Raw genomic sequence first — 72,089 nt, forward strand, 5'->3', positions numbered from 1 at the left:
CGTGCTCTTCGCGTCTCTGCTTATTGAGGAATGCCAGACATTCTCTGCAGTGAGCCTGTGTGTGTCTGTGTGTGTGTGTCGCAATTTGTTTGTCTGTGTGTGTGTGTGTCTGTGTGTGGTGTGTGTGTGTGTATGTGTCTGTGTGCATGCTCGTGCGCGGGTGTGTGCATGCTGTGACCTGAATGCAGACATGAAAATAACATGTGAATTCACCTTTTCGAAATTCCAAACACTTGTAGCTCCATGAGCCAAAACAAGGGGACGCTTTCCTGTTTTGTTCTTTGGCCTTTTTAAAAGGAGCCCCCCCACCAAAGCCAGCCCCTCCTCCACCCCCCACCTTCAACAACACTCTCATATTATAAAGGAGGAACATTTGGGGAGGAAACCTGAAAAGCTTTTAGGGCGTATCCCAAATGGCACCCTATTCCTTATATAGTGTCCTATTTCCTATACGGTGCACTACTTTTGACCACTCTGGATATAGGAAATAGGGTGCCATTTGGAACGGGCCCTTTAAAACTCCCCATTGGTGAGTCATTTTCCATTTTAGGCCTGTTCTATTGACTTGGATCTAATTAACCAGCTTTGTTTCTTTATCTTGGCTGGCTGTGACTCATTCTTCTATTGGTACCTGTTCTATTAACAAGTTGCACAGTTTACTACCCTAGACTAATATCCAGAATATCCTCTTGTTTCCATAATTCCTTGTTGATTTAGTGGTCACTTAGAAGGAATTGCTTGGCTGTGTCAAGAGGGGCAATAACCCAAAATTCATGATCTCTCTATGATTACATTTTTAGGTAACTAGTTTCGCTAATAGAGACATGATCACTATATAGCTGCAGGTTGACACGCACGCACGCACGCACACACACACGCACGCACGCACGCACGCACACGCACGCACGCACGCACGCACACACGCACGCACACACGCGCACACACACACACACACACACACACACACACACACACACACACACACACACATACACACACACGCACACACGCACGCACGCACACACACACTTTCTGGGATTCCTTACAATGTGACCGGTGTTGCTCTCTTCCGGTAAAAAACATTGAATGAGTATCAAGCTTTCTAACGTTTCAGGAAGGATTGCTTAAATAGACATGGGGAAGGGGGATCGGAGAATGCCTCTGAGAGGGGGGTCTTTTCTTACAATAGGTCATTGTTCTCGAAGTCAAAACAACGCATGCTCAGGCCACTGTGGACTGGCATTGTAATAACAAACAATCCTTATTTCATGCTATCGCCTCCTTAAGCAGTCTAGATTGTAAGGCAGTGAACGAGGCTGGGGTTCTGCGGCAGGCAAAGAGGGCGCATGTCTGAATGTGTCCCTAATGGCACCCTATTCCCTTTATAATGCGCTACTTTTGATCAGTTCTATGGGCCCTGGTCAGAAGTAGTGCACTATATAGAGAATAGGGTGCCATTTGGGACGTAGGATATCTGCTTGGGCGACATGGGATCCCAATAACAGGAACCACACAGCAGCTCCTGCAACCCAGCAGATAAGAACCAACACTCATGCTGAATGATTCTTAGACCAGACTGTTCTTACTGTAAGAGAGCTGAATAAAATATCCATTAACCCAATAATAATACACTTATCAAGTCAATCCCCTGTAGCTGAGTTGGTAGAGCATGGCGCTTGCAACGCCAGGGTTGTGGGTTTGTTTCCCACGGGGGGCCAGTATGAAAATGTATGCACTCACTAACTGTAAGTCGCTCTGGATAAGAGCGTTTGCTAAATGACGTAAATGTAAATAAACAAACTGGAATAACCCATACAGGGCCAAGAAAAGACAGATGTAGGGGAGATCCAACAGTCAATGATTTGTTTCTTTTCAAATGCAGGGAGAATTTAAAGGGGCAATCTGTGATTCGTAAATCCATAATGTTAGTCTAGTATGAGACTGGAAACATAAGAGGTTCTTGTTGCTGTTCAGGTGCAGGGGTAATTTCACTGTTAGGGTTAGTGGTTGACAATAAGTATTTTGTTTACAATAGGATGAGTGAATGGGAAAATAAGTTTGAAGTTTCCTCACCTGTCTATGTCTTATAAAAAAAAATACAAATCCGTAACTTGAAAGCTCTGATTGCTAAGGTCATTTTAAGATGTCAGGCTTGAAAATCTGTTGAGCCATTTTTGCACAGTGACTTACTACCCAAACCAGACGCAACTGGTTTCAAGTGGCCAAGAGACATCATGTGATTTCCTACTCTTCTCTGGTGGACGAACTGGAAATCAGACAGGGGATATATTTACATCAATGGATAGGTAGACACTTCAGCTTTCTCCTCGTATGTACAGTAGGGAAAAAAGTATTTAGTCAGCCACCAATTGTGCAAGTTCTCCCACTTAAAAATATGAGAGAGGCCTGTAATTTTCATCATAGGTACACGTCAACTATGACAGACAAAATGAGGAAAAAAAATCCAGAAAATCATATTGTAGGATTTTTTATGAATTTATTTGCAAATTATGGTGGAAAATAAGTATTTGGTTAATAACAAAAATTTCTCAATACTTTGTTATATACCCTTTGTTGGCAATGACACAGGTCAAACGTTTTCTGTAAGTCTTCACAAGGTTTTCACACACTGTTGCTGGTATTTTTGGCCCATTCCTCCATGCAGATCTCCTCTAGAGCAGTGATGTTTTGGGGCTGTCGCTGGGCAACACGGACTTTCAACTCCCTCCAAAGATTTTCTATGGAGTTGAGATCTGGAGACTGGCTAGGCCACTCCAGGACCTTGAAATGCTTCTTATGAAGCCACTCCTTCGTTGCCCGGGCGGTGTGTTTGGGATCATTGTCATGCTGAAAGACCCAGCCACGTTTCATCTTCAATGCCCTTGCTGATGGAAGGAGGTTTTCACTCAAAATCTCACGATACATGGCCCCATTCATTCTTTCCTTTACACGGATCAGTCTTCCTGGTCCCTTTGCAGAAAAACAGCCCCAAAGCATGATGTTTCCACCCCCATGCTTCACAGTAGGTATGGTGTTCTTTGGATGCAACTCAGCATTCTTTGTCCTCCAAACACGACGAGTTGAGTTTTTACCAAAAAGTTCTATTTTGGTTTCATCTGACCATATGACATTCTCCCAATCCTCTTCTGGATCATCCAAATGCACTCAGATCGAGGGAGATTATCAGTGGTCTTGTATGTCTTCCATTTCCTAATAATTGCTCCCACAGTTGATTTCTTCAAACCAAGCTCCTTACCTATTGCAGATTCAGTCTTCCCAGCCTGGTGCAGGTCTACAATTTTGTTTCTGGTGTCCTTTGACAGCTCTTTAGTCTTGGCCATAGTGGAGTTTGGAGTGTGGCTGTTTGAGGTTGTGGACAGGTGTCTTTTATACTGATAACAAGTTCAAACAGGTGCCATTAATACAGGTAACGAGTGGAGGACAGAGGAGCCTCTTGGTGCACGTCGCCAGCCCGGTCCGGCCTGTTCCTGCTCCCCGCACCAAGCCAGTGGTGCGCGTCGCCAGCCCGGGCCGGCCTGTTCCTGTCCCTCGCACCAAGCCAGTGGTGCGCGTCGCCAGCCCGGTCCGGCCTGTTCCTGTCCCTCGCGCCAAGCCTGTGGTGCGCGTCGCCAGCCCGGTCCAGCCTGTTCCTGCTCCCCGCACCAAGCCTGTGGTGCACGTCGCCAGCCCGATCCGGCCTGTTCCTGTCCCTCGCACCAAGCCTGTGGTGCGCGTCGCCAGCCCGGTCCGGCCTGTTCCTGTCCCTCGCACCAAGCCTGTGGTGCGAGTCGCCAGCCCGGTCCGGCCTGTTCCTGTCCCTCGCACCAAGCCTGTGGTGCACGTCGCCAGCCCGGTCCGGCCTGTTCCTGCTCCCCGCACCAAGCCTGTGGTGCGCGTCGCCAGCCCGGTCCGGCCTGTTCCTGTCCCTCGCACCAAGCCTGTGGTGCGCGTCGCCAGCCCGGTCCGGCCTGTTCCTGCTCCCCGCACCAAGCCAGTGGTGTGCGTCGCCAGCCCGGTCCGGCCTGTTCCTGCTCCCCGCACCAAGCCAGTGGTGCGCGTCGCCAGCCCGGTCCGGCCTGTGCCTGCTCCCCGCACCAAGCCAGTGGTGCGCGTCGCCAGCCCGGTCCGGTCTGTTCCTGCTCCCCGCACCAAGCCAGTGGTGCGCGTCGTCAATCCGGCACGGTCCGTGCCTGTTCCACCGGTGCCTGGTCCGGCACGTGTCAGCTGCTCCACTCCGGAGCCAGAGCAATCCGCTCCACCGGTGTTCAGTCCAGCTCCGGCCAGCGGGGCAAGACCAGACCAGGGGCGCAACGGGGGGGTAGAGAGAGCGTGGTAGTCACGCCCGGAGCCGGATCCGCCTCCGAGGCAGAATGCCCACCCGGCCCCTACCCTGTTGTGTTGGTGTGGCGCGGTCACAGTCCGCGCCTTTGGGGGGTACTGTCACGCCCTGGCTCTGGGGACTCTTGATTCTTGAGCCAGGGTGTGGATTTTCTATGTTTAGTTTTCATTGGTTTTTGTTCTAGATCGTTTATATCTATGTTTGGCCAGGGTGGTTCCCAATCAGAGACGGCTGTAGCTCGTTGTCTCTGATTGGGGACCATACTTAGGCAGCCTTGTGGCATGTTAGGTTGTGGGATCTTGTTCCGTAAGGTTTTGTGTATAACCTAGGACTTCACGTATCGTTTCGTTTGATTTCATTTCAAACCTAAACTATCAAATATCTTATTCCCCAACATGGGGACGGTAAAAAATAATTTACAAAAATTACATTTCAGGGTATTTTGGCCTGCTGAATCTCGGGCTTTGTAGTAGTCACATTGTTTCTGACCTTTACCATAATCCCACAGTTTTTAGCATGTGTTTGTAGGACTTATTGTTTTGAAAATAAAATGTACTATGAGGACAGTAGTATACAATATTATGCGTAGTTTATAAAATGCCACCAGAGGGCGACAGAGTTTAAGAGGTTAAGTACCTCTTGGAATGTCATCATCTTTTAACCCCTCTATGTTTTCTGGTCTTCCAGCCATGTAAACATTCACCTCATATGACCACTTGTACAGAGATGTCTGTCTGGACTAAAGGTAAAGTCCTATTGTATATGGGTTTTCCTTTTCCCCCTGTAATTGATTGGCTGTCTAGATTGTTGGAGTACTGTACTTTCCATTGTTTTGAAGATATCCAAGGACAACTTCCATTCAGAGTCAAAGGACTGGCCTGTTGATCTTTGAAAGTGAAAATATTATGGAAATACTAACCGATATTTGAAAAACAAATGAGATGGTTATCCAGTTGTATTATCTATGAGGAAGGGGGTTTCGAGGAAAGGAGGCGCCAGTCAGAGGCTTATGTAATACAACTGACCTGATATTTGTTTTCTGATTATGGTCAATTCAGTACACACACATTATTCAGTTCAGTAGGCTAGGCCATTATACAGTAGAGCAGGCCAGTGTAGAGTAGGATTGGCCATTATATGATTTGGAATGGCGTGAGTGCACACTTGACACCCAAGGGTAGTGTTATTGCGTGTTAATAAACACCATGGTAACAGGGGCATATGCATGAATAAAACCAATCAGCCCTGTTGAATCATAGTTGGCACAAACAAACCTTTGGTGTGCACCAACTTGCTTCTCAAAGTGCAAGGCCTCGCAATCATCACAAATCTAGATTAATTATTTTAAATATAGATACAAGCTCTCACATGAAGCTCTTTCTCCTCCACGGTGCTGGAAGAAAGACAAAATGACACCAGCAGAAATTGAGATAACTGCAAAAAAAGCAGGTTGATGTTTATTGTCTTGCCCTGGAGGCAGAACTGAGCGATTTCTGCAAGATGGGCCAGCTGCAAAGTCAAAATTGTCTATATCGTAAATATTCATGAAAACTAACATTTGGGGTTAGGGTTGGGCATTTGGGTAAGCAGTGTGGTTAAGGTTAGGGTTAAGGTTATGTTTAAAATCAGATTTTATTACTTTGTGTCTGTGCCAGTTAGTGACCACTTTGCAGAGCTCCCTCCAGAACAAGATTAATGATAATAACTGCCAACCTGTGGAAAGAATATAATATGATAAGATGGGTGTTGCTTTTTTGCCATAATTTACATGTTCAAGTCATGGGATTGAATTCAACATGGTTGTTTGGATGTGTTTTGTGGTAACAGTGTGGCATAGGTTAGTTGAGACAGAGTGGTGAATGTGTGATGGGGCGTACAGTACAGTAGACTGGAAACAGAGGGGGGTCTTGTTGCTGTTCAGGTGCAGGGGCAATTTAACTGTTAGGGTTAGTGGTTGACAAGAAGTATTTTGTTTACAATAGGAAAAGTGAATGGGAAAATAAGTTTCCTCACCTGTCTGTGTCTTATAAAAAAAAATACAAATACGTAACTTGAAAGCCCTGATTGCTAAGTGCAGGGGTCCGGTCCCCAATTACATTCAGCCGTGGGCCGATTTTTCCTTGAGCCGATGGTGGGGGGGGTCGAAACATAGTTATAATTAATTTGTACTGTGCAAATTGGTCGCAAGAATCCCAAACAGATATAGTATTTAACAAAAACAAAATCATTTCAAACCTTGATTACATTGGGATACGATCACATATGCCTCTATTTATGAGTGGGAATATTTGGGAACAGATTTCCTAAATTAAAATCACTTTGAGCTGATTTCCTGGTGATATTCTAATCTCTTATGTCCAACAATAAAAACGATTACAAAAATATATACTGTATATAAAAAAATGTTTTGCTCAGAAAACTTGGGGGGTTAAATAAAATCACCCCAAGGCTGAATTTGGCCCACGGGCCGCCTATTGGGGAACCCTGGTATAATGTATCATTGCATACAATAGTCAACAATGACAACCCATTTATAGGTTTTGTACCATACAGTGACTCAGTGACGATCAATCATAGCCATTATCACAAACCACCAGGTTGAATACAATAGAAGCTCACCCAACCCCTATCGTGCCCTCCAAAGGGCCCAGGGCACACATTGAAAGTAACACCCATCCTACGCAACACCATATAAAGAGATCCCAACGGAGCACATCAACATATGGTGTTCAATAGGATATTCCACAGCCAAGGGAGGAGAAATAACAGGAAAATACCCTTCAGATCAGAGGCTCCCGCCAAAGGCTTACATCCCAAATGGCACCCCATTCCCTACTTAGTACACTACTTTTGACCAGGGCCCATGGAGCTCTGGTCAAAAGTAGTGCACTATATAGGGAGTAAGGTGCCATTTGGGACACAAGCAATGTCAGCTGACTAAGAGTATGTTCTGACCCACACCCACAATAACAATGAGTGTCTCAGATTGCGTCCCGAATGACACCCTATTCCCTTTATAGTACACTACTTTTGACCAGAGCTCAATGGACCCTGATCAAAAGTAGTGTACTATAAAGGGAATAGTGTGTCACTGTCTCCCCCCTCTCTTTCTCGCTCTCTCGCTCTCTGTTTGCTATTCAGGTTGTACGAGAACTGTTCTTGTGTCAGCCTATCACTAGATCTGTAGTGAGAGAGGAGGATATGCTGCTACTCCTGGGTTTTGATTGGCGTACAGTGTTGTGTTTGAGACCAGAGTCTAAGGCTACTTTAATCTGAGTTCTGCATTTCATAGATTTTGAATTGGGTTATAAAACGGGTCAGGTGACATGACCAGGAAAAACTACAGGCCTAGTTAGGTTGTAACTCCAGGCCCTAGTTAGGCTATAATCAAGGTAACATCCTGACCCTAAAACATTGATTTACAGTAACACTAATAAAATCAATACCAAAATGAGATCAGAAAAATGAGTTGGACTCCCACAGGCCAGATTATTTTACAAGTCAATGCATGCTCCTGACTTCAGATCAATCTATGCACTCTTAGAAAAAAATAGTTATTCGGCGGTCCCCATAGGAGAACCCTTTGAAGAACACCTTTTGATTTCAGGTAGGGAAAAAAAAGGGTTATCCTTTGGCCACAGCCACAGAACCCTTTTGGAACCCTTTTTTCAAACATTGCCTTCAGGGCCCTGGCTAAAGAACCTCTTACATGTATAGTGCTTTGCAAAAGTATTCATCCCCCTTGGCATTTTTCATATTTTGTTGCATTACAACCTGTAATTTAAATGGATTTTTATTTGGATTTCATTTAATGGATATACACAAAATAGTCCAAATTGGTGAAGTGAAATGAAAAAAATAACTTGTTTCAAAAAATTCTAAAATAAAAATAACGGTAAAGTGGTGTGTGCATATGTATTCGCCCCCTTTGCTATGAAGCCCCTAAATAAGATCTGGTGCAACCAATTACCTTCAGAAGTCACATAATTAGTTAAATAATGTCCACCTGTGTGCAATCTAAGTTTCACATGACCTCAGTAAATATACACCTGTTCTGAAAGGCCCCTGAGTCTGCAACACCACTAAGCAAGGGGCACCACCAAGCAAGCGGCACCATGAAGGCCAAGGAGCTCTCCAAACAGGTCAGGGACAAAGTTGTGGAGAAGTACAGATCAGGGTTGGGTTATAAAAAAATTGCCGAAACTTTGAACATCCCACGGAGCAAAATTAAATCCATTATTACAAAATGGAAAGAATATGGCACCACAACAAACCTGCCAAGAGAGGGCCGCCCACCAAAACTCACGGACCAGGCAAGGAGGGCATTAATCAGAGAGGCAACAAAGAGACCAAAGATAACCCTGAAGGAGCTGCAAAGCTCCACAGCGGAGATTGGAGTATCTGTCCATAAGACCACTTTAAGCCGTACATTCCACAGAGCTGGGCTTTATGGAAGAGTGGCCAGAAAAAAGCCATTACTTAAAGAAAAAAATAAGCAAACACATTTGCTGTTCACCAAAAGGCATGTAGGAGACTCCCCAAACATATGGAAGAAGATCAGATGAGACTACAATTGAGCTTTTTGGGGCCTCCTGAGTGGCGCAGAGGTCCAAGGCACTGCATTGCAGTGCTAGCTGTGCCACTAGAGATCCTGGTTCGAGTCCAGGCTCTGTCGCAGCAGGCCGCAACCGGTAGACCCATTGGGCGGCGCACAATTGGCCCAGCGCCGTCCAGGGTAGGGGAGGGTTTGGCCGGCAGGGATGTTCTTGTCCCACGAAATTGGGGGTAAAATACCAACAACAAAAAATTTAGCTTTTGGCCAAACCCAACACCTCTCATCACCCCGAGAACACCATCCAGTGAAGCATGGTGGTGGAAGCATCATGCTGTGGGGATGTTTTTCCATCGGCAGGGACTGGGAAACTGGTCAGAATTGAAGGAATGATGGATGGCTCTAAATACAGGGAAATTCTTGAGGGAAACCTGTTTCAGTCTTCCATAGATTTGGGACGGAGGTTCACCTTCCAGCAGGACAATGACCCTAAGCATACTGCAAAAGCAACACTTGAGTGGTTTAAGTGGAAACATTTAAATGTATTAGAATGGCCTAGTCAAAGCCCAGACCTCAATATAATTGAGAATCTGTGGTATGACTTAAAGATTGCTGTACACCAGCGGAACCCATCCAACTTGAAGGAGCTGGAGCAGTTTTGTCTTGAAGAATGGGCAAAAATCCCAGTGGCTAGATGTGGAGCACACAAAGGCTAATGCTGCAAAAGGTGGCTCTACAAAGTATTGACTTGGGGGGTGAATAGTTATGCACGCTAAAGTTCTGTTTTGTTGTCTTATTTCTTGTTTGTTTCACCCCAAAAAATATTTTGGATCTTCAAAGTTGTAGGCATGTTGAGTAAATCAAATGATACAAAACCCCCCAAAATCATTTAATTCCAGGTTATAAGGCAATAAAATAGGAAAGATGCCAAGGGGGGTGAATATTTTCACAAGCCACTGTATTACCAATCACTGTAAGACACAAACACACACACACACACACACACACACACACACACACACACACACACACACACACACACACACACACACGCTAACACAAAGCACTCTGCATGCACATACATTGTAACATTGTAATATTGTTGTATTGTGCTATTATATATACAGTGAGGGAAAAAAGTATTTGATCCCCTGCTGATTTTGTACGTTTGCCCACTGACAAAGACACGATCAGTCTATAATTTTAATGGTAGGTTTATTTGAACAGTGAGAGACAGAATAACAACAACAAAAAATTATAAATTGATTAGCATTTTAATGAGGGAAATAAGTATTTGACCCCTCTGCAAAACATGACTTAGTACTTGGCGGCAAAACCCTTGTTGGTCAGACCAGTTGGCCACCAGGTTGTAGTTGGCCACCAGGTTTGCACACATCTCAGGAGGGATTTTGTTCCACTCCTCTTTGCAGATATTCTCCAAGTCATTAAGGTTTCGAGGCTGACGTTTGGCAACTCGAACCTTCAGCTCCCTCCACAGATTTTCTATGGGATTAAGGTCTGGAGACTGGCTAGGCCACTCCAAGACCTTCATGTGCTTCTTCTTGAACCACACCTTTGTTGCCTAGGCCATGTGTTTTGGGTCATTGTCATGCTGGAATCCCCATCCACAACCCATTTTCAATGCCCTGGCTGAGGGAAGGAGGTTCTCACCCAAGATTTGACGGTACATGGCCCCGTCCATTGTCCCTTTGATGCAGTGAAGTTGTCCTGTCCCCTTAGCAGAAAAACACCCCCAATGCATAATGTTTCCACCTCCATGTTTGACGGTGGGGATGGTGTTCTTGGGGTCATAGGCAGCATTCCTCCTCCTACAAACACGGCGAGTTGAGTTGATGCCAAAGAGCTCAATTTTGGTCTCATCTGACCACAACACTTTCACCCAGTTCTCCTCTGAATCATTCAGATGTTAATTGGCAAACTTCAGATGGCCCTGTATATGTGCTTTCTTGAGCAGGGGGACCTTGCGGGCGCCGCAGGATTTCAGTCCTTCACGGCGTAGTGTGTTACCAATTGTTTTCTTGGTGACTATGGTCCCAGCTGCCTTGAGATCATTGACAAGATCCTCCCGTGTAGTTCTGGGCTGATTCCTCACCATTCTCATGATCATTGCAACTCCACGAGGTGAGATCTTGCATGGAGCCCCAGGCCAAGGGAAATTGACAGTTATTTTGTGTTTCTTCCATTTGTGAATAATCGCACCAACTGTTGTCACCTTCTCACCAAGCTGCTTGGCGATGGTCTTGTAGCCCATTCCAGCCTTGTGTAGGTCTACAATCTTGTCCCTGACATCCTTGGAGAGCTCTTTGGTCCTGGCCATGGTGGAGAGTTTGGAATCTGATTGATTGATTGCTTCTGTGGACAGGTGTCTTTTATAAAGGTAACAAGCTGAGATTAGGAGCACTCCCTTTAAGAGTGTGCTCCTAATCTCAGCTCGTTATCTGTATAAAAGACACCTGGGAGCCAGAAATCTTTCTGATTGAGAGGGGGTCAAATACTTATTTCCCTCATTAAAATGCAAATCAATTCATAACATTTTTGACATGCGTTCTTCTGGAAATTTATTTTGTTATTCTGTCTCTCACTGTTCAAATAAACCTACCAATAAAATTATAGACTGATCATTTCTTTGTCAGTGGGCAAACGTACAAAATCAGCAGGGGATCAAATACTTTTTTCCCTCACTGTATAGTGTTTTAGATGTGTAGTGGTAGAGTAGTGGTGTAATAATGTGTAGTATATGGTACCGTTTCATTTTTTGTGATGTAATTGTCTTAATCCTGTTTGGACCCCAGGAGCTAATGGGGATCCTAATAAATACAAATATAAAAATACCTCAGGGTCACCCCACCCACACATGTACTACGTTCACAACATTGTGTGCATGCTGTTCCTCTATCACATCAAATCAGCCTCCATTGTGCGCAAGATGGCGCTGTCGAGCAAGATGCGATATAATTGAGAAAGTGAACACTGAGTCGAGAGTGCAGAGGATGGGTCCTTCGTGCAGAGGAAGTGTCCCGTGAACGGACAGGCCAAACTTGAAAGCTTGCAAGTGTGACTTTGGGCAAGCAGAACATCATTGCCGCAGATCAAAAAGAAAAATGTCTGAATCCCAAAATATACAGTGCCTTCAGAAAGTATTCACATGCCTTGACTTTTTCCACATTTTGTTGTGTTGCAAAGTGGGATTAAAATGGATTTAATTGTCATTTGTTGTCAACGATCTACACAAAATACTCATGACAAATCATGACAAATAAAACACTAATATACACTACATGACCAAAGGTCTCATTAATCCTCAAGGACACACACTACATTGCCAAAAGTATGTGGACACCTGCTCGTCGAACATCTCATTCCAAAATCATGGGCATTAATATGGAGTTGGTCCCCCCCTTCGCTGCTATAACAGCCTCCACTCTTCTGAGAGGGCTTTCCACTAGATGTTGGAACATTGCTGCGGGGACTTGCTTCCACTCAGCCACAAGATAATTAGTGAGGTCGGGCACTGATGTTCGGCGATTAGGCCAGGCTCGCAGTCGGAGTTCCAATTCATCCCAAAGGTGTTCGATGGGGTTAAGGTCAGGGTCCCGTGTAGCTCAGTTGGTAGAGCATGGCGCTTGCAACGCCAGGGTTGTGGGTTCGATTCCCACGGGGGGCCAGTATGAAACATTTATGAAAATGTATGCACTCACTAACTGTAAGTTGCTCTGGATAAGAGCGTCTGCTAAATGACAAAAAACAAAAACAAATGTACGATCTCGACAAACCACTTCTGTATGGACCTCGCTTTGTGTACGGGTGCATTGTCATGCTGAAACAGGAAGGGCTTTCCCCAAACTGTTGGAATCATAGAATCATCTAGAATGTCATTGTATGCTGTAGCGTTAAGATTTCCCTTCACTGGAATTAAGGGGCCCAAACCATGAAACAATTGTTCCTCCTCCACCAAACTTTACAGTTGGCACTATGCATTAGGGCAGGTAGCGTTCTCCCGGCATCCGCCAAACACAGATTTGTCCGTTGCTCTGCCATATGGTGAAGCGTGATTCATCACTTCAGAGAACACATTTCCACTGCTCCAGAGTCCAATGGCAGCAAGCTTTACACGACTCTATCCGACGCTTGGCATTGCGCATGGTGGCTTGTGTGTGGCTGTTCGGCCATGGAAACCCATTTCATGATATCCCATTTTTTCTCCCCACTTTCGTGATATCCAATTGGTAGTTACAGTCTTGTTCCATCGCTGCAACTCGCCTATGGACTCAGGAGAGGCGAAGGTCGAGAGCCATGCGTCCTCCGAAACATGACCCTGCCAAGCCAATATATAGTGTATATTGATTAGATAAGTATTCAACCCCCTGAGTCAATGCAAGTTAGAATCACCTTTGGCAGCGATTACAGCTGTGAGTCTTTCTGGCTTCTGTCTCTAAGAGCTTTCCACACCTGGATTGTACAACATATGCATATTATTCATTAAAAAATGATTTAAGCTCTGTCAAATTGGTTGTAGATCATTGCTAGGCAACCATTTTCAGTTCTTGCTATAGATTTTCAAGCAGATTTAAGTAAAAACTGTAACTCGGCCACTCAGGAAATTTCACTGTCTTCTTTATAAGCAACTCCAGTGTATATTTGGCCTTATGTTATAGGTTATTATCCTGCTGAAATGTGAATTAATCTACCAGTGTCTGGCTGAACCAGGTTTTCCTCTAGGATTTTGCCTGTGTTTAGCTCCATTCCGTTTTTTTTTTTTATCCTGAAAAACTCCCCAGTCCTTAACAATTACAAGCATACCCATAACATGATGCAGCCACCACTAAGCTTGAAAATATGGAGAGTGGTACTTAGTAATGTGTTGTATTGGATTTGCCCCAAACATAACACTATGTATTCAGGACAAAAAGTTAATTGGTTTGCCAAATTTTTGGCAGAAACACACTTTAGTGGCTTGTTGCAAACAGGATTTTTAGTATGTACAGGCTTCCTTCTTTTCACTAGTATTGTGGAGTAACTACAATGTTGTTGATCCATCCTCAGTTTTCTCCTATCAGAGCCAATAAACTCTGTAACTGTTTTAAAGTCACCATTGGCCAATAGTGTACAAAGCTGTCATCAAGGCAAAGGGTGGCTACTTTGAAGAATCTCAAATAAAATATATTTTGATTTGTTTAACACTTTTTGGGATACTACATGATTTCATATGTGCTCTTTCATAGTTTTGATGTCGTCACTATTATTCTACAATGTAAAAAATAGTAAGAATAAAGAAAAACCCTGGAATGAGTAGGTGTGTCCAGACTTTTGACTGGGACTATATATATATATATATATATATATATATATATATATATATATATATATATATATATACAGTTGAAGTCGGAAGTTTACATACACTTAGGTTGGAGTCATTAAAACTCGTTTTTCAACGACTCAACAAATTTCTTGTTAACAAACTACAGCTTTGGCAAGTCGGTTAGGACATCTATTATTTCACTTATTATTCACTGTATCACAATTCCAATGGGTCAGAAGTTTACATACACTAAGTTGACTGTGCCTTTAAACAGCTTTGAAAATTCCAGAAAATGATGTCATGGCTTTAGAAGCTTCTGATTGGCTAATTGACATCATTTGAGTCAATTGAAGGTGTACCTGTGGATGTATTTCAAGGCCTACCTTCAAACTCAGTGCCTCTTTGCTTGACATCATGGGAAAATCTAAAGAATCAGCCAAGACCTCAGAAAAAACATTGTAGACCTCCACAAGTCTAGTTCATCCTTGGGAGCAATTTCCAAATGCCTGAAGGTACCACGTTCATCTGTACAAACAATAGTACGCAAGTACAAACACCATGGGACCACGCAGCCGTCATACCCATGAACGTACTTTGGTGCAAAAAGTGCAAATCAATCCCAGAACAACAGCAAAGGACCTTGTGAAGATGCTGGAGGAAACAGGTACAAAAGTATCTATATCCACAGTAACACGAGTCCTATATCGACATAACCTGAAAGGCCGCTCAGCAAGGAAGAAGCCACTGCTCCAAAACCGCCATAAAAAAGCCACACTACGGTTTGCAACTGCACATGGGGACAAAGATCGTACTTTTTGGAGAAATGTCCTCTGGTCTGATGAAAAAAATAGAACTGTTTGGCCATAATGATGATGATGATAATGATGGCGGCAGGTAGATTATTGGTAAAGAGCGTTGTGCCAGTAACCGAAAGGTTGCTGGTTCTAATCCCCGAGCCGACTAGGTGAAAAATCTGTCGATGTGCCCTTGAGCAAGGCACTTAACCCTAATTGCTCCTGTAAGTCGCTCTGGATAAGAGCGTCTGCTAAATGACTAATTAATTATAATGACCATTGTTATGTTTGGAGGAAAAAGGGGGTTGCTTGCAAGCCGAAGAACACCATCCCAACCGTGAAGCACGGGGGTGGCAGCATCATGCTGTGGGGGTGCTTTGCTGCAGGAGGGACTGGTGCACTTCACAAAATAGATGGCATCATGAGGAAGGACAATAATGTGGATATATTGAAGCAACATCTCAAGACATCAGTCAGGAAGTTAAAGCTTGGTCGCAAATGGGTCTTCCAAATGGACAATGACAGCAAGCATACTTCCAAAGTTGTGGGAAAATGGCTTAAGGACAACAAAGTCAAGGTATTGGAGAGACCATCACAAAGCCCTGACCTCAATCCTATAGAACATTTGTGGGCAGAACTGAAAAAGCGTGTGCGAGCAAGTAGGCCTACAAACCTGACTCAGTTACACCAGCTCTGTCAGGAGGAATGGGCCAAAATTCACCCAACTTATTGTGGGAAGCTTGTGGAAGGCTACCCGAAACTTTTGACCCAAGTTAAACAATTTAAAGGCAATGCTACCAAATACTTATTGAGTGTATGTACACTTCTGACCCACTGGGAATGTGATGAAAGAAATAAAAGCTTAAATAAATCATTCTCTCTACTATTATTCTGACATAAGGTGTAGGTGTATGTAAACCTCCGACTTCAACTGTAGCTGTATATTTTTTTTTCCTGAGCTTTCTTATACAGTATTTTCTAGATATAGGACAGACACTTCAAAACCTTGTTTCTTTGCCATTTATAAATGTGTTATTCAATGAGTTTCTCTGGGCTATAGTAGTAGGGCGGCAGGTCCTCTGGTCCTCTGTAGCTCAACTGGTAGAGCCCGGCGCTTGTAACGCCAAGGTAGTGGGTTCGATCCCCGGGACCACCCATACACAAAAATGTATGCACGCATGACTGTAAGTCGCTTTGGATAAAAGCGTCTGCTAAATGGCATATTATTATTATTATTTATTATAGGTAGCTTAGTGGGTAAGAGCGTTGTGCCAGTAACCGAAAGGTCGCTGGTTCTAATCCCCGAGCCGACTAGGTGAAAAATCTGTCGATGTGCCCTTAAGCAAGGCACTTAACCCTAATTGCTCCTGTAAGTCGCTCTGGATAAGAGCGTCTGCTAAATGAATAAAATGTAAATGTAGTAAAGGCCAAATTCAATATTTGTTTCTCGATTGGGTTTCAGCCTGGTGGGGGGGCAGGCTTAGAGGCGGATGCATGTCTATAAACCTTTGATTGGTCACTTACACTGGAGTGATGGACGGACTAACAAATGTTTGCCCTTAGCCAGTCCAGTGTTGGGTCGTGTGATTGGTTGGGTCTTCTTGGGTGCATGACAGATGTGCTTCAGAGCTATCTGTTTAGCTTGCCAGCCGGCTTGAACAGTAAGCACCAAATGACTTGGGAAACCCAGCTTCAACTTGATACATAAGCAAAGCATTTAAATAGCTATACCATACCTTGAGTTGAGTGGAATCTACTTGCTAAAGTGAGCTAGCTAGCTAATTACTTGTTAGCCAGCAACATTCATCTGTAAGACGAAAAGCAGACAGTCGACTCTAGCTAAGTTACACCATAGTCCACCACTAGCTAATTGTTTTTCTTCACCTTTCCACAAAGTGTCTGGTATGTGTTTGCTTGATATGAGGGCGTTAACCCCAATGTATCACAGAAAAGGTGGAGTATGGACATAATGTGGGTGTGATCTAACAAGTTCATTCATCATGCACTAGGTCCTGGCCATAATTTAATATAGATAAATATAATGACTCCATTGTTGGGAATAACATGTGGGTACACACATAATAATGGCAGAACGATGATAACATTGAAAGAAAGGAAGGACTAGTGGGATAGTTAAGAGAAAGTGCAGGAATTGAGATGAAGGCAGGATCCAATATTTAGGGTATTTATTAAGCCCATTTTTTATTAAATGGAGACACGAAGGAGAGAACCTGCTACCTTAACAGTACATAACCAGTACCAAATAATAGAATGTAACTGAAATTAACATGATTAACCAGCTTTGGAGTCACCCTCAAAATTAAAGTGGAAAACCACACTACAGGCTGATCCAACTTTGATGTAAAGTCCTTAAAACAAGTAAAAATGTGGCTCAGTAGTGTGTGTGGCCTCCACGTGCCTTTATGACATCCCTACAACGCCTGGGCATGCTCCTGATGAGGTGGCGGATGGTCTCCTGAGGGATCTCCTCCCAGACCTGGACTAAAGCATCCGCCAACTCCTGGACAGTCTGTGGTGCAAAGTGGCGTTGGTGGATGGAGCGAGACGTGATGTCCCAGATGTGCTCAATTGGATTCAGGTCTGGGGAACGGGCGGGCCAGTCCATAGCATCAATGCCTTCCTCTTGCAGGAACTGCTGACACACTCCAGCCACATGAGGTCTAGCATTGTCTTGCATTAGGAGGAACCCAGGGCCAACCGCACCAGCATATGGTCTCACAAGGGGTCTGAGGATCTCATCTCGGTACCTAATGGCAGTCAGGCTACCTCTGGCGAGCACATGGAGGGCTGTGCAGCCCCCAAAGAAATGCCACCCCACACCATGACTGACCCACCGCCAAACCGGTCATGCTGGAGGATGTTGCAGGCAGCAGAACGTTCTCCACGGCGTCTCCAGACTCTGTCACGTCTGTCACATGTGCTCAGTGTGAACCTGCTTTCATCTGTGAAGAGCACAGGGCGCCAGTGGCGAATTTGCCAATCTTGGTGTTCTCTGGCAAATGCCAAACGTCCTGCACGGTGTTGGGCTGTAAGCACAACCCCCACCTGTGGACGTCGGGCCCTCATACCACCCTCATGGAGTCTGTTTCTGACCGTTTGAGCAGACACATGCACATTTGTGGCCTGCTGGAGGTCATTTTGCAGGGCTCTGGCAGTGCTCCTCCTGCTCCTCCTTGCACAAAGGCGGAGGTAGCGGTCCTGCTGCTGGGTTGTTGCCCTCCTACGGCCTCCTCCACGTCTCCTGATGTACTGGCCTGTCTTCTGGTAGCGCCTCTATGCTCTGGACACTACGCTGACAGACACAGCAAACCTTCTTGCCACAGCTCGCATTGATGTGCCATCCTGGATGAGCTGCACTACCTGAGCCACTTGTGTGGGCTGTAGACTCCATCTCATGCTACCACTAGAATGAAAGCACCGCCAGCATACAAAAGTGACCAAAACATCAGCCAGGAAGCATAGGAACTGAGAAGTGGTCTGTGGTCACCACCTGCAGAACCACTTCTTTATTGGGGGTGTCTTGCTAATTGCCTATAATTTCCACCTGTTGTCTATTCCATTTGCACAACAGCATGTGAAATTTATTGTCAATCAGTGTTGCTTCCTAAGTGGACAGTTTGATTTCACAGAAGTGTGATTGACTTGGAGTTGCATTGTGTTGTTTAAGTGTTCCCTTTATTTTTTTGAGCAGTGTATATTTTATATTTGAGATTCTTCAAATAGCCACCCTTTGCCTTGATGACAGCTTTGCACACTCTTGGCATTTTCACAACCAGCTTCACCTGGAATGCTTTTCCAACAGTCTTGAAGGAGTTCCCACATATGCGGAGCACTTGTTGGCTGCTTTTCCTTCACTCTGCCATCCGACTCATCCCAAACCATCTCAGTTGGGTTGAGGTCAGGGGATTGTGGAGGCCAGGTAATCTGATGCAGCACTCCATCACTCTCCTTCTTGGTCAAATTGCCCTTACACAGCCTGGAGGTGTGTTGGGTCATTGTCCTGTTGAAAAACAAACAATAGTCCCTCTAAGCCCAAACCAGATGGGATGGTGTATCGCTGCAGAATGCTGTGGTAGCCATGCTGGTTAAGTGTGCCTTGAATTCTAAATAAATCACAGACAGTGTCACCAGCAAAGCACCCCCAACCATAACACCTCCTCCTCCATGCTTTACGGTGGGAACTACACATGTGGAGATCATCCGTTCACCCACACCGCGTCTCACAAAGACTTGGCGTTTGGAACCAAAAATATCCAATTTGGACTCCAGACCAAAGGACAAATTTCCACCGGTCTAATGTCCATTGCTTGTGTTTCTTGGTCCAAGCAAGTCTCTTCTTATTATTGGTGTCCTTTAGTAGTGGTTTCTTTGCAGCAATTCGACCATGAATGCCTGATTCACACAGTCCCCTCTGAACAGTTGATGTTGAGATGTGTCTGTGACTTGAACTCTGTGAAGCATTTATTTGGGCTGCAATTTCTGAGGCTGGTAACTCTAATGAACTTATCCTCTGCAGCAGAGGTAACTCTGGGTCTTCCATTCCTGTGGCGGTCCTCATGATAGCCAGTTTCATCATAGCGCTTGATGGTTTTTGCGACTGCACTAGAATAAACTTTCAAAGGGTGGCTATTTGAAGAATCTCAAATATAAAATATATTTTAATTAGTTTTACAATTTTTTGGTTACTACATGATTCCATATGTGTTATTTAATAGTTTTGATGTCTTCACATTATCCTACAATGTAAAAAAATAGTAAGAAAACCCCTTGAATGAGTAGGTGTGTCCAAACTTTTGACTGGTAGTGTATGTGCAAACAGATAGAATGTATCATTCAACATAAGATTCCATCTAAAACAATGACACTGTCTCTGTCCCAATTAATCTCAGCTCAACTACTCACTTCCTCTCTACTCGCGTCCTTCTCAAAACCCATTGGAGGTCTGAGGAGAGGTCCTCTCCTCCAATGGGGTTTTAGAAGGAGGCACGGAAAAAGGATGAAAGGAATCGAGGAAAGGTAAAACGGCACACAGTAGCTGTTGCTTGTTTGTCTCAATATGGAATGGCATATGTCACAATGTGGAACTGAGCAGATGTGTACAATCCACAACATTCGTCAGAATTATTGAGTAATAAGAAACCTTCCTTAGATCTTTAGTTAAGAAACACATTAATGAGTACATAAGTATGTTTAAGAATGTTTAAGCAGTCATACATGACTGTTGGGTGTGTGATACCATACCTTTAGCTCCCTGGTGCAGCAGAGCTGACGCGCTAAAGACGAAGTTCCAGCTGATGTCTGTGGAGGGGGTCTTGACCACGCTCTGGCTGTTCTCCAACAAGCGGTAACGCTGGAACATGTCCCAGGCACTGTTGGTGGCCACATCACCTCCCTCAGAACCAGTGAAGATCTCCAGGTTCTTACAGTGGGGCATCAGCATAATCCATAGAGAGGACAGAAAGATATAGAGGATGGAATTAGATTTAGTATGGAGTCAAAGGGCTGAATAGCAAGTTCAAATCCTTGTAGCTCTAATTTTTTTGCAGGTGACATCAATGCATGATGTATGCAAAAGTCTCAGTTGTGTCTAGGTGTTTAACAGTGTGTGTGTGTGTGGGTACTAACCAAGTCGATGAGTGTGTATTGGTACTGGACATCACTGAGTGCAGAGTAGAGCTGCAAGCTCAGACAAACAGTGTAGTCCATCCCTGCCTCAACACTGGTCTGGGGAGCACCACATATCTGAGGAGAGAGAGAGACAGAGGGATGTCACACAACACTGGTCTGGGGAGCACCACATATCTGAGGAGAGAGAGAGACAGAGGGATGTCACACAACACTGGTCTGGGGAGCACCGCATATCTGAGGAGAAAGAGAGAGGGATGTCACACAACACTGGTCTGGGGAGCACCACATATCTGAGGAAAGAGAGAGAGAGAGAGAGAGAGAGAGAGAGAGAGAGATGTCACACAACACTGGTCTGGGGAGCACTACATATCTGAGGAGAGAGAGAGAGAGAGAGAGGGCTGAAGAAAAGTGTGCTCAGGCCTGTAATACAGGCTGTATACAGACTAAGTAGACTCATATACACAACACGTATATCCTACACTACACACACACTTGCATATAAAGACCCATTACTCACTGTCATGTGCAACAAACATACAGAGAGAGAGAGAGAGACTAGGTGTGTGTTTACCGTGATCCAGGGTGGAGGAATATCATCTGGTTGTCGTCATCAGGCATGTTGTTGGCACAGTGGCTGTTTGTTGAGATCACACTGGGACACATCACTGTCATCGACACCTCCTGCCGCTGGTCCTGTAACTACGTCAACACAACAGGTACATAGACTTTGGAGTTTGATACCCCTGGTCAGGACTCCACTGAGGAAGGTGGAGGGATACATATATGCTGCGTTAGGGAACACCCATGACCCCAAATGTCTTAGAAGAAAGTTACATTAAGGTCAAAGGTGACTCACAGGTCCAAACTTGGCGTCCTCAGCCTCGTAAGTGTAGTGGTCCAGGGCGATGAAGTAGAAGCCTGACTCCACCTTGTCAAACATATGTTCTCTACACACACACACTGACCAGTCTCCTGAGAACAACTGCAGTGAGAGAGAGTGTAAAAATAGGAAATGTCATAGACAGAGTTTAATTGAAGTTGAAAAGTTAGTGATGCATTCAAGGTAACAGTCCATTTTAAGACTGCTGCGGTTTTAAAAGAGGCACCTATGGATAATCATTTAGCCAAATATGTGATAAAATACTGTGGGACTGAGCCGAATTGTAGCAATCCACGCCACTCGTCAGTCAGTATGGCTCAGTATTGAACAGCCTGCTGTTATTTCATGCCCAAACCTCGTCCTGGAGAGCTATCCTCCTATAGGTTTTCACTTCATCCCTTACCTAACCTACTTGTTCTGAGTCTTGACATGTAGTATCTCTGCAAAATAAAAATCTCTGCTCTCTAATTAATATTTTGTGTGCAGCAATGATGTTCTGCTCGCTCAAAGTCACACTAGCAAACTCAAGTTTAATTTGCGCGTCCCCACTGCCTGTGCGCTCGCAGGACCCATCCTCTGCTCCCTCGACCACATTCTGCGCTCTCGACTCATCTGTGCGCTCGTTGCACTCATCCTCTGCTTGCGGGACCAATCCTCTGCGCTCTCAACCCAATGTTTACTTACTCAATGATATTTAATCTTGCTCAACAGCGCCATCTAGACTTTAGAGGCTGATTTGACACCATATTCTTCTCAAGCGCTTTCTCTTGGCATGACATCACAGTGTTTTAACATAGTCAAAAGTAGACCACTATTTAGGGAATAGGGTGCCATTTGGGACGTAGTCACTGAGCACGCCCCCTGATTTGGAAAATCAGTCAAAAGATGAAGAGTTTTTGAATGGGGGTGGATTCGGTCGGGATTCAACTCCTGGTATCACAAGAACACACAAGACATGGAAAATGTGTAGAATTAAAGGAAATTAGTTTTGAACTACTGCAGTTTGGGGTCGCGTGGGTTGCGAGGTGGGGGTTTGTTACTACGCCGATAAATGAAAATATCCATCCGGACCTTTGCCACCTAGGAAATATATATGACCGGACCTCAAATAGTATGTGTATCCCTGACGTAGAGATTTGAGAAATGACCTATGGGAATGTTTTAATGTAAATGTAGGGTGTCCACATGGCCGGCCTTTAAGAGTGGCACATGTATAGGCTCATCAACTTAAGAACTGTATGTAGTGTTTCTATAGTGAAAATGTAGATTACAGAAAAATGCCAGAGAATGCTGTTGAAGTCCCTTTCACTGACACAGTCAGTCTTGCATAATGCTGCTGTCATTTGACGCATTTCCTTCTGTTAAAACAGAAGGCATTCACAGGCAGTATTGACTCTCCTCAACCATGAAAACAGACTGACTTAATCAGTAATGTCAAAGATAAGAGATCAACTCAGACGATTGGCTATCTCGATATTTTGACATTTAAACTGGCAAAGCATCAGTATAGAGACAAAGTGGAGTCACAATTCAACGGCTCAGACACGAGACGTATGTGGCAGGGTCTACAGACAATCACGGACTATCACGGAATACGAAAACCAGCCACGTTGCCGACGTCTCGCTTCCAGACAAGCTAAACACCTTCTTCGCCCGCTTTGAGGATAACACAGTGCCACCAACGCGGCCCACTACCAAGGACTGTGGGCTCTCCTTCCCCATGGCCGACGTGAGTAAGACATTTATTATGTTAACCCCGCAAGGCTGCCAGCCCAGACGGCATACCTAGCCGCGTCCTCAGAGCATGCGCAGACCAGCTAGCTGGTGTGTTTACGGACATATTCAATCTCTCCCTATCCCAGTCTGCTGTCCCCACATGCTTCAAGATGGCCGCCATTGTTCCTGTACCCAAGAAAGCAAAGGTAACTGAACTAAATGACTATCGCCCCGTAGCACTCACCTCTGTCATCATGAAGTGCTTTGACAGACTAGTCAAGGATCATATCACCACCTCTACCTGACCTGTCACCCTAGACCCACTTCAATTTGCTTACCGCCCCAATAGATCCACAGACGATGCAATCGCCATCACATTGCACACTGCCCTATCCCATCTGGACAAGAGGAATACCTACAGTGAGGGAAACAATTATTTCATCCCCTGCTGATTTTGTAAGTTTGTCCACTGACAAAGACATGATCAGTCTATAATTTTAATGGTAGGTTTATTTGAACAGTGAGAGACAGAATAACAACAAAATAATCCAGAAAAACGCATGTCAAAAATGTTATAAATTGATTTGCATTTTAATGAGGGAAATAAGTATTTGACCCCTCTGCAAAACATGACTTAGTACTTGGTAGGCAAAACCCTTGTTGGCAATCACAGAGGTCAGACGTTTCTTGTAGTTGACCACCAGGTTTGCACACATCTCAGGAGGGATTTTGTTCCACTCCTCTTTGCAGATCTTCTCCAAGTCATTAAGGTTTCGAGTCTGACGTTTGGCAACTCAAACCTTCAGCTCCCTCCACAGATTTTCTATGGGATTAAGGTCTGGAGACTGGCTAGGACACTCCAGGACCTTAATGTGCTTTTTCTTGAGCCACTCCTTTGTTGCCTTGGTCGTGTGTTTTGGGTCATTGTCATGCTGGAATACCCATCCACGACCCATTTTCAATGCCCTGGCTGAGGGAAGGAGTTTCTCACCTAAGATTTGACGGTACATGGCCCCGTCCATCGTCCCTTTGATGCGGTGAAGTTGTCCTGTCACCTTAGCAGAAAAACACCCCCAAACCATAATGTTTCCACCTCCATGTTTGACGGTGGGGATGGTGTTCTTGGGGTAATAGGCAGCATTCCTCCTCCTCCAAACACGGCGAGTTGAGTTGATGCCAAAGAGCTCGATTTTGGTCTCATCTGACCACAACACTTTTACCCAGTTCTCCTCTGAATCATTCAGATGTTCATTGGCAAACTTCAGACGGGCCTGTATATGTGCTTTCTTGAGCAGGGGGACCTTGCGGGCGCTGCAGGATTTCAGTCCTTCACGGCGTAGTGTGTTACCAATTGTTTTCTTGGTGACTATGGTCCCAGCTGCCTTGAGATCATTGACAAGATCCTCCCCTGTAGTTCTGGGCTGATTCCTCACCGTTCTCATGATCATTGCAACTCCACAAGGTGAGATCTTGCATGGAGCCCCAGGCCGAGGGAGATTGACAGTTCTTTTGTGTTTCTTCCATTTGCGAATAATCGCACCAACTGTTGTCACCTTCTCACCAAGCTGCTTGGCAATGGTCTTGTAGCCCATTTCAGCCTTGTGTAGGTCTACAATCTTGTCCCTGACATCCTTGGAGAGCTCTTTGGTCTTGGCCCTTGGTGGAGAATTTGGAATCTGATTGATTGATTGCTTCTGTGGACAGGTGTCTTTTATACAGGTAACAAACTGAGATTAGGAGCACTCCTTTAAGAGTGTGCTCCTAATCTCAGCTCGTTACCTGTATAAAAGACACCTGGGAGCCAGAAATCTTTCTGATTGAGCGGGGGTCAAATACTTATTTCCCTCATTAAAATGAAAATCAATTTATAACATTTTTGACATGCGTTTTTCTGGATGTTTTTGTTGTTATTCTGTCTCTCACTGTTCAAATAAACCTACCATTAAAATTATAGACTGATCATTTCTTTGTCAGTGGGCAAACGTACAAAATCAGCAGGGGATCAAATACTTTTTTCCCTCACTGTATGTAAGAATGCTGTTCATTGACTATAGCTCTGCATTCAACACCATAGTACCCTCCAAGCTCATCATTAAGCTCGAGGCCCTGGTTCTGAACCCCGCCCTGTGCAACTGGGTCCTGGACTTCCTTACGGGCCTCCCCCAGTTGGTGAAGGTAGGAAACAACATCTCCACTTCGCTGATCCTCAATACTGGGGCCCCACAAGGGTTTGTGCTCAGCCCCCTCCTGTACTCCCTGTTCACCCATGACTGCGTGGCCAAGCACTCCTCCAACTCAATCATCAAGTTTGCAGACGACACAACAGTAGTAGGCTTGATTACCAACAATGACGAGACAGCCTACAGGGAGGAGATGAGGGCTCTGGGAGTTTGGTGCCAGGAAAATAACCTCTCACTCAATGTCAGCAAAACAAAGGAGATGATCGTGGACTTCAGGAAACAGCAGAGGGGGCACCCCCCTATCCACGTCGACGGGACCGCAGTGGAGAAGGTGGAAAGCTTCATGTTCCTTGGCGTACACATCACTGACAAACTGAAATGGACCACCCACGCAGACAGTGTGATGAAGAAGGTGCAATAGAGCCTCTTCAACCTCAGGAGGCTGAAGAAATTTGGCTTGGCACCTAAAACCCTCACAAACTTTGACAGATGCACAATTGAGAGCGTCCTGTCAGGCTGTATCAACGCCTGGTACTGCAACTGCACCGCCCGCAACTGCAGGGCTCTCCAGAGGGTGGTGCGGTCTGCCGAACGCATTACCGGTTGCAAACTACCCGCCCTCCAGGACACCTACAGCACCCGATGTCACAGGAAGGCCAAAAAGATAATCAAGGACATCAACCACCTGAGCCACTACCTGTTCACCCCGGTATCATCCAGAAGGCGAGGTCAGTACAGGTGCATTGTCACACCCTGACCTATAGAACTCTGGTTAGTTTGGTCAGGGTGTGCATGTTTAGTATCTATGTTATGTTTTCTATGTGTAGAATCTAGGTATTGTGTTTCTATGTTTGGCCGGGTGTGATTCCCAATCAGAGGCAGCTGTCGCTCTTTGTCTCTGATTGGGGATCATACTTAGGCAGCCTGTTTGCAATCACTAGTTGTGGGATCTTGTTCCGTGTAGAGGCTTGTGTTGTGTTTAGCCTGAGGACTTCACGTTACGTTGTTTTGTTGTTTTTGTTCGTGTGTTTATCGTTGAAATAAATGCATTTCACGCTGCGCCTTGGTCTGACCCGTCCTTAAACGAACGTGACAGAAGATCCCACCAAACACGGACCAAGCAGCGTTCCCAGGAGCAAACACCCTGGACACAGGTGGGGAAGATTTGGTCTTGGGAGGAGATATTTGCGGGGAAAGGACCCTGGGCGAAGGTGGAAGCCCAGGCAGGAGAGGAGCAACGGCAACACAGAAGTCGGCGGCCGAGGAGGAAGCCCGAGAGGCAGCCCCAAGGAAAAAAAATTGGGGGGCTAAAGGGGTGGTCGGGGAGCGAGAGAGAAGAGCCCCGACCACTGCCCCCGGTGGGTTTCCAGGTTGAGTCCCTACGACCATGGGAACAAGAGTGGGAACAGTTTTATACTGAGGAGTCAGAGGATGACGACGACGATGAGTTTCTGTTCCCTAACTCGTGGGGGCTTCCGGAGGAGTCCTCACTGGAGGAGGAGTGCCGAGAGAGAGAGAAGGATCGGATCTGCAAGATAAGAGAGGAGGCCACCACATTACGGGGGCTGATAGCGAGAATAGAGCGGGAGAGCTCCATTCAAGAGGAGGCACTGCAGGAGGCTCGTAGGGAGAAGGAGGAAGTAGATGCACGGAGGGAGAAGCCGGTTAGGCAACATAAGGAGCGTGGGTTAATTGAGGAACCCATGTATGCGGAGATACCACTGTATCGCCAGTGCGCATGCACAGCCCAGTGCGTTCTGTGCCAGTGCCCCGCACGTGTCATGCGAAAGTGGGCAGCCAGCCAGGACGGGTTGTGCCGGCTCAACGCTCCTGGTCTCCAGTGCGCCTCCAAGGTCCAGTATATCCTGCTCCGGTTCTACGCACTGTGTCACCAGTGCACCTCACCAGTCCTGTACGGCCCGTACCTGCTCCTCGCACCAAGCCAGTGGTGTGTGTCCCCAGTCCGGCCCGGCCCGTTCCTGTTCCTCGCACCAGACCAGTGGTGCGTGTTCCCAGTCCGGTACGGCCCGTTCCTGTTCCTCGCACCATGTCAGTGGTGCGTGTGCCTAGTCCGTTACGGCCCGTGCCTAATCCCCGCACCAAGCCAGTGGTGTATGTCCCCAGTCCGGCCCGGCCCGTACCTGCTCCCCGCACCAAGCCAGTGGTGCGTGTCGCCTGTCCGGCCCGGCCCGTTCCTGTTCCTCGCACCAGGCCAGTGGTGCGTGTTCCCAGTCCGGTATGGCCTGTGCCTGCTCCCCACACCAAGCCAGTGGTGTGTGTCCCTAGTCCGGCCCGGCCCGTTCCTGCTCCTCGCACCAGACCAGTGGTGCATGTTCCCAGTCCGGCCCGGCCCGTTCCTGTTCCTCGCACCAAGCCAGTGGTGCGTGTCCCCAGACCGGCCCGGCCCGTTCCTGTTCCTCGCACCAGACCAGTGGTGCGTGTTCCCAGTCCGGTACGGCCCGTTCCTGTTCCTTGCACCAGGCCAGTGGTGCGTGTTCCCAGTCCGGTACGGCCCGTTCCTGTTCCTCGCACCAAGCCAGTGGTGCGTGTCGCCAGCCCGGTGCGACCCGTACCTGCTCCCCGCACCAAGCCAGTGGTGTGTGTCCCCAGTCCGGCCCGGCCCGTTCCTGCTCCTCGCCCCAGACCAGTGGTGCGTGTTCCCAGTCCAGTACGGCCCGTGCCTGCTCCCCGCACCAAGCCAGTGGTGCGTGTCGCCAGTCCGGCCCATGCCCGTTCCACCGGTGCCTGATCCAGCTCCGGTCGGTTGCTCCATTCCGGAGCCAGAGTAGTCCGCTCCACCGGGGTCCAGCCCAGCTCCGGTCAGCGGCTCCATTCCGGAGCCAGAGCAGTCCGTTCCACCGGGGTCCAGTCCAGCTCCGTTCAGCAGCTCCACTCCGGAACCAGAGCAGTCTGCTCCACCGGGGTCCAGTCCAGCTCCGGTCAGCAGCTCCACTCCGGAGCCAGAGCAGTCCGCTCCACCGGTGCCCAGTCCAGCTCTGGTCAGCGGCTCCAGTCCAGACCCAGACGTCAGCCCCTCTCCAGGTTCGGGGTCTCCCACACCAGGGCCCAGACAGGGCTTGGTGCATCGTGGGAGGAAGGAGAGGGGAAGCAGCGCGCCGAGGTCCAGACCAGACCAGGGGCGCAATGGGGAGGCTGAGAGAATTTGGTCGTCACGCCCGGAGCCGGATCCGCCTCCGAGGCGGAATGCCCACCCGGACCCTACCCTGTTATGTCAGGTTTGTGCGGCCGGAGTCCGCACCTTTGGGGGGCGGGTACTGTCATGCCCTGACCTATAGAACTCTGGTTAGTTTGGTCAGGGTGTGCATGTTTAGTATCTATGTTATGTTTTCTATGAGTAGAATCTAGGTATTGTGTTTCTATGTTTGGCCGGGAGTGATTCCCAATCAGAGGCAGCTGTCGCTCGTTGTCTCTGATTGGGGATCATACTTAGGCAGCCTGTTTGCAATCATTAGTTGTGGGATCTTGTTCCGTGTAGAGGCTTGTGTTGTGTTTAGCCTGAGGACTTCGTGTGTTTATCGTTGAAATAGACATGTACGCATTTCACGCTGCGCCTTGGTCTGACCCGTCCTTAAACGAACGTGACATGCATCAAAGCTGGGACCGAGAGAATGAAAAACAGCTTCTATCTCAAGGCCATCAGACTGTTAAATAGTCATCACTAACACATTAGAGACTGCTGCTGCCTATTGAAATCACTGGCCATTTTAAGAAATGGAACACTAGTCACTTTAATAATGTTTACATATCTTGCATTACTCATCTCATAGGTATATACGGAATTCTATAATATTCTACTGTATCTTAGTCCATGCCGGTCTGTCATTGCTTGTCCATATATGTATATATTCTTAAATTCCATTCCTTACTTAGATTTGTGTGTATTGGGTATATGTTGTGAAATTGTTAGATATTATTTGTTAGATATTACTGCACTGTCAGAGCTAGAAGCGCAAGCATTTCGCTACACCCGCAATAACATCTGCTAAACACGTGTATGTGACAAATAACATTTGATTTGATTTGATATTAGAAGACATCAGTGTTGGTGATGCAATGTATTTGAAGGAAGGGCATAGATGATGTGGCATAGATTAACCACTAAATTATACCCAGTGAGGACAACATTGTCCAAAAACACTTCAAGCTTAGGAAGTACATTTATACTGAACAAAAATATAAATGCAACATGCAACAATTTCAATTATTTTACTGAGTTATAGTTCAATTAAGGAAATCAGTCAATTGAAATTAATTCATTAGGCCATAATCTATGGATTTCACATGTCTGGGCAGGGGCGCAGCCATGGGAGCCAGGCCCACCCACTGGGGAGCCAGGCCCAGCCAATCAGAATTAGTTTTCCCCCACAAAAGGGCTTTATTACAGACAGAAATATTCAGTTTCATCAGCTGTCTGGGTGGCTGGTCTGAGACGATCCTGCAGGTGAAGAAGCAGGATGTGGAGGTCCTGGGCTGGCGTGGTTTCACGTGGTCTGCAGTTGTGAGGGCGGTTGGACGTACTTCCAAATTCTCTAAATTCTTATGGTAGATAAATGAACATTTTATTATCTGGCAACCGCTCTGGTGGACATTTCTGCAGTCAATATGACAACTGCACGCTCCCTCAAAACTTGAGACATCTGTGGCATTGTGTTGTGTGACAAAACTGCACATTTTAGAGTGACCTTATTGTCCCCAGCACAAGGTGCACCTGTGTAATGATCATGCTGTTTAATCAGCTTCTTGATATGCCACACCTGTCAGGTGGATGGATTACCTTGGCAAAGGAGAAATGCTCACTAACAGGGATGTAAACAGCTGTGTTCACAAAATGTGAGAAAATAAGCTTTTTGTGCATATGGAACATTTCTGGGATCTTTTATTTCAGCTCATGAAACATGGGACCAACACTTTACATGTTGCGTTTATATTTTTTGTTCAGTATAAGTGGAAATGGACAAAGACGTGAAATACCTGGGTGTACCGATACTATGCAATCTGGAGGAGGCGATTACAGCTTTGACTCGTCTTGGGTATGTCTGTATCAGCGTTGCATATCTGGATTTGGGGATTTTCTCCCATTCTTCCTTGCAGATTTTCTCAAGCTCTGTTAAGTTAGATGGGGAGTGGCGGTGAACAGCAATCTTCAAGTCTTTCCACAGATTTTCAATGGGATTCAAGTCTGGGCTTTGGCTGGGCCACTCAAGGACTTTCACATTCTTGTTCTGAAGCCATTACACCGTTGCTTTGGCTGTATGCTTGGGGTCATTGTCCTGTTGGAAAGTAAATCTTTGCCCCAGTCTAAGGTCGTTTGTACTCTGAAGCAGGTTCTCATCAAGGATTTGCCTGTACAGTGCCTTGCAAAAGTATTCATCCCCCTTGGCGTTTTTCCTATTTTGTTGCATTACAACCTGTAATTTAAATGGATTTTTATTTGGATTTAATGTAGTCAAAATAGTCAAAATTGGTGAAGTGAAATGAAAAAAATAACTTGTTTCAAGAAATTCAAAAAAATAAATAACGGAAAAGTGGTGCGTGCATATGTCTTCACCCCATTTGCTATGAAGCCCCTAAATAAGATCTGGTGCAACCAATTACCTTCAGAAGTCACATTATTAGTTAAATAAAGTCCATCTGTGTGCAATCTAGTGTCACATGATCTGTCACATGATCTCAGTATATATATACACACCCCTGTTCTGAAAGGCCCCAGAGTCTGCAACACCACTGAGCAAGGGGCACCACCAAGCAAGCAGCACCATGAATACTAAGGAGCTCTCCAAACAGGTCAGGGACAAAGTTGTGGAGAACTACAGATCAGAGTTGGGTTATAAAAAAATATCTGAAACTTTGAACATCCCACGGAGCACCATTAAATCAATTATCAAAAAATGGAAAAAATATGGCACCACAACAAACCTGCCAAGAAAGGGCCGCCCACCAAAACTCACGGACCAGGCAAGGAAGGCATTAATCAGAGGCAACAAAGAGACCAAAGATAACCATGAAGGAGCTGCAAAGCTCCACAGCAGAGATTGGAGCATCTGTCCATAGGACCACTTTAAGCCAAATGAGCAAACACATTTGTTGTTCGCCAAAAGGCATGTGGGAGACTCTGGTTAGATGAGACTAAAATTGAGCTTTTTGGCCATCAAGGAAAACGCTATGTCTGGCGCGAACCCAACACCTCTCATCACCCTGAGAACACCATCCCCACAGTGAAGCATGATGGTGGCAGCATCATGCTGTGGGGATGGTTTTCCATCGGCAGAGACTGGGAAACTGGTCAGAATTGAAGGAATGATGGATGGCGCTAAATACAGGGAAATCCTTGAGGGAAACCTGTTTCAGTCTTCCAGAGATTTGAGACTGGGACGGAGGTTCACCTTCCAGCAGGACAATGACCCTAAACATACTGCTAAAGCAACACTCAAGTTGTTTAAGGGGAAACATTTAAATGTCTTGGAATGGCCTAGTCAAAGCCCAGACCTCAATCCAATTGAGAATCTGTGGTATGACTTAAAGATTGCTGTACACTAGCGGAACCCATCCAACTTGAAGGAGCTGGAGCAGTTTTGCCTTGAAGAATGGGCAGAAATCCCAGTGGCTAGATGTGCCAAGCTTATAGAGACATACCCCAAGAGACTTGCAACTGTAATTGCTGCAAAAGGGAAGCACAGCCACGAGCTGCCCAGTGACGCAAGCCTACCAGACACTGTAACACTGAAACATACATGAGAGCATCAGCTGTTCCGGATGACTGTGTGATCACGTTCTCCGTAGCCGATGTGATTAAGACCTTTAAACAGGTCAACATTCAGACGGATTACCAGGACGTGTACTCCGAGCATGCGCTGACCAACTGGCAGGTGTCTTCACTGACATTTTCAACCTCTCCCTGTCTGAGTCTGTAATACCAACATGTTTCAAGCAGACCACCATTGTCCTTGTGCCAAAGAACACTAAGGTAACCTGCCTAAATGACTACCGACCCGTAGCACTCACGTCTGTAGCCATGAAGTGCTTTGAAAGGCTGGTCATGGCTCACATCAACACCATTATCCCAGAAACCCTAGACCCACTCCAATTTGCATATCGCCCCAACAGATCCACAGATGATGCAATCTCTATTGCGCTCCACACACCTGGACAAAAGGAACACCTATGTGAGAATGCTATTCATTGACTACAGCTCAGCGTTCAACACCATAATTCCCTCAAAGCTCATCACTAAGATAAGGACCCTGGGACTAAACACCTCCCTCTGCAACTGGATCCTGGACTTCCTGATGGGCCGCCCCCAGATAGTAAGGGTAGGTAACAACAGATGCGCCACGCTGATCCTCAACACGGGGGCCCTTCAGGGGTGCGTGCTCAGTCCCCTCCTGTACTCCCTGTTCACTCATGACTGCATGGCCAGGCACGACTCCAACACCATCATTAAGTTTGCCGATGACACAATAGTGGTAGGCCTGATCACCGACAACGACGAGACAGCCTATAGGGAGGAGGTCAGAGACCTGGCCGTGTGGTGCCAGGACAACAACCTCTCCCTCAACATGATCAAGACGATTGTGGACTACAGGAAAAAGAAGAGGACCGAGCACGCCCCCATTCTCATCGACGGGGCTGTAGTGGAGCAGGTTGAGAGCTTCAAGTTCCTTGGTGTCCACATCACCAACAAACTAACATGGTCCAAGCACACCAAGACAGTCGTGAAGAGGGCACAACAAAACCTATTCCCCCTAAGGAGACTGAAAAGATTTGGCATGGGTCTTCAGATCCTCAAAAAGTTATACAGCTGCACCATCAAGAGCATCCTGACTGGTTGCATCACTGCCTGGTTTGGCAACTGCTCGACCTCCGACCGCAAGGCACTACATTGTACATTGTAGTGCGTAGGGCCCAGTTCATCACTGGGGCCAAGCTTCCTGCCATCCAGGACCTCTATATCAGGCATTGTCAGAGGAAGGCCCTAAAAATTGTCAAAGACTCTGGCCACCCTAGTCATAGACTGTTCTCTCTGCTACCGCACGGCAAGCAGACAAGTCTAGGTCCAAGAGGCTTCTAAAAAGCTTCTACCCCCAAGCCGTAAGACTCCTGAACATCTAATTAAATGGCTACTCTGACTATTTGCATTGCCCCCACCCCTCTTTTACGCTGCTGCTACTCTCTGTTTATTATCTATGCATAGTCACTTTAATAACTTTACCTACATATATGTACATATTACCCCAATTACCTCGACTAACCGGTGCCCCTGCACATTGACTCGGGTATTCCTTCTTAAAACTGCATTGTTGGTTAAGGGCTTGTAAGTAAGCATTTCACTGTTGTATTCGGCGCATGTGACAAATAAAATGTGATTTGATTTGAAAAGGAGGCTCTACAAAGTATTGACTTTGGGGGGCTGAGGAGTTATGCACGCTCAAGTTACATTTTTTTGTCTTATGTCTTTTTTGTTTCACAATAAAATATATTTTGCATCTTCAAAGTGGTAGGCATGTTGTGTAAATCAAATGATTCAAAATCAATTTTAATTCCAGGTTGTAAGGCAACAATATAGGAAACATATTGTGGGCGGGGGGGTGAATACTTTCGCAAGCCACTGTATTTGGCTCCATTCATTGTTCCCTCTATCCTTACCAGTCTCCCAGTCCCTGCAGCTGAGAAGCATCCCCATAGCATGATGCTGCCACCACCATACTTCACAGTAGGGATGGTGTTAAATGGGTGATGAGCTGTACCTGGTTTTCTACAGACATAGTGCTTTGCATTCAGGCCAAAAAAGTAAAATGTTTGTTTTATCAGACCACATAATCTTTTGCCTTATGCTCTCAGTCTTTCATGTACTGTTTTTTGCAAACTCCAGGCGTGCTGTCGTGCTTTTTTCTCAGGAGTGGCTTCTATCTGGCTACTCTCTCATAAAGCCCAGATAGTGAAGTTCTGTAGAGACTGATGTCCTTCTGGCAGGTTCTCCCATCTCAGCCAAGGAACTCTGTTTTTCTGTCAGAGTGGTCACCACCTCCTTGCCCCGTTGCTCAGTTTGGTCAGGCAGCCAGCTCTAGGCAGAGTCTGGGTAGTTCCACATTTTTTCAAATTCCCAATGATGGAAACCTTTAACACTCTAGACAGTTCCTTCATGGTACAGTTTCTGCTCTGACATGCACTGTCAACTGTGGGACCTTATACAGACAGGTGTGTTTCTTTCTCAATCATGTCCAAACAATTGAATTGGCCACAGGTGGACTCCAAGTTGTAGCGAGATCTCAAGGATGATCAAAGGGAATTGGATGCACCCGAGCTCAATTTGGAGTGTCATAGCAAAGGGGTGTTAATACTTACAGTACCAGTCAAATATTTGGACACACCTACTCATTCCAGGGTTTTTCTTTTACTATTTTCTACATTGTAGAATAAATAACACATATGGAATCATGTAGTAACCAAAAAAGTGTTAAAGAAATCAAAATATATTTTATATTTGAGATTCTTCAAAGTAGCCACCCTTTGCCATTTCATTATGTCTAGGAATTTATATCCATCCATCTCCATGATTATGTCTGTTGGGAAATGTAAATATTGGTGATCAATATCAGAGAAATTGCTGCAAAAAATTTTTATAGCCATCAATTGGAAAGCCTCATATTCAATCTCAATAACAAACTGGTGGACTGAACTATCTAGCTACATACCGTTAGATTTTGTATATTATAAAATTAAACAAAAAACTGAAGTGTTTGGAAACTATATGTTAATCCCCTTGGGAATGTGTTGTATAGTGGCTGTTTTGTTTTTGTTTTTGCGTTGTGTTGTTTGTGTGGTGCTGTGGCAACAAAAAAACAAAAAAAAAACACTTCCACTGACAAGACCATTAAACGGTTGGGAGTAAATGTTTTCCATGCCTGGGTTTGTATAGAGTTCCTCCTTGAGAGCCCTACTCAATCCCAACATCCTCCACCACACTCCGCCGAGTTGCATGCCACGCCATGGATCAGGAATGGGAATGGGAAGCATCCGGAATACGGCACACGATACCATCAGCCCGTAATGCGTGAAGAGCTCCCGGTGTGACCAGACAGATGTGAAGAGCTCCCGGTGTGACCAGACAGATGTGAAGAGCTCCCGGTGTGACCAGACAGATGTGAAGAGCTCCCGGTGTGACCAGACAGATGTGGGAGGGAGTGAGCGATTCCATAAAAGTGTGCAGTCACGAATACCCTCATCAGCTCCGACTGAGGGTACATCCTAAATGGCACCCCATTCCCTATGGGCCCTGGTCAAAAATAGTGCTCTAAATAGGTACTAGAGTGCCATTTGGGACACAGCCCAATTCCTGTCCGTCAAGCCTAGGCACGGTTCCAGACAACTATTCAGGCGTAGCACATCATGACTTCTAGAGTTACCTAAAACACCAGGGCCTTGCTTGAGAAAACAAATTATTTCAGATTCACCCCAGATTCAGCTTAACTGTAAGGTGATATAGCTAAATGTTGCAGGAGGAACATTGATTAAGGAATTTGACCTCAAGAGCCTTGCTAAGGCCTTGTTGATTAAAAACTCACTGATAGAGTTTACAAGAGTCATCTCTACAAGTGGGCAAAAGCAAAAGTTGGGTATTCCTGACAAAGTCAAAGTTCCCTCCTCTGCCCATCCCAAAGGTGGACACAACCCAAGCAGGGCTGATTATACAAACAGTGTGAACGTTTGAACATTTCTGTGCTAATGTATTAGTGTAGCCCCCAGAGAACCAGAGGCTGCCTGTATGTTTACCGACGGCAGCCACAGGCATGGTCTCCACGGCCTGCCACGCATAGGGGCTTACCCCGGTCATAGACGAGGGATGCATCCCTAATGGCACCCTATTCCCTATATAGTGCACTACTTTTTACCAGAGTCCTATGGGCTCTGGTCAAAAGCAGTGCACTATATAGGGAATAGGGTACCATTTGGGTTGCAGACTATATGTTTTCACCTGCTTGCCCCATTATGTCATAGTCCGGCACCTCAGTCCACCACTCCTGTCAGTTCCAAATAGTAGCGCACTCTGCCTTATCCCCTTATCAGGGCATCATAGGGGGTTGTACATCTCTCCTCTACACATTTAGAAAAAAAGGTTTCCAAAAGGGTTCTGCGGCTGTCCCCATAGGATAACCCTTTTTGGTTCCAGGTAGAACCCTTTTTGGTTTGAGGTTAAACTATTTCGGGTTCCATGTAGAACCCTCTGGAAAGGGTTCTACATGGAATCCAAAAGGGTTCTACCTGGAACCAAAAGGGAATCTTTAAAGGCTTCTCCTATGGGGACAGTCGAAGAACCCTTTTTGCTTCTAGATAGCACCTTTTTCTAAGAGTGTATTTACAAAGAAGGAATTAAGGGGAATCGTTGCAGCTGAATCTGATCTGAAATGGTAGTGGTAATGTTTTCCAAGACATTAGGATGTTAACATCGGCATCCCTTCAGAAATGTATAAAATAAATCTCCCACCTCAAAATGAAAGTAGTGATGCTTCAGCTAAAGTCCTACTAAACAACATATTAATGCCACTCATTCTATTGACCTGTTAGACGTCCCTTTAAATGGGCCTGTTGCCAATGTTTTCTCTGTTTCTTTTTGGACTCATGGAAAGACACGCCAGAGCAGGAAGCCTGATTTTTATGCCTTCCCCTGGGGTTAAAATGAACAGGGGGGAGCTCTCTCTCTCTCACCCCACACCTTCTCTTCTTCTCCCCCTCTCCCCCTCCTTTGGCCCAGAGTACCATGCCTGGAGCAGGAGAAGAACTTCCAGGCTGGCAGGAAGAATGTAGCTATGAAACGTGATAACCCAGGCAAGTAGTACAGTGTAGGAGATGTTTACAGTGTAGGAGATGGCCCCGTGTAGCTCAGTTGGTAGAGCATGGCGCTTGCAACGCCAGGGTTGTGGGTTCGTATCCCACGGGGGGCCAGTATGAAAATGTATGCACTCCCTAACTGTAAGTCGCTCTGGATAAGAGCGTCTGCTAAATGACTAAAATGTTTATCACTTTTGTGCAATTTTCACAAGTATGTGGTACATTTTCACAATGCTTAGTACAAAACTCAAAACAGAATAAAAAAAGGCAGTTGTTTCAAAACTCTAAGCACATTTTCAATTGACTAAGTACAACACACACAATCATAGTTACTTTTTCACCAAACGTAATCAGTGTTTAATCTACAAACATATGACATCACGGGAAAACGTCATCCTGACACGTTTTTGCGAAAAGGAAAACTTCATAATCATTACGTTTTTGTCAATACATTGCATTCATTGGGAAAATATGAGTGTAACAGGGGTTAGGGTTAGACATGCAGACAGACATAAAATTATATTGGAAAATGATTGAGATACTCAGACACACTCATAGACAGACAGACAGACACAGACAGACATATACACCCATAGACAGAAAGACAGACAGACAGATTCAATGGGAAAAGATGAGTGTTACATAGTTGATGTTTTTGTCAATACATTGCATTCGATGGGAAAAGATGAGGATCACAGGGGTTAGGGTTAGATATACATTCATACATACATACAATTCTATGGGCAAATTATTTTAAAATGTAGACAGACGGACAGACATATACACTCAGACAAGCAGACAGACACACACATTTACAGACAGACGGACAGACAGACACGGATAGTTTCAAGTCTAAAATAATGTGACCGATATCCTCCTCAAAATTGATTCTAACAAGGCTTTTAGTTTTTACTGCTGCAAGACCATAGGGTCCAATGGTACATCTTAGTTAGATGTAAAATTGTGTGACAAACATCTCCTCTGCAAAAATGTCAAAATTAATGACAGATTTCTTGAGTTATCTTAGATTAATTCTGACTATTTGGGCTCAAAATGGACAAACAGGACTATTGACGTTTTTTTCTCATTTTTCAAGCGAATGTCTTAATTGAGTATGCGAGGACTCGTTCGGCTTGCCTAGCTGTGATGAGCTCGGCGACAGCTGAACTGAAGCATGCTGATGCCTTAACCCTAACCCCTAACCCTAAGACCTGTGACACATATTTTCCCATTGAATGCAATGTATTGACAAAAACATCATATATTGTGATGTTTTCCTTTTTGCAAAAAGGTCCCAGGATGATGTTTTGATGCTGATACTGGGCTGGAAATACATGTTTCACATTGCAATATGTTCACATAAAGTAATTGCTTTTCAAATGCAATGCTCACATTACTTTTATATAATAGTCTTCTCATTTAAAAAAAATACATTTTACTATTACACTGAACAAAACATGCAAAGTGTTGGTCCCATGTTTTATGAGCTGAAATAAAAGATCCCAGAAATGTTCCATATGCACAAAAATCTTATTTCTCTAAAATGTTGGGCACAAATTTGTTTACGTCCCTGTTAGTGAGTTTATCTCCTTTGCCAAGATAATCCATCCACTTGACAGGTGTGGCATATCAAGAAGCTGATTAAACAGCATAATCATTACACATGTGCACCTTGTGCTGGGGACAATAAAAGGCCACTCTAAAATGTGACTTTTGTCACACAACACAGTGCCACAGATGTCTCAAGTTTTGAGGGAGCATGAGATTGGCATGTCGACTGCAGGAATATCCACCAGAGCTGTTGCCAGATAATTGAATGTTTATTTCTCTATCATAAGCCACCTCCAACGTCGTTTTAGAGAATTTGGCAGTACATCCAACCGGCCTCACAACCACAGACCACGTGTATGGCGTCATGTGGGCGAGCGGTTTGCTGATGTCAACGTTGTGAACAGAGTGCCCCAAGGTGGCGGTGGGGTTATGGTATGGGCAGGCATAAGCTACAGACAACAAACACAATTGAATTTGATCTATGGCAGTTTGAATGCACTGAAATACCGTGACGAGTTCATGAGGCCCATTGTGAGACCCATTTTTTTTTAAAGGTATCTGTGACCAACAGATACATATCTGTATTCCCAGTCATATGAAATCCATAGATTAGGGCCTAATTTATTTATTTCAATTGACTGATTACCTTATATGAACTGTAACTCGGTAAAATATTTGAAATTGTTGCATGTTGCGTTTATATTTTCGTATAGTATACTTCATCCTACTGCTCTTAATTGATAATACAGTTTGGTAAACCTATAGATTTAAACTACTACAGATTGAGAACTTCATAATGAAAATGTATGTTTGTAAAGTATAAACATATGAAGTATGATATATACTGTAATGTACTATTATGTTGATGACTATTATGATTTTACTTTACAGTAAATGTGAAAAAAGATCTGATATTGAGAAGATCAGAGATTTACTGTACATAACAAATGCATTCCCTATAAAGTAAACATAACCCCACCGCTACCATGGGGCACTCCGTTCACACTCTGTTCAGCAAACTGTTCGTCCACACGACGCCATATACAAGGTCTGTGGTGGTAAGGCCAGTTGGACATACTGCCAAATTCTCAAAAATTATGATAGAGGCGGCTTATGGTAGAGAAATGAACAATACATTCTCTGGCAACAGCTCTGGTGGACATTCCTGCAGTCAGCATGCCAACTGCACGCTCCATCAAAACATGAGACATCTGTGGGACAAAACATGAGACAAAACTGCACATTTGAGTGGCCTTTTATTGTCCCCAGCACATTTTATATTTTATTTCAGCTCATTAAACATGTGACTAACACTTTACATGATGCGTTTATATTTTTGATCAGTGTACAGTCGTTTTGAGAATGACACAAGTATTGGTCTTCACAAAGTTCGCTGCTTCAGTGTTATGAGATATTTTTGTCAGATGTTACTATGGTATACTGAAGTATAATTACAATCATTCCATAAGTGTCAAAGGCTTTTATTGACATTAAGTTTATGCAAAGAGTGAATATTTGCAGTGTTGACCCTTCTTTTTCAAGACCTCTGCAATCCGCCCTGGCATGCTGTCAATTAACTTCTGGGCCAGATCCTGACTGATGGCAGCCCATTCTTGCATAATCAATGCTTGGAGTTTGTCAGAATTTGTGGGTTTTTGGTTGTCCACCCGCCTCTTGAGGATCGACCACAAGTTCTCAATGGGATTAAGGTCTGGGGAGTTACCTGGCCATGGACCCAAAATGTCAATGTTTTGTTCCCCGAGCCACTTAGTTAGCACTTTTGCCTTATGGCAAGGTGCTCCATCATGCTGGAAAAGGCGTTGGTCGTCACCAAACTGTTCTTGGATGGTTGGGAGAAGTTGCTCTCGGAGGATGTGTTGGTACCATTCTTTATTCATGGCTGTGTTCTTAGGCAAAATTGTGAGTGAGCCCACTCCCTTGGCTGAGAAGCAACCCCACACATGAATGGTCTCAGGATGCTTTACTGTTGGCATGACACAGGACTGATGGTAGCGCTCACCTTGTCTTCTCCGGACAAGCTTTTTTCCGGATGCCCCAAACAATCGGAAAGGGGATTCATCAGAGAAAATGACTTTACCCCAGTCCTCAGCAGTACAATCCCTGTACCTTTTGCAGAATATCAGTCTGTCCCTGATGTTTTTCATGGAGAGAAGTGGCTTCTTTGCTGCCGTTCTTGACACCAGGCCATCCTCCAAAAGTCTTCGCCTCACTGTGCATGCAGATGCACTCACACCTGCCTGCTGCCATTCCTGAGCAAGCTCTGCACTGGTGGTGCCCCGATCCCGCAGCTGAATCAACTTTAGGAGACGGTCCTGGCGCTTGCTGGACTTTCTTGGGCGCCCTGACGCCTTCTTCATAACAATTGAACCTCTCTCCTTGAAGTTGTTGATGATGATCCGATAAATGGTTGATTTTAGGTGCAATCTTACTATCAGCAATATCCTTGCCTGTGAAGCCCTTTTTGTGCAAAGCAATGATGACAGCACATGTTTCCTTGCAGGTAACCATGGTTAACAGAGGAAGAACAATGATTTCAAGCACCACCCTCCTTTTAAAGCTTCCAGTCTGTTATTCTAACTCAATCAGCATGACAGAGTGATCTCCAGCCTTGTCCTCATCAATACTCTCACCTGTGTTAACGAGAGAATCACTGACATGATGGCAGCTGGTCCTTTTGTGGCAGGACTGAAATGCAGTGGAAATGTTTTTTTGGGATTAAGTTCATGTTCATGGCAAAGAGGGACTTTGCAATTAATTGCAATTCATCTGATCACTCTTCATGACATTCTGGAGTATATGCAAATTGCCATCATCAAAATTGAGGCAGCAGACTTTGTGAAAATTAGTAGTTGTCTCATTCTCAAAACTTTTGACCACGACTGTACAATAAAAGGTTTTGGATTAGCCATGTATTCGTATTTATTAAGGATCCCCATTAGCTGCTCCCATGGCAACATTAAGACAGTTATATACACACACAACTACAAATATTAAATTACATTTCATAAAACTTTTCACAACACATTAAGTGTGTGCCCTCAGGCCACTACTCTACTACCAAATACAGTGTCTCTCAGATATAGCATAGATACTTCAGAACAAACTTCCTTAAGATTTTTTTGGGACTATCTGTTGTTCCATGTAGTGAATATGTTATTCAATGCGTTTGTGGGTTAAGGTGTTTATGTGGTAATCGAACGACCCTCATCTTTAAGCTGTTTATGTGGTAATTGTATTTCTGAACCCATACCACCACTTCTCAGTAAGAATAGTAAACTTCCCAATTTCACACTGCATTGTTTTCTGAGGTAAAAGAGTAAAAAGTAAAACAAACCTATCTATATTGAATTTGACACGTAGTTGATGAGAACCTCCAGGTCACACATTCAAGGACACACGTTTTTTGTTGTTGACCAATCACAAGTGGGGCACCGCCCCTAACGCCATAATGGACGAGCCGCCACTGCAACATGGTTCAGTAACCTCCATTTAACATGCACTGATATGGTTCACTAGAGAGAAGTATAACTATTCTGTTTGGGTTAGAAAGCACTGTTCACTGAATAGCAGCAATGTGATGAACCTGAGGAGTTTTAATATATTTGAAATGGCATAAAACATTCTGTTAGCAGGCTGTTACACCTTTTGACTGCTTGTTTTACTATCCACAGACAATATGATCACTCTAACCACCCACTTAATAATCCCTACCACCATAAGCATCCCAGGCAAAACTGGGGCACATTTTAAGACGCTATTTTAATAATGTCACTAACCACGTTTCCATCCACAGTCTTTATGTGAAGTCATACCGTATATAGAAAAAATCACGACAGCTGTGATGGAAACAGGTAGTTTTGGTACAATTTTACAAATTCCGACAGATCATTTGTTTGTTCCACATGGTGGGATCTTTTGTGTCGGTAAAATGTATAATGCAAGAAATGGTGGTGGATTTTTTATGCGCAAATAATGATATTTGGAGTCACACGATAATATGGTGTGTGACCCTCCCACTTTGACTCGGGAAACCATGCTGGTTATTAGGGTGCAGATGAAATAAATGATGATGAATTTCACAGGGTGGGGAAAGTACACTGTGTTCTTGATGCTCCTTTCCAATAAATACGAGGGTCTTATTCTGGTGACATGATGATTGATGCTTGACTGCTGTTTGACAAATAAAAATATTCTCGCTCTTATCCATAATAATCTCATAATGTAAACTAGCCTACCAGCACAGCATCTGCAAGCCGTTGGCTAGAGCGCACGTGCCAAGACCAGAGTAGGCACATTTGCTATTCAACGCAAACTTTTTGTGACAAAACTATTGGACTTGAAAATGTGATGGAAACACATTGAACTTTAGATTTTTATTCCGCACATGAAAACTTAAGCGGAAAAGTACATTGTGTGCGCTACATCATCACACACTGATTTGTATCTGCTGCAAGACCGTTGGGTGTAAACCCACCACTGGTGGGAAAATGTGCATATTTTCTTTATGAAGATGTTTTAATATCCGCATGAAAAAAATTCTGCAATTGGATGGAAAACTAGCTAGCCGTGATTCTCTTTGTTGTTTGGTCCCCTAGTGAAACGGGGACACATTTTACTCTAATGAGTGTAGGATTGCATAAACTGATAATAATACCATTTTTGTACATGGGGCAAAAGCAAGCCCTTACATCAGTTAGATGTTTTATTGAACATGAACTCTTACATTTTACAGACACCAGCACCAGGGTTGACAGCAACACAACTTTCGTATAATCATGCAAAGCAGTCTGTGATTTGAGCATGTACTTCCACACACTTCGGCCATGAGATGCTGCAATATGTTAAAATGTTTGTATGGCCAAGAGGAAGTAGTACTTTCTCACAGCAAGTCATACACTCCTAGACAATCAAAGTGTAGACATAACTGAGCTTCACAGAATATGATGGAAGACAACATCTACGAAAATGACGATATTATACACACTCCATGAAAGTGTGTAATTTATTGATGGTCCCTTAACTAGAATTTACATATACGTCATTTAGCAGACGCTCTTATCCAATTTATAGGCTACTATTAAAAGAGAACTACAGCCCAGGGTCCGGTTTCCCAAAAGCATCTTAAAGACTAAGTTCATCATTAGAACCTTCATAGGAGCATCGTTAAATCTCCAGTTTCCAAAAACCATTGTTACTAAAGTTGCACTTGAAAACGACTGCCTCCCCAGCTATCAACAAAATGTTCCCAAACTTTAGAGAGCATTCCTTTAAGAGTCTCATTAGGTCATTAACTAACGTTTTCATAGGAATGTTCCTGTGATGTGCAAGTAATGTTTCAAAGAGACTATTCCCTTAATGTCAAATAGAACTTACCCAGAACGTGGTTACCATGTTCTCAGAACTTAAGATATGTTTGATTTGATTAGGAACTATTTTAGTCCTCATTTGGACTAATCTGCCAAGAGTCCTTAAACATTCAAATACAATTTATAATACGATCACATTCTCACATATAACACACTGTTACAAACAGACAGAACACACGGATATATTGACCAGATAAATACTCTAACAGTCTGAAATTATAGATTGATTCCTTCATCTACCATAGTCCTGCACAACCTTTCAATGTATTATATTTAAATGGTTCTAAAGTATTGTTTGAATTTACAGTACCAGTCAAAAGTTTGGACACACCTACTCATTTAAGGGTTTTTCTTAATTTTTTACTATTTTCTACATTGTAGAATAATAGTGAAGACATCAAAACTATGAAATAACACATATGTGTCACGGTTTCGGCCGAGGCTGCCTCTCTCCCTTGTTCGGGCAGGCTTCGGCGTTCGTCGTCTCCGGAATTCTAGCTGCCACCGTTCTATGTTCTGTGTTTCCTGTTTGATTAGTTTTGTCTGTTAGCCACACCTGTTTTGTGTTAGGTCTCATTATGCACCCTATTTAGTTCCCTGTTTGTGTGTATAGTGTTGTGTGTAATTGTCGCTTGTCAGATGGTTGCGTAGCTGTGTTATTTTTTCCAGTACGCCAGTATTAGTAGTGTCCTCCTCTGTTTAGGAGAGTTTTGCGCACTGTGTTTTCGTGCGATCGTGTGTTGACGCCTGTGCGCGTCTGTTTGGCCTCCTGCCGTTTGTGGATTGTTTTGCATAGTAAAGTCTTGTTGGACTGTACCTCTGCTTCTGCGCCTGATTCCCCACCACACCATCACTACATCGTTGACAGAATTACACACCTTAAACATGGAATCAGCGGGAGCCGAAGCAGCGCCGACGAGACTGGAGGTCCAGGTTCGGGAGCAACAGGAACAGATCCTCCAGATGGGAATCGCCCTGCAGGAGGTAATCACCACGCTCCGAGGCTGGGGCGCACCTCCAACACCTTCCTCACCGCCAGCCCAGCCAGCACCATCGGCCAGCCTGCCCATTCCAGCGCCAGAACACCGAGGGATCCGACTCGCTCTCCCGAGGGCCTACGACGGAACCGCGGCTGGGTGTCAGGGATTCCTCCTCCAGGTGGAGTTGTACCTGGCCACCGTACACCCGGCACCCTCGGGGCATGAGAGCGTGTCTGCCCTGATATCCTGCCTGTCCGGGAAGGCGTTGGAATGGGCCAACGCGGAGTGGAGGAAGATCGACGCCGCGAGTATCACCTACGACGAGTTCTCCCGCCGCTTTAGGGCGGTGATCGACCATCCCCGGAGGGGAAAGCGGCGGGGGAGCGTCTGGTCTTCCTCCGGCAGGGGAGGAGGAGTGCTCAGGAATTCGCGCTTGAATTCCGTACTCTAGCGGCTGATGCAGGGTGGAATGAGCGGGCCCTCGTCGATATATATCGATGTAGCCTAAGAGAGGACGTCCGTAGGGAGCTGGACTGTAGGGACACCAGTCTCTCTTTCGACCAGCTGGTCGACATGTCAATCAGGTTAGATAACCTATTGGCCACCCGCGGACGTCCTGAGGGGGTCCGTCCATTTCACCCTCCAGCGCATCCGAGCCGTGTCCATGGAGCTCGGGGCGCTGGCGCTAGAGATAGGAGGAGTCGGCAGGTGAGGGGGTCCATCCACTGCACCAACTGTGGTCGGGGAGGACACACCGCGGCTAGGTGCTGGGGGATGGCCTCCTCGGGAGATGACGACAGGTCCCGCACTGGGGATTCCCTCCAGGTGAGTAGGCGCCCCACTCACCCAGAGCTCACTGTTGCCCATTTTTGTATGCCTGTGCGTTTTCCGCAGGTGGCACCTCATTCCCAGTATAAGGCGCTGGTAGATTCAGGCGCGGCTGGGAATTTTATTGATAAGAAGTTTTGTTTAGAGTTAGGGTTTCCCCTTCTCCCTGTTGATGTTCCTTTTCCCGTTCACGCCCTAGATAGTCGTCCGTTGGGTACGGGCTTAATCAGGAGGTCACGGCGCCACTTAGGATGTGTGCGCAGGGGAGTCATCAGGAGATAATTCAACTGTTTCTGATTGACTCTCCTGCGTATCCGGTGGTGCTGGGCATGCCCTGGTTAAGTACCCATAACCCCGTTATTTCGTGGCAGGAGAGGGCTCTGATGGAGTGGTCTGCTCAGTGTGTGGGTAGATGTTTGGGCGTTTCCATAGGGGCTACCTCGGTGGAGAGTCCAAACCAGGTGCTCGCATTGCACATTCCACCTGAGTATGGGGATTTGGCTATTGCGTTTAGTAAGGCGAGGGCGACGCGGTTGCCACCCCCATAGGCAGGGGGATTGTGCGATAGACCTTCAGGCAGGAGCTGCGCTCCCACGGAGTCATGTGTATCCTCTGTCTCAGGAGGAGAAGAAAGCTATGGAGGTTTACATAGACGAATCACTGAGACAAGGATACATACGGCCGTCCACTTCCCCAGCGTCCTCGAGTTTCTTTTTCGTGAAGAAGAAGGATGGGGGGTTTGCGTCCGTGCATCGATTACCGTGGTCTCAATCAGATTACGGTGAAGTATAGTTATCCACTCCCGCTGATTGCGACCATGACTGAGTCGTTGCATGGGGCGCGTTTCTTCACGAAATTAGATCTCAGGAGCGCGTACAACTTGGTGTGCATCAGGAAGGATGATGAATGGAAAACAGCCTTTAGTACCACCTCGGGCCATTACGAGTATCTAGTCATGCCATACGGGTTGATGAATGCTCCGTCAGTTTTCCAATCATTCGTGGATGAGATCTTCAGGGACATGCAGGGACAGGGAGTCGTGGTGTACATAGATGACATTCTCGTGTACTCACCTACCCGTGTCGAGCATGTGGCCCTGGTGCGCAGGGTGTTGCGGAGGCTGGTGGAGCACGACCTGTATGTGAAGGCAGAGAAGTGTCTGTTTTTCCAGGAGTCGATTTCCTTTTTGGGGTATCAGTTGTCTGCGTCAGGGGTGAAGATGGAGGTAGACCGAGTGTCAGCCGTGCGTAATTGGCAAACACCAACCACTGTGAAAGAGGTGCAGCAGTTTTGGGGTTTGCGAATTACTACCGGAGGTTTATCCGGGGTTTTGGGCAAGTGGCAGCTCCCATCACGTCTCTCTTAAAGGGGGGCCCGGTGCGTCTGCAGTGGTCAGTCGAGGCGGACAGGGCGTTTGAGAAGCTGAAGGACCTGTTCACCTCGGCTCCGGTGCTGGCGCATCCGGATCCCTCTTTACCATTTCAGGTAGAGGTGGACGCGTCTGAGGCCGGTATTGGCGCCGTGCTTTCACAACGGTCAGGCGCGCCACCTAAACTCCGCCCCTGTGCCTTCTATTCCAAGAAGCTCAGCCCGGCGGAGCGAAATTATGACGTAGGGGACAGGGAGCTGTTAGCTGTGGTACAGGCCCTTAAGGTGTGGAGGCACTGGCTTGAGGGGGCTCAACACCCTTTCCTCATTTTGACTGACCACCGTAACCTGGAGTACATCCGGGCAGCGAGGAGGCTGAACCCTCGACAGGCTAGATGGAGTATGTTTTTGACCCGTTTCTCTTTTAAGATCACCTACATCCCTGGGTCACAAAACGGTAAGGCAGATGCGCTGTCTCGGCGGTATGACGGGGAGGAGAGGTCCGTGGAGCCCACTCCCCATACTGCCGGAGTCGTGTCTAGTGGCACCGGTGGTGTGGGAGCTCGATTCTGAGCTCGAGCGGGCATTACGCACCGACCCTAGTCCACCACAATGCCCGGAGGGTCGGAAGTATGTTCCGCTCGAGTGTCGGGATCGATTGATCTATTGGGCTCACACGTCACCCTCCTCTGGACATCCGGGTATCGGCCGGACAGTGCACTGTCTTAGTGCCAAATATTGGTGGCCCACGTTGGCCAGGGATGTGAGGGTTTATGTTTCCTCCTGCTCGGTGTGCGCCCAGTGTAAGGCGCCTAGACATCTGCCTAGGGGTGAGTTACTGCCCCTGCCCGTTCCACAACGACCATGGTCCCACCTCTCGGTGGATTTTATAACTGACCTTCCCCTCTCTCAAGGGAATACTACACTCCTGGTCGTTGTGGACCGGTTCTCTAAGGCCTGTCGTTTGCTCCCCATGCCGGGTCTTCCTACTGCCCTACAGACCGCCAAGCACTATTCACTCATGTGTTCCGGCACTACGGGGTGCCCGAGGACATTGTGGCTGACCGGGGTCCCCAATTCACCTCCAGAGTCTGGAGAGCTTTTATGGAGCGGTTGGGGGTCTCGGTGAGCCTCACCTCGGGTTACCACCCGGAGAGTAATGGGCAGGTGGAACGCGTAAACCAGGATGTGGGCAGGTTTCTCAGAACATACTGCCGGGACCGGCCGGAGGAGTGGGCGAGATATGTGCCCTGGGCCGAGATGGCACAGAACTCTCTCCGCCACTCCTCCACCCAACTAACCCCTTTTCAGTGTGTTTTAGGGTACCAGCCGGTTCTGGCACCATGGCATGAGAGCCAGATCGAGGCCCCGTTGTGGATGAGTGGGTGCGGCGCTCGGAGGAGACGTGGGAACGCTGCACACGTCCATCTGCAGCGTGCCATACGTCGACAGAAGACGAGCGCCGACCTACACCGCAGTGAGGGGCCTGTGTACGCACCTGGAGATCGAGTCTGGCTCTCTGCCAGAAACCTGCCCCTCCGCCTGCCCTGTCGGAAACTGGGTCGGCGGTTTGTAGAGCCATTTAAAGTCCTGAGAAGGTTGAACGAGGTTTGTTATAGATTACAGTTACCAGTGGAGTATAAGTGTATTAACCCCTCGTTCCATGTGTCCCCTTCTCAGGCCGGTGGTAGCGGGCCCACTCCAAGAACATGAAATCTTGGAGACTCCTCCGCCTTCGTTGGACATCGAGGGGGCACCGGCGCACACCGTGAGATCCATCTTGGATTCTAGACGTCGGAGGGGGGTCTTCAGTATCTAGTGGAGTGGGAGGGGTACGGTCCGGAGGAGCGGTGCTGGGTGCCGAGGAGAGACATTTTGGACCCGTCGCTCCTGACGGAATTCCATCGGGGGTATCCGACGCGCCCTGCGCCGCGGGCCTCCGGGTCGTCCCCCAAGGCCGGAGTCGGCGCGCGTCTGGAGCCGCGCGTCAAGGGGGTACTGTCACGGTTTCGGCCGAGGCTGCCTCTCTCCCTTGTTCGGGCAGGCTTCGGCGTTCGTCGTCTCCGGAATTCTAGCTGCCACCGTTCTATGTTCTGTGTTTCCTGTTTGATTAGTTTTGTCTGTTAGCCACACCTGTTTTGTGTTAGGTCTCATTATGCACCCTATTTAGTTCCCTGTTTGTGTGTATAGTGTTGTGTGTAATTGTCGCTTGTCAGATGGTTGCGTAGCTGTGTTATTTTTTCCAGTACGCCAGTATTAGTAGTGTCCTCCTCTGTTTAGGAGAGTTTTGCGCACTGTGTTTTCGTGCGATCGTGTGTTGACGCCTGTGCGCGTCTGTTTGGCCTCCTGCCGTTTGTGGATTGTTTTGCATAGTAAAGTCTTGTTGGACTGTACCTCTGCTTCTGCGCCTGATTCCCCACCACACCATCACTACATCGTTGACAATATGGAATCATGTAGTAACCAAAAAAGTGTTAAACAAATCAAAATATATGTTATATTTGTCACGCCCTGACCTTGAGAACCCTGTTATTCTCTAGTTAGTTTGGTCAGGGTGTGAATGTTGACATATCTATGTTATAGATTTCTATATTGGCCGTGTGTGGTTCCCAATCAGAGGCAGTTGTCGATCATTGTCTCTGATTGGGGATCATACTTAGGCAGCCATTTTGCCTACCTTTAGTTGTGGGATCTTGTTTCTGTTTCGGCTTGTTGCTGTTAGCCTTTAGAACTTCACGTTCAGTTGCTTTTGTTATTTTGTCAAGTGTTTATTTAATCAATTAAACATGTACGCATACCATGCTGCACCTTGGTCCGATCCTTTATACAACGAACGTGACAATATTTGAGATTCTTCAAATAGCCTTTGATAGCTTTGCAAACTCTTGGCATTCTCTCAACCAGCTTCAGCTGGAATGCTTTTCCAACAGTCTTGAAGGAGTTCCCACATATGCTGAGCACTTGTTGGCTGCTTTTTCTTCACTCTGCCATCCTACTCATCCCAAAACATCTCAATTGGGTTGAGTTTGGGGGATTGTGGAGGCCAGGTCATCTGATGCAGCACTCCATCACTCTCCTTCTTGGTAAAATAGCTCTTACACAGCCTGGAGGTGTGTTGGGTCATTGTTCTGTTGAAAAACAAACGATAGTCCCACTAAGCCCAAACCAGAGGGGATGGTGTATCGCTGCAGAATGCTGTGGTAGACATGCTGGTTAAGTGTGTCACCAGCAAAGCACCCCCACACAATAACACCTCCTCCTCCATGCTTTATGGTGGGAACTACACATGCGGAGATCATCCGTTCACCCACACCGCGTCTCAAAGACACGGTGGTTGGAATCAAAGATCTCCAATTTGGACTCCAGACCAAAGGACAAATTTCCACCAGTCTAATGTCCATTGCTCTGTTTTTTTTGGCCCAAGCAGGTCTCTTCTTCTTATTGGTGTCCTTTAGTCATGGTTTCTTTGCAGCAATTCGACCATGAAGGCCTGATTCACACAGTCCCCTCTGAACAGCTGATGTTGAGATGTGTCTGTGAACATTTATTTGGGCTGCAATTTCTGAGGCTGGTAACTCTAATGAACTTATCCTCTGCAGCAGAGGTATCTCTGGGTCTTCCACTCCTGTGGCGGTCCTCATGAGAGCCAGTTTCATCATAGTGCTTGATGGACTGTCGTTTCTCTTTGCTTATTTGAGCTATTTGAAGAATCTCAAATATAAAATAAATGTTGATTTGATTAACACTTTTTTGGTTACTACATGATTCCATGTGTTATTTCATAGTTTTGATGTCTTCACTATTATTCTACAATGTAAAAAATAGTAAAAACAAAGAAAAACCCTTGAATCAGTAGGTGTGTCCAAACCTTTGACTGGTAGTGTATATATATGAATATGAGAGAGAGAGAGAGAGAGAGAGAGAGAGAGAGAGAGAGAGAGAGAGAGAGAGAGAGAGAGAGAGAGAGAGAGAGAGAGAGAGAGAGAACATTTTCTATTTTGCTCAGATAAATTATTCAATTTCTTTATTGCTCTCAATCGAAATGTTATTTTGCCTATTTTTCTTTTCTGTCTGAATAACACAGAGGGTGGACAATCTATTCCTAGTATTTACTTAATGTCTGTCTCTTACCAACTTAATACTGTTGTGAATGGAGTTTGGCCGTTTTAAATGGTGTACATTGTGAAATAAAATAAGAATATTTTTTTCAATTATCTTGTTGATTGATGACCAACCAAGAGCATTGTGCATGACTACAACAGAATAATCATATCTCCACCTTAAAACAATCCTTGCTGCTTTGTTCTGTGCAATCTGCAGCCTCCTAATTTTACTTGCTGATGCATTTCACCAGACCACAGAAAAATAGTTCACCTGACTCCCAATTAATGCTTGGGTTATTTGCTTAAGAATCTTTCCCGGTAAATATTTAGCTATTCTTCCGATCATGCATGCATTTTTTTATTTTTACATAGATTAGTTATTTGAGACGACCATGATAAGCAGTTGTCTAGCTGCACCCCTAGTATTTTGGTTTCTGCCACTTCCTCAATTTGTAGTCCCTCCGTACTTAATTGCATCCCATGCTGTGTTGGCATTTTCCTGGTGGAACAGACCAACATAACCTTGGTTTTCTTGGTGTTCAAAACAAGTTTGTTCCGGCAAACCCACTCCATGATATTTCCCAGACCTACTTGTAGAGCTTGCTGTACCTGTTGAACCGATTGTCTTGATGTATAAATTGTAGTATCATCTGCAAATATTGTAGCTTGAGTTTCAGATAAGGCATAAGGAAGGTTGTTGGTATATATTAAGTAAAGAAGTGGCCCAAGGCAGCTGCCCTGCGGTATTCCACAGTTTAAAGCATAAGGGGAAGAAAACGACCCATTGATATAGGTGGACTGTTTTCAGTCAGTTAGATATGACTCTACCCAATTCAATGCTGCCACCTTAAACCCATAATGCAATAATTGTATCAAAATTATTTAATTATCCACTAAATCAAATGCTGCACTAAAATCTAAACATAGTCCACCACAAACCTGCCATTATCCATAGCACTGAGCCACTGGTCAGTCATGTCAACCAATGCAGTGGTAGTGGAATGGTTTTTGCGATAAACATGCTGATTGGCTGTGATCAGATCATTATTTTTCATATACTCCCATATTTGTCTAGTCAGAATACCCTCCAACATCTTACTGAGTGAAGGGAGTAGACTAAATGGTTGACTATTGGCAGGAGTAATGTTTTTTATTTTTTGCTGTCTTTCGGCATTGGACACAGTTTAGCATGCTTCCATACATTTGGAAATGTCCCCTTTTACAGTGACCCATTAAATATGTATTACAGTAGAGCTGCAATATGGGGAGCAGCATAGCGAAGGAAGAAATTGTCCATCAGATCATAACCTGTAGATTTACCATCGGGTAATGACTTCAATAGGTTTAACACCTCCTCTACTGACACCAATGATAGACTAAAATATATATATATATATTTTTGCTCATAATATGATTATCAATCCATTGGACAATAGCTTGTTTGGAAGAATGGGTGTTTACATTATCGCTCTGTAAATTAATTGTCTTTGTAAAAAAAAATCTGTAAAATGATTGGCAATATCAGCTGGTTTTGTTATTGTTCTCCCGTCAACCTCTTCACTGGATGGGCATGATGAGATAGATGTACCAAGTAAGCCCTTAACTGTAAGTAAGTAAGCTGTTAACTGTATTCCATGCCTTTTTTTAATCATTTCTACAATCAATAAAAGCATTTTTGTAAAATAAAGATTTTTTCTTACGATTGAATTTAACTGCATAATTACAGAGTCTTCTATAATTCTGTTAATCAATTTCTAGTTTTGGCTGCTAAGACTTTTGACATATTTCTTTTGACATAATGTTCTTGACACGTTTCATGGGTACGTTGCAAGAACATTCATGTGTCCAGTTTTCTATGGGTTAGGAGAATATTCAAACAACATCCCACCAAACATGGTTGTCATGTTCTCAGAATATAACATTAATGTTGTAGACATGTTTCATAGGAACATTGCATAAACATTAACGTGTCAAGTTTTCTGTGGGTTTGGAAAATATTCCATCAATATCCCACCAGACATACAGTGCCTTCGAAAAGTATTCAGACCCCTTGATTCTTTCCACATTTTGTTACAGCCTTATTCTAAAATTGATGAAATAAAACAATTTCCTCATCAATCTACACACAATATCCCATAATAACAAAGCGAAAACAGGTTTTTTGATATTTCTGCACAAAAACTACAGAAATACCTTATTTACATAAGGATTCAGACCCTTTGCTATGAGACTTGAAATTGAGCTCAGGTGCATCCTGTTTCCATTCATCATCCGTGAGATGTTTCTACAACTTGATTGGAGTCCACCTGTGGTAAATTCAATTGATTGGACATGAGTTGGAAAGGCACACACAGTGCATGTCAGAGCAAAAACCAAGCCATGAGGTCGAAGGAATTGTCCGTAGAGCTCCGAGACAGGATTGTGTCGAGGCACAGATCTGGAGAAGGGTACCAAAACATATCTGCAGCATTGAAGGTCCCTAAGAACACAGTGGCCTCCATCATTCTTAAATGGAAGAAGTTTGGAACCACCAAGACTCTTCCAAGAGCTTGCCGCCCAGCCAAACAGAGCAATCGGGGGAGAAGGACCTTGGTCAGGGAGGTGACCAAGAACCCGATGGTCACTCTGACAGAGCTCAAGAGTTCCTTTGTGGAGATGGGAGAATCTTCCAGAAGGACAACCATCTCTGCAGCACTCCACCAATTAGGCATTTATGGTAGAGTGGCCAGACGTAAGCCACTCCTCAGCAAAAGGCACATGACAGCCCGCTTGGAGTTTGCCAAAAGGCACCTAAAGACTCTCAGACAATGAGAAACAAGATTCTCTGGTCTGATGAAACCAAGATTGAACTCTTTGGCCTGAATATCAAGCATCACGTCTGGAGGAAACCTGGCACCATCCCTACGGTGAAGCATGGTGGTGGCAGCACATTGCTGTGGGGATGTTTTTCAGCGGCAGGAACTGGGAGACTAGTCAGGATCAAGGCAAAGATGAACGGAGCAAAGTACAAAGAGATCCTTGATGTAAACCTGCTCCAGAGTGCTCAGGACCTCAGACTGGGGCGAAGGTTCACCTTCCAACAGGACAACGACCCTAAGCACACAGCCAAGACAACGCAGGAGTCCTTCGGGACAAGTCTCTGAATGTCCTTGTGTGGCCCAGCCAGAGCCCGGACTTGAACCCGATCGAACATCTCTGGAGAGACCTGAAAAAAGCTGTGCACCAACACTCCCCATCCAACCTGACAAAGCTTGAGAAGAATGGGAGAAACTCCCCAAATACAGGTATGCCAAGCTTGTAGCGTCATACCCAAGAAGACTCGAGGCTGTAATCGCTGCCAAAGGTGCTTCACAAAGTACTGAGTAAAGGGTCTGAAAACTTACGTAAATGTGATAGATGTTTTATTAAACAATCTCTTTAATGACACCAGCATTAAAGAGTTACCAGCCTCATTTTTGGCGCCGGAGAAGATGGCTGCCGTTTTACAGCCCTCTAACCAATTCTACAATATGTGTGTTTTTTGGCGTTATTTGTAATTTATTCTGTACATAATGTTTCTGCCACCGTCTGTTATGACCAAAAAAGAGCTTCTGGATATCAGGACAGCGATTACTCACCTCGTATTGGACGGAGATTTTTTCTTCAACGAGTCGTACGCAAAGGATATCCTACAGACACCAGACTAGACCCAAATCCCCGTCATTCGAATGAGAAAGAGACAGAGATATCGTGGACGTAGGTCAGGGTGCCTTGTAAGGATCCGACGGCGAGCGAGTAATCTGCCTCTTCCATCAATCCTATTAGCCAATGTTCAATCATTTGAAAATAAGGTAGACGACCTAAGATTACGGTTATCCTACCAACAGGACATTAAAAACTGCAATATCTTATGTTTCACCGAGTCATGGCTGAACGACGACATTGATAACATACAGCTGGCGGGGGATATATGCTACATCGTCAGGATAGAACGGCTGACTCCGGTAAGACAAGGGGTGGCGGTCTGTGTATATTTGTAAACAACAGCTGGTGCAAAAAATCTAATACTAAGGAAGTCTCAAGGTTTTGCTCGCCTCAGGTAGAGTATCTCATGATAAGCTGTAGACCACACTATTTACCAAGAGAGTTTTCTTCTATATTTTTCATAGCTGTCTATATACCACCACAAACCAATGCTGGCACTAAAACTGCACTCAATGAGCTGTATAAGGCCATAAGTAAACAGGAAAACGCTCATCCAGAGGCAGCGCTCCTAGTGGCCTGGGACTTTAATGCAGGGTAACTTAAATCCGTTCTACCTAATTTCTACCAGCATGTTAAATGTGCAACCAGAGGAAAAAAAAACTCGAGACCACCTTTACTCCACACACAGAGATGCACACAAAGCTCTCCCTCGCCCTCCATTTGGCAAATCTGACCATAACTCTATCCTCCTGAATCCTGCTTATAAGCAAAAACTAAAGCAGGAAGCTCCAGTGAGTTGGTCAATAAAAAAGTGGTCAGATGACGCAGATGCTAAGCTACAGGACTGTTTTGCTAGAACAGACTGGAATATGTTCCAGGATTCTTCAGATAGCATTGAGGAGTACACCACATCAGTCACTGGCTTCATCAATAAGTGCATCGATGACGTCGTCCCCACAGTGACTGTACGTAAATACCCCAACTAGAAGCCATGGATTACAGGCAACATCCGCACTGAGCTAAAGGCTAGAGCTGCCGCTTTCAAGGAGCGGGACTCTAACCCGGATGCTTATAAGAAATCCTGCTATGCCCTCCAACGAACCATCAAACAGGCAAAGAGTCAATACAGGACTAAGATTGAATCGTACTACACCGGCTCTGACGCTCGTCGGATGTGGCAGGGCTTGAAAACTATTACAGACTACAAAGGGAAGCACAGCCGAGAGCTGCCCAGTGACACAAATCACTTCTATGCTCGCTTCGAGGCAAGCAACACTGAAGCATGCATGAGAGCACCAGCTGTTCCGGATGACTATGTGATCACGCACTCCGTAGCCGATGTGAGTAAGACTTTTAAGCAGGTCAACATTCACAAGGCCGCAGGGCCAGACGTATTACCAGGACGTGTACTCCGAGCATGTGCTGACCAACTGGCAAGTGTCTTCACTGACATTTTCAACATGTCCCTGACTGAGTCTGTAATACCAACATGTTTCAAGAAGACCACCATAGTCCCTGTCCCCAAGGACACTAAGATAACCTGCCTAAATTACTACTGACCCGTAGCACTCACGTCTGTAGCCATGAAGTGCTTTGAAAGGCTGGTCATGGCTCACATCAACACCATTATCCCAGAAACCCTAGACCCACTCCACACTGCCCTTTCCCACCTGGACAAGAGGAACACCTACGTGAGAATGCTATTCATTGACTACAGCTCAGCGTTCAACACCATAGTGCTCTCAAAGCTCATCACTAAGCTAAGGATCCTGGGACTAAACACCTCCCTCTGCAACTGGATCCTGGACTTCCTGACGGGCCGCCCCCAGGTAGTAAGGGTAGGTAACAACACATCTGCCACGCTGATCCTCAACACAGGGGCCCCTCAGGGGTGCGTGCTAAGTCCCCTCCTGTACTCCCTGTTCACCCATGATTGCATGGCCAGGCACGACTCCAACACCTTCATTAAGTTTGCCGACGACACAACAGTGGTAGGCCTGATCACCGACAACGATGAGACAGCCTATAGGGAGGAGGTCATAGACCTGGCCGTGTGGTGCCAGGACAACAACCTCTCCCTCAACATGATCAAGACAAAGGAGATGATTGTGGACTACAGGAAAAGAAATGAGGACTGAGCACGCCCCCAATCTCATCGACAGGGCTTTAGTGGAACAGGTTGAGAGCTTCAAGTTCCTTGGTATCCACATCCCCAACAAACTATCATGGTCCAAACACATCAAGACAGTCGTGAAGAGGGCACGAAAAAGCCTATTATCCCTCAGGAGACTGAAAAACTTTGGCATGGGTCTTCAGATCCTCAAAAAGTTCTACAGCTGCACCATCGAGAGCATCCTGACTGGTTGCATCACTGCCTTGTATGGCAACTGCTCGGCCTCCGACCGCAAGGCACTACAGAGGGTAGTGTGTACGGCCCAGTACATCACTGGGGCCAAGCGTCCTGCCATCCAGGATACCAGGCGGTGTCAGAGGAAGGCCCTCAAAATTGTCAAAGACTCCAGCCACCCTAGTCAGACTGTTCTCTCTGCTACCGCACGGCAAGCAGTAGCGGAGCGCCAAGTCTAGGTCCAAAAGGCTTCTCAACAGCTTCTACCCCCAAGCCATAAGACTCCTGAACAGCTAATCATGGCTACCCGGACAATTTGCAATGCACTCTTCGGCCATGATATGCTGCAGTATGTTAAAATGATGGTATGGCCAAGTGGAAGTAGAATGTTCTCACAGTAAGTCTTACCCTATTAGACAAAATAAGTGTAGACATAGCTGAGCTTCACAGCCTCGTCACTTGTACCAATGGATTATGTGGGCTTTTGATGGCACGTTTAAGCGGCTGAAAATGGTTCTCAAACTCAAAGGAATTATAGTCATCATGTGAGCAGTCGTGAAATCCAACATCTTCCAAATGAGTGTAGACCATGTAAATTGTACACTAAATGTATCACTATAGACACTCTTGCTCATCTCAACAAAGTACATCAGCAGCTGTTTGGCATAATTAAGATAATGCCTCCTCTGGTCATCATCTGAATCTAGCAAAATTGACATGGCTACACTGAGGGACAAAATGGTGAAATACCTTTTGGAAACAAGAAACTTCAATACTATGGGTCCTGTGTAGAGCAAAAACTGCCTGTACTCAGTAGCCTTCCATCAGTCATGTTCTGCCAGTGACAAAGGCTGTCGGGCAAATTGTCAATAAGCTTCGGAAGGAGATCAGAGCCTCTGACAACTTGGTTTTCTGAGGGGAAGACAGTCTGCACGTTTTAGGGCCTTGTTTAAGGAAACGCAACATCCTCATGACACCCAAGCACACCATATGCATATAATCTAATGGAACCCTGAAACAAGAAACTCCAGCATCTATCAATGCAGATGTAGCTACCTGATGGCTATCCATGTAGGCCATGTTATTGAATTGACCATAATTCCTCTGGATGTGTCCCCTCAGAGTGCAACACTATCCTTCCGTTCCAAGAGCCTTTAATCTGACATCTTTTACATGCAAAATATCCACTATGGGATTTGATGCATTTTAGCATGGCTCCCACTGGTTCATCAAAAAGACAAGCTTTGATTGTGACATGGTAATGACAATTTGTCAGACTGACAACGAAAAACAGGAGCACCAGACAGGACATCACTCAGTTAATCCTCCACAGGCACTGGTTTAGCCTTTCCAGGGAATAAGGCAACAACAAATGGATGGAAAAAATTAAAAGCTGAATAAAATAGGCCAGTTGGAGATACACCAACATTGATTTTCAAATCTATTGAATCCTCAATTAAATCTGGATGCTCAACCAGAGTCTTCACTATACCCTGCTCAACATCAAAACAGGCATAGTTACCCTCACATTTCTCAATAGTGTTGTACTGTCTGGGTGTATGCAGAAGTGTGTGTGCATCTTTTGGAAGGCAGGTGTGAGTGCATCTGCACGCACATTGAGGCAAAGACTTTTGGAGGATGGCCTGGTGTCAAGAAGGGCAGCAAAGAAGCCACTTCTCTCAGGAAAAAAATCAGATTGTTTGGGGCATCCGGAAAACATCTTGTCCGGAGAAGACAAGGTGAGCGCTACCAACAGTCCTGTGTCGTGCCAACAGTAAAGCATCCTGAGACCATTCATGTGTGGGGTTGCTTCTCAGCCAAGGGAGTGGGCTCACTCACAATTTTGCCTAAGAACACAGCCATGAATAAAGAATGGTACCAACACATCCTCAGAGAGCAACTTCTCCCAACCATCCAAGAACAGTTTGGTGATGACCAATGCCTTCTCCAGCATGATGGAGCACCTTGCCATAAGGCAAAAGTGATAACTAAGTGGCACGGGGAACAACACCTAAATAAGATCTGAGCAAACCAATTACCTTCAGAAGTCACATTATTAGTTAAATAAAGTCCACCTGTGTGCAATCGAAGTGTCACATGATCTGTCACATGATCTCAGTATATATACACACCTGTTCTGAAAGGCCCCAGAGTCTGCAACACCACCAAGCAAGGGGCACCACCAAGCAAGCGGCACCATGAAGACCAAGGAGCTCTCCAAACAGGTCAGGGACAAAGTTATGGAGAAGTACAGATCAGGGTTGGGTTATAAAAAAATATCCTAAACATTGAACATCCCACAGAGCACCATTAAATCCATTATAAAAAAATTGAAAGAATACGGCACCACAACAAACCTGCCAAGAGAGGGCCGCCCACCAAAACTCACAGACCAGGCAAGGAGGGCATTAATCAGAGAGGCAATAAAGAGACCAAAGATAACCCTGAAGGAGCTGCAAAGCTCCACAGTGGAGATTGGAGTATCTGTCCATAGGACCACTTTAAGCCGTACACTCCACAGAGCTGGGCTTTACGGAAGAGTGGCCAGAAAAAAGCCATTGCTTAAAGAAAAAAATAAGCAAATACGTTTGGTGTTCGCCAAAAGGCATGTGGGAGACTCCCCAAACATATGGAACAAGGTACTTTGGTCAGTTGAGACTAAAATTTAGCTTTTTGGCCATCAAGGAAAACGCTAGTCTGGCACAAACCCAACACCTCTCATCACCCCGAGAACACCATCGCCACAGTGAAGCATGGTGGTGGCAGCATCATGCTGTGGGGATGTTTTTCCCATCGGCAGGGAATGGGAAACTGGTCAGAATTGAAGGAATGATGGATTGCGCTATATACAGGGAAATTCTTGAGGGAAACCTGTTTCAGTCTTCCAGAGATTTGAGACTGGGACGGAGGTTCACCTTCCATCAGGACAATGCATTCTGCTAAAGCAACACTCGAGTGGTTTAAGGGGAAACATTTAAATGTCTTGGAATGGCCAATCGAATTGAGAATCTGTGGTATGACTTAAAGATTGCTGTACATCCTATCAGAAGCTTCTAAAGCCATGACATCATTTTCTGGAATTTTCCAAGCTGTTTAAAAGGCACAGTCAACTTAGTGTATGTAAACTTCTGTATACAGTTGAAGTCGGAAGTTTACATACACTTAGGTTGGAGTCATTAGAACTCGTTTTTCAACCACTCCACAAATTTCTTGTTAACAAACTATCGTTTTGGCAAGTCGGTTAGGACATCTACTTTGTGCGTGACACAAGTAATTTTTCCAACAATTGTTTACAGACAGATTATTTCACTTATAATTCACTGTATCACAATTCCAGTAGGTCAGATGTTTAGATACACTAAGTTAACTGTGCCTTTAAACAGCTTGGAAAATTCCAGGAAATGATGTCATGGCTTTAGAAGCTTCTGATACGCTAATTGACATCATTTGAGTCAATTGGAGGTGTACCTGTGGATGTATTTCAAGGCCTACCTTCAAACTCAGTGCCTCTTTGATTGACATCGTGGGAAAATCTAAAGAAATCAGCCAAGACCTCAGAAAAAATATTGTAGACCTCCACAAGTCTGGTTCATCATTGGAAGCAATTTCCAAATGCCTGAACGTACCACGTTCATCTGTACAAACAATAGTCCTCAAGTATAAACACCATGGGACCACGCAGACGCGTTCTGTCTCCTAGAGATGAACATACTTTGGTGCAAAAAGTACAAATCAATCCCAGAACAACAGCAAAGGACCTTCTGAAGATGCTGGAGGAAACAGGTACAAAAGTATCTATATCCACAGTAAAACGAGTCCTATATCAACGTAACCTGAAAGGCCGCTCAGTAAGGAAGAAGCCACTGCTCAAAACCGCAATAAAAAAGCCAAACTATGGTTTGCAACTGCACATGGGGACAAAGATCGTACTTCTTGGAGAAATGTCCTCTGGTCTGATGAAACAAAAATAGAACTGTTTGGCCATAATGACCATTGTTATGTTTGGAGGAAAAAGGAGGTTGCTTGCAAGCCGAAGAACACGATCCCAACCGTGAAGCACAGGGGTGGCAGCATCATGCTGTGGGGGTGCTTGCATGCCGGAGGTACTGGTGCACTTCACAAAATAGATGGCATCATGAGGAAGGCAAATTATGTGGATATATTGAAGCAACATCTCAAGACATCAGTCTTGGTCGCAAATGGGTCTTCCAAATGGACAATGACCCCAAGCATACTTCCAAAAGTTGTGGCAAAATGGCTTAAGGACAACAAAGTCAAGGTATTGGAGTGGCCATCACAAAGTCCTGACTTCAATCCTATAGAACATTTGTGGGCAGAACTGAAAAAGCATGTGCGAGCAAGGAGGCCTACAAACCTGTCTCAGTTACACAAGTTCTGTCAGGAGGAAATGGGCCAAAATTCACCCAACTTATTGTGGGAAGCTTGTGGAAGGCTACCCAAAACGTTTGACCCAAGTTAAATAATTTAAAGGCAATGCTACCAAATACTAATTGAGTGTATGTAAACTTCTGACCCACTGGGAATGTGATGAAAGAAATAAAAGCCGAAAGAAATCTCTCTACTATTATTCTGACATTTCACGTTCTTAAAATAAAGTGGTGATCCTAACTGACCTAAGACAGGGGAATTTTTACTAGGATCGTGGTCCCTCTGTAGCTCAGCGGTTAGAGCACGGCGCTTGTAACGCCAAGGTAGTGGGTTCGATCCCCGGGACCACCCATACACAAAAATGTATGCACGCATGACTGTAAGTCGCTTTGGATAAAAGCGTCTGCTAAATGGCATATTATTATTATTATATTATTAAATGTCAGGAATTGTGAAAAACTGAGTTTAAATGTATTTGGCTAAGGTGTGTAAACTTCTGACTTCAACTGTGTATTATGAATAACATATAAAAGACAATATCCAAAGGTAAAAGTGTATTATTCATAACATGAATTTGGCATCCTATTTATACGGCTAATAGTAGCTACTTCTTAAATTCTAAAGATCAATCATGAATGAATGACAGTACACCTAGCTACATGTTGAAATGATGGTGTCATTTGGGCAAATCAGATGTCAATGTACTACATTGAATGTAGCCTACATAAACCCAGCCTCACTCCGAATTTACTTTCACATAGCTTGTGTAAACCAAGTGTTACTCTCAACTATTCAATGTTATTAAGTTAGAGCATACCTACGCAAATGAGTATGGAAGCTGATCAGTATCCATATGTGTTGACATCATAGCTCAGCAGAAAAAAAACTAAAAACAGCTTGTTTCCAAAGCTAAGCAGGGTACATAGAGGTAGGCATCTGGATGGTAGACTTGTTCTCACTGTACATTACTCCTCAATCGTTGTACTGTGGCTTTAGATTGTATTTCAATATAGGTATCTCTTTATTTAGGTTTATAGCATGACGTTGAAACAATGACATTGATTCAAACATACCATTTTACTATCAACATTGAAACAAGGTCAACTAAAATATCTGTAATCAAATATGGAAATCAACATAATTTCAACCCCCCAATATTGAATATAGGATGAAAAACAGACGTGGATCTGATGTTGCATGTTCAACGTATTTACAACAACACATTACATGAATTGTGTTGCAATTTCCAAGTAGATTCTACTTGAGATTTTTAACCATTCTATGTGGAATTGAACTAAATTTCAACGTATACATAGTTTTGATGATTACATTGAAATTAGATTGATGTAACAACCTGTTAGTCAGGTTAAGTCATTTTATTGAAGTTTATGTTTTACCCTATTTTCAATGTTTGTAATGCTGGTTGAAATGATATGAAAACAGTACTGGTTGATTACTTTTTGCAAATCCAAATGTGTTTCAAACATATAGTGAACAAAAATATAAACGCAACATGCAACAATTTCAAAGATTTCACTGAGTTACAGTTCAAATAAGGAATCAGTCAATTGAAATAAATTCCTTAGGCCCTAATCTATGGATTTCACATGACTGGGAATACAGATATGCATCTGTTGATCACAGATACTTTAAAAAAAAGGTTGGGATTAAATCAGAAAACTAGTCAGTATTTGTTGTGACCACCATTTGCCTCATGGAGCGCAACACATCTCTTTCGCATAGAGTTGATCAGGCTGTTGATTGTGGCCTGTGGAATGTTATCCCACTCCTCTTCAATAGTTGTGCGAAGTTTCTGGATATTGGCGGGAACTGGAACACGCTGTCGTACACGTCGATCCAGAGCATCCCAAACATGCACAATGGGTGACAAGTCTGGAGAGTATGCAGGTTATGGAAGCAGGAATTGTGTACATATCCTTGCGACATGGGGCCGTGCAGTATCATACTGAAACATGAGGTGATGGCGGCGGATGAATGGCACGACAGTGGGCCTCAGGATCTCGTCACGGTATCTCTGTGCATTCAAATTGCCATGAATAAAATGCAATTGTGTTAGTTGTCTGTAGTTTATGCCTGCCCTTACCATAATCCCACCGCCACCATGGGGCACTCTGTTCACAACGTTGACATCAGCAAACCGCTCACCCACAATACGCCATACGGTTGTGAGGCCGGTTGGACGTATTGCCAAATTCTCTAAAATGACGTTGGAGATGGCTTATGGTAGAAAAAAGAACATTAAATTATCTGGCAACAGCTCTAGTGGACATTCCTGCAGTCAGCATGCCAGCATGCCAATTGCATGTGCCTTGTGGCAAAACTTGTGGAATTGTGTTGTGTGACAAAACTGCACATTTTAGAGTGGTTGAACTGGTTGAAGCAACATTGTTTCCATGACATTTCAACAAAAAAGTAAATGTAATAATGTTTAATCAACATGGAAAACTGATTGGATTTGAAAAGAGTCATCAATGTAAGGACAACTTTTAACCCAAATCCAATGACAGGAGACATTTTTGGTTGATTTCTAGTTGAGATAGTTGACAACTGAATGTAAATCCAAACTACAGTTGAACTGACATCTGTGCCCAGTGGGTCATATCTTAAACATTTGAACTGGGGACTGATGTGTATCATCCCTAATAAAATGGGTAATATCATCAAAAGTACCAGAGAGCCAACTCTGGGAATGTTATGTAAATTGTTCCAAACAATATGTCTAAAAAATAAGTACAATCAAAAAGGGTACTTTTGAGATATTCATATTAACATACACCATATTTGAGAGCACACTATAAGGAGCAGGGTTGGGGTCAATTCCATTTGAAATCCAGGCAATTCAGAAAGTAAACAAAATTCAAATTCCAAATGTTCCTCTTTGAAAAGCATTGAAGAGAATTGGAATTGAAATGTTAGTGTACTTACTGAATTGACTGGAATTGAAATGGAATTGACCCCAACCCTGATAAGGAGTATAATAACCCAAGATGTTGTTTGTATCTTTTATATGTACAGTTCACAGATCATTGGGTCTTACAGGAGGCATGTATAATATTTTTATTATGTCTAAAAAGGGCCTAAAATTGCCACTTTCATCATAATTTTATCTCCCCAAAATTGTGATAAAATGTAAAAGGCATGTCAAACATCCTTCCTCCCATGTGAGAATTGCCAGAACAATCTGAGATACCCAAAATGTTTTGCAGCTGTCCTGCCGTGGAATTGCCCAAAAGAGGCATAGTTCAAATCAATTTCAATTGTATTTGTCACATGCTGAATACAACTGGTGTAGACTTAAACGTGAAATGCTTGCTTACGAGTCCTTCCAAACAAGGCAGAGTTAAAAAATAAAGACAAAACCCAAGAGGAATAAAATACACAAGAATGGAGCTATATACAGGGAGTACCAATAACAGATACATGTGCAGAGGCAGATATATACAGTAGATATGTACATGAAGGCAGGGTAAGGTGACTAGGCATCAAGATAGATAATAAGAAGAGTAAAATAAAGAACAGAGCAGCAGCAAATGATGAGTGTAAAAGTGTGTGTGTGTGTGTGTGTAATGTGTGTATGTGTAATGTATGTGTATTTGTTTGTGTCAGTCTGCATGTGTATGTGTTATGTGTGTGCGTATGTAGTGAATGTGTGTGGGTTTTGTGTGGGAGTGTCAATGTAGTGTGTGTGAGTGAGTGTGTATATGATTTGTATATGAAAAAACAAAAAAAACCATGTATGCACTCACTAACTGTAAGTCGCTCTGGATAAGAGCGTCTGCTAAATGACTAAAATGTAAAATGCATATATAGTATAGTGCAAGATAGTCAGTGCAGATAGTTTAGGTACCATTAATTGACTATTTAGCAGTCCTTTGGCTTGGGGATAGCAGAGTGAACAGTCTATGGCTTGGGTGGCTGGAGTCTTTGGCAATTTTTCGGACTTTCCTCTAACACTGGATGGCAGGGAGCTCGGACCCAGTGATGTACTGGGCTGTCCACACCACTCAATGTAGCGCTTTGCGGTCAAGGGCGGTGCATTTGCCATACCAAGTGGTGATGCAGCTAGTCAAGATGCTCTTGATGTTGCAGCTGTAAGAACTTTTTAAGGGTCTGAGGGCCCATGCCAAATCTTTTCAGCCTCCTGAGGGGGAAGAGGCACTGCCATGCCCTCTTCATGACTGTGCGGGTGTGTGTGGACTACGTTAGGTCCTTAGTGATGTGGACGTCAAGGAACTTGAAGCTCTTGACCTGCTCCACAACAGCCACGTCGATGTGGATGGGGGCGTGCTCTTCCTTCTTTCTCCTATAGTCCACGATCAGCTCCTTGGTCTTACTGACATGTGGCGCAGTGGTCTAAGGCACTGCATCGCAGTGCTAGCTGTGCCACTAGAGATCCTGGTTCGAGTCCAGGCTCTGTCGCAGCCGGCCTCGACCGGGAGACCCATGGGCGGCGCACAATTGGTCCAACGTCGTCCAAGGTAGGAGAGGGTTTGGCCGGCACAGATGTGGGTTCGTTTCCCACGGGGAGGCAGTATAAAAAAAACAAAAAAACAAAACATGTATGCATTCACTAACTGTAAGTCGCTCTGGATAAGAGCGTCTGCTAAATGACTTAAATGTAATGTAAATGTTGAGGGAGAGGTTTTTGTCCTGGCACCACACTATTAAGTCTCTGACCTCCTCCCAGCAGGCTGACTCATTGCAGTAGGTGATCAGGCCTGCCACCGTCGTGTCGTCAGCAAACTCAGCGATAGTCATTTAGGCAGGTTACCTTAGAGCTCTTTGGATAAGGGACAATGGTGGTCATCTTGAAACATGTTGAGATTACAGACTGGGACAAGGATAGATAGAAAATGTCTGTGAAGACACTTGCCAGCTGGTCTGCGCATGCTTTGAGAACTCGCCCTGGTATTCCGTCTGATTGTTAACCTGTTTAAACGTTTTGCTCACATCGGCCACAGAGAGCGAGATCACACAGTAATCCGGAAAAACAAGGGCTTTCACGCAAGGCACATTGTGTTGTATTCCCTGAAGCGAGCATAAAAGACATTTAGCTCATTTGGGAGTTCTGCATCCCTTTGTAACCCATTATCATCTGCAAGACTTGCCACATACAACAAGCGACGGATCTGGTGTAATAGGATTCTACCTTCCTCCTATATTGTCCTTTTGCATGTTTGATGTCTCGTCAGAGGTTGTAGTGGGCTTCTTGTATGCGTCCATGTCTGTGTGGTCTAGAGTTTTAGCGCCCCTAGTGGCACAGGATACATGTTGGTAGAAGTGAGGTAGGACGGTTTTAAGTCTTCCTGCGTTTAAGTCTCCGCCAACCAGAAACGCCCTTTGGGTGAGCGGTTTCTTGTTTGTTTATGGCCCAATACAGTTCGTTGAGTGCCAGAGTGGTGTTGGCTTGGGGAGGGATGTATACAGATGTTATAATTATTTTATTTGACCCATCAAGTTTTCTGAGCAAAAAAAAAAAAACATTTATATTTTTTCATGGTTAGACATAAGACTGTAAAAACACCAGGAAATCAGCTCCAAGTTATTTTCATTTTGGACATTTGTTCCCAGGTATTCCCACACATAATAGAGACATGTGGTCGTATAAAAATGTAAGCAAGGTTTGAAATTATTATGTTTTGATGATCCCCGCTGTAGGTAGTATATAACATACACTGGCTTACGAAAGTATTCACCCCCCTTGGCATTTTTCCTATTTTGTTGCCTTACAACCTGGAATTAAAATTGATTTTGGGGGGATTTGTATCATTTGATTTACACAACATGCCTACCACTTTGAAGATGCAAAATATGTTTTATTGTGAAACAAACAAGAAATAAGAAAAAAGAAAAAAAAGAAAACTTGAGTGTGCATAACTATTAACTCCCCCAAAGTCAATACTTTGTACAGCCACCTTTTGCAGCAATTACAGCCGCAAGTCTCTTGGGGTATGTCTCTATAAGCTTGGCACATTTAGCCACTGGGATTTTTGCCCATTCTTCAAGACAAAACTGCTCCAGCTCCTTCAAGTTGGATGGGTTCCGCTGATGTACAGAAATCTTGAAGTCATACCACAGATTCTCAATTGGATTGAGGTCTGGCCTTTGACTAGGCCATTCCAAGACATTTTAATGTTTCCCTTTAAACCACTCAAGTGTTGCTTTAGCAGTATGCTTAGGGTCATTGTCCTGCTGGAAGGTGAACCTCCGTCCCAAATCTCTGGAAGACTGAAACAGGTTTCCCTCAAGAATTTCCCTGTATTTAGCGCCATCCATCATTCCTTCAATTCTGACCAGTTTCCCAGTCCCTGCCGATGAAAAACGTCCCCACAGCATGATGCTGCCACCATCATGCTTCACTGTGGGGATGGTGTTCTCGGGGTGATGAGACGTGTTGGGTTTGCGCCAGGCATAACGTTTTCCTTGATGGCCAAAAAGCTCAATTTTAGTCTAATCTGACCAGAGTACCTTCTTCCATATGTTTGGGGAGTCTCCCACATGCCTTTTGGCGAACACCAAACGTGTTTGCTTATTTTTTCTTTAAGCAATGCCTTTTTTCTGGCCACTCTTCCGTAAAGCCCAGCTCTGTGGAGTGTATGGCTTAAAGTGGTCCTATGGACAGATACTCCAATCTCCGCTGTGGAGCTTTGTAGCTCCTTCAGGGTTATCTTTGGTGTCTTTGTTGCCTCTCTGATTAATGCCCTCCTTGCCTGGTCCGTGAGTTTTGGTGGGCGGCCTTCTCTTGACAGGTTTGTTGTGGTGCCATATTCTTTCCATTTTTTAATTTTTAATTTTTCTGCTAAGGGGACAGGACAACCTCACCGCATCAAAGGGACGATGGACGGGGCCATGTACCGTCAAATCTTGGGTGAGAACCTCCTTCCCTCAGCCAGGGCATTGAAAATGGGTCGTGGATGGGTATTCCAGCATGACAATGACCCAAAACACAACGCCAAGGCAACAAAGGAGTGGCTCAAGAAGAAGCACATTAAGGTCCTGGAGTGGCCTAGCCAGTCTCCAGACCTTAATCCCAAGAAAATCTGTGGAGGGAGGCTGAAGGTCCGAGTTGCCAAACGTCAGCCTCGAAACCTTAATGACTTGGAGAAGATCTGCAAAGAGGAGTGGGACAAAATCCCTCCTGAGATGTGTGCAAACCTGGTGGCCAACTACAAGAAACGTCTGACCTCTGTGATTGCCAACAAGGGTTTTGCCACCAAGTACTAAATCATGTTTTGCAGAGGGGTCAAATACTTATTTCCCTCATTAAAATGCAAATCAATTTATAACATTATTCACATGCGTTTTTCTGGATTTTTTTGTTGTTATTCTGTCTCTCACTGTTCAAATAAACCTACCATTAAAATTATAGACTGATCATGTCTTTGTCAGTGGGCAAACGTACAAAATCAGCAGGGGATCAAATACTTTTTCCCCCTCACTGTATACTGAGATCATGTGACACTTAAATAAAGTCCACTTGTGTGCAATCTAACTAATTATGTGACTTCTGAAGGTAATTGGTTGCACCAGACATTATTTAGGGGCTTCAGAGCAAAGGGGGTGAATACATATGCACGCATCATTTCTGTTATTTTTTTTTTGTTGAGTTTTTTTAAACAAGTAATTTTTTTCCAATTTGGACTATTATGTGTATGAAATCCAAATAGAAATCAATTTAAATTACAGGTTGTAATGCAACAAAATAGGAAAAACGCCAAGGGGGCTGAATACTTTTGCAAGGAAAAAACACACGCTGTACGATCCTGTACGATCTGCTACGACCTCTGAGATGCTGCAATTTACAGCCATCATCCAGCCACGTTTCAGTAAGACATAATATTGCAGCTTTTCAAGTCTCTCAGCCATAATCAGAGAGGAAAATGTGCATTTCTTTACTGGAAGCTTGAGGACATCATTTATTGCTACGATCTTGCAATTTCTCAATGCAACTAACATTTTCCAGATTTTTTTATTTATTACATTTTTGAGAAACGTGAAAAGGAGCTTCCATTAAACATTCAATAAAATGTTTATGGCCTTACATTTCTGAATCCATACCACCACTGCTTGCTTCCCAGTAAGAAAAGTAAACTTCACAATTATGCACTGCATTGCTTTTACTGAGGTAAAATAATTCAAAGTTAAACAATTATTATAACGATCTATATCACATCAATAGAGTTGAGCGGAGATCACTGTGGGTGGACTTAACCTTTGACTACATCAAGTCGCTGTCAGTTGATACTTCTAAAAAATGTAATTTTACATCTTATGTAGCTGCGTGCCTTTGTTTGCTGAAATACATACTTTTTAATAAAACCTTTGTAAAATACAACCACCGTCTGTTTCTTCGTATCGACTGACAGCGACTCGATGTCGTCGGAGGTACACACCGCACACAGTTGTCGCAACCCTACTCCACCAACATGTACATATCGTGGAGTTGAGAAACCCAACTATAGCTATGCTTTGAAATAATGAGATGCATTTATAAATAACTTAATACAGTTGTGATGACCCATACAGGCACTGACAGTTCTTGGTGTGGTTGTAGTTTGAGGGTTCGTCAGATGGTGGATGGATGATTATGTAGACAAACACTGGATGGAGATCGATTACTCTTTTGTGGTTTTTAATGATGAACTGACCACATTTACAGCCATGCATCAACTCAACTACTTCCTGTTCTCTCCAAACAATTAACAGACCTCTGCTCTGACCAATCAGAATATAGCAGATTGGTTGCTAGGTACAGTGGGGAAAAAAGTATTTAGTCAGCCACCAATTGTGCAAGTTCTCCCACTTAAAAGATGAGAGAGGCCTGTAATTTTCATCATAGGTACACGCTCAACTATGACAGACAAAATGAGAAAAAAAATCCAGAAAATCACATTGTAGGATTTTTAATGAATTTATTGGCATATGATGGTGGAAAATAAGTATTTGGTCAATAACAAAAGTTTCTCAATACTTTGTTATATACCCTTTGTTGGCAATGACACAGGTCAAACGTTTTCTGTAAGTCTTCACAAGGTTTTCACACACTGTTGCTGGTATTTTGGCCCATTCCTCCATGCAGATCTCCTCTAGAGCAGTGATGTTTTGGGGCTGTCGCTGGGCAACACAGACTTTCAACTCCCTCCAAAGATGTTCTATGGGGTTGAGATCTGGAGACTGGCTAGGCCACTCCAGGACCTTGAAATGCTTCTTCACGAAGCCACTCCTTCGTTGCCGGGCGGTGTGTTTGGGATCATTGTCATGCTGAAAGACCCAGCCACGTTTCTTCTTCAATGCCCTTGCTGATGGAAGGAGGGTTTCACTCAAAATCTCACGATACATGGCCCCATTCATTCTTTCCTTTACACGGATCAGTCGTCCTGGTCCCTTTGCAGAAAAACAGCCCCAAAGCATGATGTTTCCAACCCCATGCTTACAGTAGGTATGGTGTTCTTTGGATGCAACTCAGCATTCTTTGTCCTCCAAACATGACGAGTTGAGTTTTTACCAAAAAGTTATATTTTGGTTTCATCTGACCATATGACATTCTCCCAATCCTCTCTGGATCATCCAAATGCACTTCAGACGGGCCTGGACATGTACTGGCTTAAGCAGGGGGGACACGTCTCGCACTGCAGGATTTGAGTCCCTGGCGGCGTAGTGTGTTGCTGATGGTTGGCTTTGTTACTCTGGTCCCAGCTCTCTGCAGGTCATTCACTAGGTCCCCCCGTGTGGTTCTGGGATTTTTGCTCACCGTTCTTGTGATCATTTTGACCCCACGGGGTGAGATCTTGCGTGGAGCCCCAGATCGAGGGAGATTATCAGTGGTCTTGTATGTCTTCCATTTCCTAATAATTGCTCCCACAGTTGATTTCTTCAAACCAAGCTGCTTACCTATTGCAGATTCAGTCTTCCCAGCCTGGTGCAGGTCTACAATTTTGTTTTTGGTGTCCTTTGACAGCTCTTTGGTCTTGGCCATTGTGAAGTTTGGAGTGTGACTTTTGAGGTTGTGGACAGGTGTCTTTTATACTGATAACAAGTTCAAACAGGTGCCATTAATACAGGTAACGAGTGGAGGACAGAGGAGCCTCTTAAAGAAGAAGTTACAGGTCTGTGAGAGCCAGAAATCTTGCTTGTTTGTAGGTGACCAAATA

The sequence above is a fragment of the Coregonus clupeaformis genome, chromosome 8 (genome assembly GCF_020615455.1).
Source record: "Coregonus clupeaformis isolate EN_2021a chromosome 8, ASM2061545v1, whole genome shotgun sequence".
Lineage (NCBI taxonomy): Eukaryota > Metazoa > Chordata > Actinopteri > Salmoniformes > Salmonidae > Coregonus > Coregonus clupeaformis.